Source organism: Urocitellus parryii, chromosome 15, assembly GCF_045843805.1.
Source record: "Urocitellus parryii isolate mUroPar1 chromosome 15, mUroPar1.hap1, whole genome shotgun sequence".
Taxonomy (NCBI): domain Eukaryota; kingdom Metazoa; phylum Chordata; class Mammalia; order Rodentia; family Sciuridae; genus Urocitellus; species Urocitellus parryii.
The window spans coordinates 25,838,341-25,910,429 of NC_135545.1; the positions used below are offsets into that span (position 1 = coordinate 25,838,341).

General features: G+C 41.9%; 1 protein-coding gene across 3 annotated transcripts; it reads right to left on the bottom strand.

The window, feature by feature from the left end:
• Positions 1-9,668: 9,668 nt before the first annotated feature.
• N4bp1 (NEDD4 binding protein 1) lies at positions 9,669-53,750 on the bottom strand. 3 transcript variants are annotated; one of them, XM_026410225.2, is made up of 8 exons: positions 53,491-53,729; positions 31,345-32,491; positions 30,810-30,930; positions 22,265-22,395; positions 19,061-19,157; positions 17,689-17,796; positions 15,598-15,705; positions 9,669-13,747 (listed from the first exon to the last, which is right to left on the bottom strand). In XM_026410225.2, the coding sequence occupies exons 1-8, from the start codon at positions 53,686-53,688 to the stop codon at positions 13,390-13,392; spliced, it is 2,268 nt and encodes a 755-aa protein (XP_026266010.1). In that variant the 5' UTR covers positions 53,689-53,729; the 3' UTR covers positions 9,669-13,389. The 3 variants fall into 3 exon arrangements, with proteins under 3 accessions (XP_026266010.1, XP_026266011.2, XP_026266009.2); XM_026410226.2 differs by having other exon boundaries at positions 30,810-32,491; positions 53,491-53,750; XM_026410224.2 differs by lacking the exon at positions 17,689-17,796 and having other exon boundaries at positions 30,810-32,491.
• Positions 53,751-72,089: the final 18,339 nt, after the last annotated feature.

Here is a 72,089-nt window from a genome sequence, read left to right on the forward strand (position 1 = left end):
ATCTGAGGGCCGTGGCATCCCCAGCCTGTGTCTCCCTACAGACTCTCCAAATGTGGGCACAAAAGGGCGCAGAGGCACAGATGAGAGTCCTTTCAAGCTGTGTCTGTGCTTGCACTTATCTTGTCTAGTTTTCCTTCTGTGGCCCTCACTTGGTGACATCTTTTGTCATCTTTCTCCCTTTTTTCTTTTCTTTTGTGTGGTTCTGGGACCAGGGTCCCACACATGCTAGACAAGTGCTCCATCAGTGAGCTGCACCCCAGCCCAGGAGGTGGTGATCGGTCGTACACAGGGTAGAAACTGCTCAGACCAGGGGTGGACACTGTACATTGGTCAGCCACCTAAAAAGGTCCTGGGGCAAATGACCTAAGTTCCATGTTTTTGTTTCTGTCTTTTGTAAGTTTTATAATTTTACACTTAGACCTAGGATCCATTTTGGGTTAATTTTTGTATCTATGTGGGTAGAGATTCATTTTTAAATTTTGGTTTATGGATTTTATTAGTTTTCCATGCTGCATTTTTAGGGGCTTGAAGCAACACATATCTATCATTTCGCAGTTCTCGTGGGTCAAGAGTCTAGGGACACCACTGAGCAGCATCCTCTTAGGCTCTCCCAGGCTGCAATCAGGGTGTCACCAGATAGAGTCCTCATGAGGAGGCATAACTGCAAAGAATCTAATTCTAAGCTCTTTCAAGTTGTGGGCAGAATTCATTTCCCTGGGGGCTGTAGGATGGAGGGCCCTGCTCTTTGCTGGTCCTGCTCAGCTCCTGCAGGTATGGTAGGTGGACTTGCCCAGCACATCTGCTTATTCACTGTCCAGCGAGGAGTCTGGGGCAGTTGGCAATGGAGACGGAGCCATAACCTATGGATCAAAAGCACGTCACAGGTCCTGCTCCCACACGAGGAGTGAATGCCAGGGGCAATGGTATGGAGCCATCTAAGGCTGCCCTTTATGTGGACATACCATCTGTTGAACAAATCCTTTCTCCATTGAACATTCTGTACGCTTTTGTACAAAGTCCATTTAACCATATTTGCATGCATCTATTCTTAGACACTGCCTTCTATTCCAACGATCTCTGTGTTCACTCTTTTGCCAATAATATGATGGCCTGATTACAGCAGGCTGTGTGTGTGTGTGTGTGTGTGTGTGTGTGTGTGTGTGTGTGTGTTGCTGGGGACTGAACCTAGGGGTGCTCTACCACTGAGCTATATCCCCAGCCCTTTTGATTTTTTATTTGGAGACAGGGTCTTGCTAAGTTACTGAGGCTGGCCGCAAACCTGAGGATCCTCCTGCCTCACCCTTCCAAGTCCCTGGAATTATAGGCTTGTGCCACTCCACCCAGAGATTACTCTAATTTTATACCAAGCCTAGAGAACAGGTAGAGTGAGTCCTCCAACTTGATTGCTCTTTTCCAAAATTATTTTTGGATATTCTAGGTTCTTTGCTGTTCCATATATATTTTAGAATCAATTTGAAAGCTTTTACCAAAAATCCTGCTGGAATATTGATAGGAGTTGTTCTGAATCTATAGAAGTAGTTTAAAAAAAAAAAAACTGAGCCAAGATTGAAAAATGGATTTGAGCCAGGAGTGGGTGGCCCACGCCTGTAATCCCAGTGGCCTGGGAGGTTGAGGCAGGAGGATCGTGAGTTCAAAGCCAGCCTCAGCAAAAGTGAGGCACTAAGCAACTCAGTGAGACCCTGTCTCTAAATAAAATACAAAATAGGGCTGGGGATGTGGCTCAGGGGGTTGAGTGTCCCCGAGTTCAATGCCCAGTACCCTCCTTCCAAAAAAGAAAAATGGATTTGAGGCTGGGGATGTGGGTCAGGGGTAGAGGGGAGCTCATGTGTACATACACAAATAGCAATAATTTTTTTAAAACCCGACTTGAATTTATATTTTTTTTAAGAGAGAGGGAGGGAGGGAGGGAGGGAGAGAGAGAGAGAGAGAGAGAGAGAGAGAGAGAGAGAGAGAGAGAGAATTTTTAATATTTATTTTTTAGTTCTCGGCGGACACAACATCTTTGTTGGTATGTGGTGCTGAGGATCGAACCCGGGCCGCATGCATGCCAGGTGAGCGCGCTACCACTTGAGCCACATCCCCAGCCCCTTGAATTTACATTTTTAAAACTCCAGATTTCTAGGTTTTCTTGAAGCTTGGGAAGATGCAGTGCCACAGACCAGCCAGCTGCGCTCCTCCTCTGCCAGGACAGCCTGCCCTGTACTCAGTGGCCCGAGCACCGTCCCCACCCTGGGACTCTGCAGGGCACCTCGGGGGCACTGGAGGGGTGGTTCTGCCAGGTCCCCTGCTCTGATGTTGGGGCAGGGTGCTCTCACTCCCACTTTTCACCGTTAACATTTCCTCATTATTCAGAACTCACGGCACCTCCAAGGGCTTCCCAGACCTAAGCGGGGTGGGGACTCTGGGCTTTGCATCTTGTGGCTCCCTGTGCTTTTCCTTCTCAGTCCCTGCCCAGGAGTGACGGGCTCCAGGGCGCGACCAGCTGTTGGACCCCTCTCTCTCTCCCCGGGGGGCTCCGGGAGGTGGGGGTCTTGCCTTCCAACACTGCTATCTGCCCAACGCGGACCACAGCAAAACTGATGGAAGTTGTGACAGGCAGGTGACAGAAGCCGCAGCTCCACTTGGCAGGACGCTGCTCTGTGGCTCACAGCTGTGTGCTCCCTGTGCCTGTGTGTGGAAGCTGCCAAAAAAAAAAAAAAAAGATGACTGAACAGAGGGACGTCCTGATCCGAAGTTCCCCCGCCCCTGGAGACCTCCTAGAAGCGGGGTCTTGGAGCTGACCCTGGGGAACTCTTTGCTAAATCAAAACCCCACTCTGCTTGGCGTCTGGGGGCTCACAGTTGTTCAGTCTCATAGCAGCTTGGGGACTTTCTGGGACACTGACATTCAGAAAGGGGAAGGGTTGAGCCTAAGGCAATCCCCAGCAGAGTTGGGACAGGGCTGGGGTGCCCTTGACCTGAGAAGAGCTGGGCTCGTGGGCAGCCGGGGGAGGAGGGACTTCCAGTGACCTACAATCACCCTCCAGGGAGCAGCAGGCATTGCTGGGGCCTGAAAGCAGGAGTTTCCACTCTGGACAGATGGTTGCAATTACCCAGCGCAGGGAGAGGCAGGCGAGGAACAAGCACACTCGTTCAGAGAGGGCGCAGCAGAGGGGCCCCCGGAATGCAGGACAGCTGGACGCAATTCGTTCAAGGTTCCAACCTAAAAAAAAATAAAATAAAATAGCCTTGTTTTGCTGCTCTGCTCTGGTCCACTAACTGGGCATATGGTTCTAAAATGTCACACAATTTTTTATAAACAAGAAAAATGTGCCCTTTTTTTTTTTTTCTTTGAAAGTGATGCCTGTTTGGCTTTCTCTCCTGGAGGTTCCCCCTGGGGCCCCCTTGGCGGGAAAGTCCCAGCCCTGGGGGAGATGGGCCCCCCACCCCCACCCCGGGGCTTGGCGGTTCTGAACATGGCAAAGACTGAGGGCGATGATCTCTCTCTCTCTCGGCCTGGTGTCCTGCGTAGGAGCCCTGGACCCCTGACTTCCTGCTCTGTTTCCTTTTTGCTTTTTAAACAAGGGTCCTGGTTTGCAGCTCAGCAGGAAGGCAGAGGAAGCCTTTTTCTAGCCTGTTAGAAGTCGGGGTGGTCGTTACCTTGATGGGGGTGGGGATAGAGGGCAGGGGGCACTCTGGGAAGTTAAAATGTTCTTTTCTTCTGGTGCTGGTGAGGCTGTGGGCTCCCTGTGTGAAGACCCAGCAAGCTGCATGTTTGTGATCTGTGTACTCGTCTACATGTCAATTACATTTCAAAAAAAATTGAAAAGAAAAAAGGAACTAGCTCCCACCTTGATTGTATAGGGTTTGCCAGGTGTAAGTTGACAATGACTTTATCTGGTCAAACAGAGTGACCAAGAGTAAAAATGGGGAAAACCAAGACTCAGAGCAGTTAAGAACTCTCTGGAGTAGAGGATTTATATTGTCATAAAATGAATAACGAATGAATCTTTGCTCCTAAAAAATCTAACAGTTTTTGTTTTTTCCTAACGAGGAACCAGATGCATTTTCTTGGTACCAGAGAAGGTCATGAACGTTGCAGTTACAGGTGGCAGGACTGACTGACCCAAGGAGGATGGGACCAATGGAGACCCAAGCAACAGCCCGCTGCTGAGGAGACAACCCGTCTCGGGGGCTTTGGGAAGATTTATCTCCGATCATTGAGTCCCAGGTAATGGTTGCCACTCTTGGGCCGTCACATGCTGCTGACAGGTTGGGCTCCCCGCCCCGAACTGATGCTCTGGAGCTCAGCTGTGCAGCCGAGGCCCCATCCCTACACCACCAACCCCTCCATATGCCACGGGTTGAGCTGGTTTGGCTGGAAACCCAGGCTGCCCTTCTGTTCCAGAGGAGTCAGAGGGCTGGATCAGGAGTGGTCTCCAAGATGCAGAGAGGCTCCAGAAGGGTGTTTCCAAAAAGCAGAGTGCAAACCCTGCTGGCCTCCCACTTAGGCCCCCGCCCAGGGACAGAAGGCAGACACATCCTTCAGAACACAGGCAGGCCCTCTTCCTTGACCTCTCCAGCCTCAGAAAACTCCCGAGTCCCTGGAAAGCTCCCACTCCGTGGCCTTCTTTCCCACACGCTGGCTCCCCTGCCAGGACTCTCATCCACTGCCTGCTCACCCAGGTACTGGGGATCCAGCTGGACTCTGGCCCATTCACCCCATTTACTCTTCAGTCCCTGGTCTCCGTGCCTAGCCTCCCACAGGGTGTGCCCCACCAGACACCTGATAATAGTGAATGAATGAATGGCCCCCCGCTGTGGTTTCCGGAACCATTCAGGGGAGGGAAAGAGTGCGTTCTCTGAATGTGGAGACCTGGATACAGGCCTTGACTTTGCTGACCACAAATGGCTCTTGGGAGATCACCATGTCTGCCTTCCCCACTGGGCTGTTGTGGAGGTGGACTCAAATAGGAAGTTGGTGAGCAGCTCTAGAAGGACTGGGGGGTCCCTGGGGGGTGGGGAACCTGACACCAGACAGATGGGGCCTGGATCTCCAGTCTTGAAGGTGGTTGTGGAGCTGGAGTAGGGTCAAGGAACATGTCTTAAAGTCACTTCACATTGGGGCCGATTCTCAGCCCTGGTCCTGGCCCCAGGCTGTAGATTTTCCTTGTGGTCACCTGGAACAGGGACAGGGTGCCAAGCCTCCAGGATGGTTCAGGCCTAGGATGTTTCTTCTAAGCCTGAAGTAGCAAAATGATCCAAGCTTGCTAGAATGTTGGAGTGGACACTACTACTTCTGCAGACACCCACTTCTGTGGTGGTCAAGGATCTCCCGGTGCCCTCAGAGCCAGGGGCCAGGACGAATGTGTGACGACACTCTCCCCATCCCACCTCTGCAGGTATGTGATGGTCCGGGCCTCAGGGACACACTTAGAGGCATCTGACAATGGGAAAACTCTCCCAGGGAAGAGACCCCCCATCTGGGGAGGCAGTGGAAAGAACAGGTGGGAATAAGATCTGGATTCCAGTGTCGCCTCACCTAACTGCTGGTGGTTGCAGGCAGCTCAAGCCATCAGGGCCTCTGTACAAACCATGAAATAATGATCTACTTGGAAACCTTCTCCTGCCCTTCTCCAGAGTGGGGGAGACACCTCCCCCACAGCGCCCCAGGACTCCAGACCTGTAGTGGCTGCTGTCTGCGGGGGTAGGGTATGGTGGGGCACTTTGAAGGCTCTGGTTTGATGGAAAAAAGTCTGTGTGCTCAGCAGATGCCAGCCACTTCCCTCCTTCAGAGATTGTCCCCAGATATCATTAGAGTTGGCTTCTTTCAGAAAGTGAGGACACACAGCTGGACCAGGCACTGTGGAAAGACAGCGGGGAGCTGGAAGGGTCCTTGGGCTCCCCTCTGTGATCTGCTTCTGCAAGGTCTTGGATTTGAAAAGGACCAAAGAACGGATGAGGCCTTTAGGGACGGCTGTGGAGCCTTCTGCATTCTAAGGAATGACAGGCTTTCCAGGTGCAAAGGCACTTCCTAATGATGGGACATCAGCAAAGGGACGGACTCTCCTGGGGCACATGCCCATGGCTTGGGGTTCAGTTTGGGTTGCCACAGTTCTTTAGCGCAGCAGTGGTTCTCCACCTTGAGGACACACTGATATAAATGGGGACTGACAGAAAATAGGGACAGATGTGAGGTTTAGATGGCACTGGGCTGTGGCAGGGGCTGGGCTTGAATACTGGAAAAGCTCTCCTGGCAGTGACTCAAGTAGGAAGGACTGAAAACCACCAGCTCTAGGAACAGTGCCATCAATTTCATCAACAGATGAGGAAACTGTGGCCTTGGAAGGCTGAATAACTTTCTCAAGGTCACACAGCCCTAGATATCAGAGCAAGGCCCACGTGCTCAACCCAGGCATTGGTGAGCACGGATAAGCCTTCAGAACAAGGGCCATTCTGGCTCTCTCCTCCATCCCCCAGCACTGTCCCCTGCACACGTCTGCTCCAGGACTGCTCAAAAACAGAGTGGGGAGAGGAGGAATCCTAGAGGGGCCAGGAAAGCAGAAGCCTCCAGAGGGAAGCGGGTGTTTGGGACCCCAGCCCTACCTCCGTCGCTTACTGGTGGGGCCTCAGTTTCCCTAGCCAAGCAACACGAATGGGCAGCATGCCCCGCCCTGTTCAGAGGTGTGGGGCGCTTGTGAGGCTAGGGCACCTGCCGCCTCAGGAGACGGTGGGTGGGGATTCAGCGAGTAAAGCCACGTCCCTGGGGCCAGCTGCCGGAGGTCTTCTTCCTGCTGCCTTTTTTGGTGACTGAAACTCTAGACTGATCCGGGAGCCAGACAAGCGGGCAGACAAGCACATTCTTTCCTCAGGCTGCCTCCTCTGCTGGGGGCAGGGAGTGGGGAAGGGCAGGGCCTGCCCAGGCCTGACCCCAGCCTGGGTTTCAGGCTGTGTGGCCCAGCAGGGCTCCCTGGGGACCAGGGGGGTAGTGGTTAAGGAAAGCCCCAAAGGCTGTGTGTAGTCTGTGGTTTGGAGTCCTGTGACTCTGGGCGCTAAAGCCACCAAGCCGGAGGTGGTGGGAGGGGACTGATTCAAGCCCACTTGGCTTAAGTCTCCAGCACTTGCTGTGGAATTCTGCCCTGATTCTGGGCAAATCCCTGCCTGTCCAACTTCAGATTCCCCAGCAAACGCCCCCCATCCTGGCACCACAGGTGTCAAAAGAGGACTGGAACGTGGAGCTGTGGCTTAAAAAAAAAAAAAAAAAAAAGGCTGCTTTTGAGTTTTCAAAAACCATCAAGAGCCCGGTTACTGATCGTGTGTCCATAAATGAAGTGGAAGGTGGGCATGATGCCTGCTCGGCTTCCTCCTACCAGCTTCTGTAGCCCTGGTCAATTTTTTCTTTGTAAGAATGTGCTCTTGGCGTTCTCCCACGGGAACAGGGTTGGTCGGGCCCCATTGCTCAGGAAGGTGGGAGGCGGCTTCCTTCCTCAGCCTCCTTCAGCCAGCAGGCGGGCAACCTTGACCCAGGCCTGTCATGGCCCTCCATTCTTTTCATGGGGTGAAGGAGGGCCATCTTATACACCATCTGGCCGTAGAGTCACCTCTGGAGGAAAGGAGATTGGCCTTTTGGGGAGGTGGAAGGAATTTCGAGAACTCAAGTTCCTAGCCCTTCTATACCTCGGGTTTTCTCTGTACAAAGTGGAGATAACAGCCCACCCCAGAGCACTGCTGAGAGCATTGAGAAAAACCCATGTTGGGGTACATGGTGGGCACTCAGCACTCAGCATGGGGAGCAGCATGCCCGAACGTGGCAACTCTGCCCTCTGTTCTCTAGCAATGACACCTGCGGGGTGATCCTCATGCCAGCCCACTTTAAGGAATAAAGGCCTCTCTAGGCCTCAGCTGGGCTTCCTGGGGCCCTGTTGAAGCTCTGAAAAAGGTGCCGATACTAACCTGTGTGTCCTCACCCAGGTCCTCCTCTGGTGGTGGGCGAGATCAGAGGACCACATCACACCCTGAAGATCTGTATCTGGGCTTTTGTCAGCACAGATGGGAGGGAGCCAGTGGATGTGAGCAGAGACAGTAGCAGGAAACAGGCTGCTCCACGGGGTGGGGGTGGGGGGCTCTCTTCTGAGGGGATGTGTACTCAGGAATTATAGGGCTCTGACATTTTTTGACTGGGGTGACCTTTCTAAAAGAAGCCGGACCTCTCCCATTGAATGTGGACACGTGTTTTACTCAAGGTAGACTCTTGATTTCGGGGATGTAAGTCTGGTGTGAACTAGCAGAAAAGGAAATGTGTTAGAACACCGGGCATGGTGACATCTGAGGAAGGGCTTCCTTGATGAGAACCTGGAGCTCTCCATGCCAGGAATGTTTCTGCTTCCTTCCTCCCAAGGATCAGCAACTCCCAAGGCAGACGTGGGCAAGGCATCCCATGGCTTTCACCAGCCGAGGGAAGCCCTAAGGCACGACACTGGCTGGAGTGAAACTGGGAGTACCTGGTGCTGAGCATGCTGTCAGGCCATGCCACCTGCCCAGGGAGAATGGAGTGAGCCAGGCAGCTGCCCCCCCTACGGCCCCATGCCTGCCGCAGCAGGGCAGTGGGTTCCTGGCCCTGGTGAACACCACTTCTGAAGGTCCTCCCAGTACTGCTGCCGGATGTCGCAGTAAGAAGGCACCGTCCTCCAGTTCACTCGAGCAGACATTTATTGAGCACCTATCAAGTGCAAGGCACTGTGCTAGGTGCCACAGAAATACAAAGAGGGAGCACAGACGGTCCCTGCCCACGAGGAGCTCACAGTCTAGAGGGAGGTGACACGTACACAGTCAACTGCAGCAACACCAGCCAGAGCCACACGTGCTGGAAGCGAGACACAAAGTGCTGTGGGGCCACAGAACACCATGGGGCTGCTTCTAGTCAGAGCACGGGCAAGGGTGGGCTTCTGAGGAGGAAGCCATCTGGAAGAAAGGCATTTCTAGCAGAGAAGAGGTCCAACACAGGAGGAGCCCACAGGAACTGAGGAAATCTGTGTGGCTGGGTACAGTACACAAAATGGACAATCAAGTATGGCCAGAAGGCAGACAGTCATGAATTCTAGGCCCACGGGCTCTGAACTTGGTGCTCTGGTTACAACAAGGGAAATCACTGAAGAGTAAGAGGGTGGCCAGAGGGGGGCTTCTGGAAGATAAACCCGGAACACTGTACATTCTGGAGGGGGGGGGAACTAAAGAGGTAGGCTGAGCAGTCAGGAACCAATGCCCTTGGAGAGGGCTTGAGAGCGACTAATAGGCAGTGGTAAGCAGAGGGCAACCTCACAGGGCCCTCGAAGAGAGTGCATGGGGAAAGAGAGAGAACAACAGATGCAGGACAAGGGTCTAGGGAGTTTGAGGATTCCACAGGGCTGGTGACAGGATTAGAATAGCTACAGAAGGAGAGTGGAGTTACAGAATAGTGACCCCTAAGGGTGAATGCAGTTTCTCAAAATGTGATCCATGGACCACCTAAACGGGAATCATCAGGGTGTGGTCCTAAGGCAGCGGATTCCCAGGTTTTCCTCCACAGTCACTGAGTCTACACCTCGGGGTGGAGCCCAATAATCTGCACTTTTAACTTTCTTCAGTGCTGAGGATTGAACCCAGGGCCTCGTGCCTGCTAGGAAAGCCTGATACCACTGAACTACATCTCCAGGCACAATCTGCTTTTTCAAGGAGAGCCTCATAGGTGGCCCAAAGGTTGAGAATCACCTGTAAGACAAAGAGAATGTATTAAGGATTGGTCTTTAGGTAAAAGAAAAGGAATGAAGACTGTCTAAAAAGGGAAAATGTGGAAAATAAGGCCAATGGCATCAGATGTTGGGTGGTTGAGTGTACATATCAAGATGAAGAACTGAGAAGAGGCCTCTGGACTTTCAATCTCGTAGCCCTGGAGGTTCTTCCTGGACTACTTTCGAGTGATGGGGCAGAAACGAAGTTTGCAACCCAGGATTAGAGAATGGGAAGTTGAGAGAAGCATCAGCAAGGAATGAACACGACTCCTCAGACACACCAGGCTATTTAGTTTAATCTAAAGGATCAGAAAAACATGGAGAATAATGGGGAGGTAGATAATAAAAAAAAAGTTGGGGAAAAAAAAAAGAAATGGAGGTAAGCAGAGTAACTGAACAAATTAGGATTGTTCAGAGACACTGGAGGAAAGCACAGGTGAGGATGAGGAAGCACTGATGAGAGATGGAGGTGAGAAAAGATTCCCAATGGAAGACCACACCCCAGAAGTGAGGGCGCAGGCTGGGATCCGAGGTGGGCTAGTGCCTGGAATGACTGCCCGCTTGGGGGGAGCCATGGGGCGTGTGGCAGGGATCAGAAGAGCATTATGGAGAGCCTGGGTTTCCATGTGTACACCATTGAGTCCTCCTTCACATTCCACAAATGCCACAACAAGTCTACAAAAGTGACTCTATTCCAAAGGCTGCACCCCGGCAAGAGTCCCTGGCAACAGAGCTGAGCCTGTTCAACAATGCTGGCCCTTCACCAAGGATGGCCGATGCACACTTGATACTCCCGACTGGCAGACTTTAGGGTCTCAACACATGCCATTTGACAGATTGTCTTTTTTATTCCCAGAGATGGTATCTGGGGCCTAGGAGAAAATACAGGGCCAGGAATCAGTCAGCTCCACCAGCTACTTGGGCTTTGACCTGGACAATCGTTCTGAGCGTCAGACACTTTGTGGGCTGAATAAGAGACATACTCTGCCCCACCAGCCACCTTGCATAAATGCCATGACACACAGAAAGCAGAGCCACTCCATGTAAAAGCAAGAAGGAATTACAATTACAATTACAAATAAGTGCTCCTGCTGGCACTCCTAAAGTGGAAGAAATCTACACAGGAGGTAGAGCATCTGCAAGTCTCTAAGCAACAGAACCCAGTTGAGAGGAAGTGGCTAACAGGTCATGAGCTTTCTTTAATGGTTTGATACTGGTTTTCTTAATGGGGTTTTAAATATTTAACTTAAGCATGATTAATTTCAGAAAAACCAACATGAATTATATTTCATGTTATAATTTACAATATAATGCATTTCTGTACTCTTCCCATTTCCTCTTCTCCCCTCCCATATTCAAGAAAAGGGAAGAGGGTATGTAGATCTCTCAGAAACAATACTAAGTCCCTGTGGCAAACATCTATAATCCCAGCTATCAGGGAGGTTGAAGCAAGAGAATCAAAAGTATGAGGACTGCCTGGGCAATTTAGCAAGACCGCTCTCAAAAAGGGCTGGGGATGTAGGTAAGTGGTACAGCACTTGCCTAGTGTGTTCGAGACCCTGGGGGGCGGGGGGAGTCTGGGACAGTGGTACATGCCTATAATCCCAGCGAGGCAGAAGGATCACAAGTTTGAAGCCATCCTTGACAACTTAGCAAGACCCTGTCTCAAAAACAAATAAGGACTAGGAATGTACACAGGTACAGAGTGCCTCTGGGTTATCTTCAGTATCCTCACCCACCCAAAAAGAAAAACCCAATACCAAGAATACAAAGGCTTACAGAACTCAAAGGCCAAGTTCAAATTGCTTCTAGAGCCTAGAAAATTCATGACCCTCTCAGCCTAGCCAACTCTACCTGACATTAGTGGAAGCTTAGCCCTGGCAGTCGAGATGAGTCTCCTGTGTCACTTTTCTAACATGGAAGAGAAATAAAGGGGTTGGTGACATGTTGGACTAAATCCTGAGCCTGGAGGTAAGAGTCAACAGCTGGCCTCAGCCCTCCCACCTCTGCTGTGCTTCTGGAAACAACCAGCTGTGAAGCTGAGGCATAGGTGACTGTGACTAAAGTCAACTCCCTGGCTCACTTCAAGTCTCCTGCCTCTACTTCCACAGCTGGCTGAATTGGCAACCTGTCCAAAGTGACAGTTGACAACTACTTTTGCATTATGAGGCACTGTCAAGGCATCTGGGCAAAAACATGATTGAAATACAAGTCTGGCCACCTGGAGGGTTCTGGGTTCCTTTCTTGAAGAATGCCACCCAGGTCCCACACCATGAACACCAGCAGCAAGCCCTCAGCCACTATTTCTGGGTGGAAGAGAGACACGAGCTATAGGCTGGACATGAAACTGACTGAGAGCAGCCTAGGGAGAATGCAGATATAAGACAAAGCCCTTTGAAGGTCCAGTAATAGTAAAGATGTTAAGAATTATACCAGAAAGGAATTTCACTGACAATTTTGAGCGACACTGAAAACAGACAATACTAAGATAAATTAGCTCTGGGAAAGACTCACGGGAAGAGCTGCTAGCAGGATACCAAAGAGAAGAACACATAAAAATAAACTGAGGGGCTCTTGGCCCCACAGAGGCTACTAATGCTATTTATTGGCTGGGGTCATTCTCGAGAATAGAAACTTTTTTTGGCAAAGCTGTACAAACTCCACATGTTCTTCCATGGTTAGGGCCAAAAGCTGGCCACAAATATTGGGTCCTTCAATAAACATCTCAGACCCTGGTGAGGTCTTCTGAGGCTAAGACAAGACTTTGAGAGCCAAGTAGGTGTATGGAGGCCCAGGTGAGGTGAGTGTGTCACGGCGCTGGGTGAGCAGTCTGCCCCTGCCTGGCTGCTCTGTGGCAGTGGCTGTGGGCATGTCCTGACAGTGAGCACTCTGGGCCTCAGCTGCTTCCTCTGTAGGGTGGAAAGGGAAGAAAGGCGAGACCACACTAGCTCTCAAGCTTCTTCTAGCCCCAATATTCTGTGAGTCTAACTTTGCCCTGGTCATAAACAATGGCTAGGCACAAAGTGCCATCTAGTGGCACCACTTGTCCACTCTCACAAATGGCTCCAACAAAAGACCCCGTAGGAGGAAACCAACCCCAACTCCCGGGGGAGGGCAGAGGCAGCAGGAGAGGGGAGCACACTCCATGTTAGTGGACAGGATATATTCACCTCAAGAAAATATACTTTAAGAGGTCTTGCTTTCCTTAAGAAAGCAACTCTTTTTATTTAGAAATGCTAATCATATCCATTTGTCAATATCTTTAGTTTTAAGGAAAATAGTTTAAAAAACATAAAAATGTAAATACACTCAAGAGTAACTGCTATTAAACAGTTCTGAACAGGCAGAAAATGTAGACTTTCCTTTTACAGAAAATGTTAAATCTGTAATAGCAGCATAATTTATATATAGAAAAAAGCTGGTTTTGAAAACCCAGATTTTTTTTTATACACAAAACATCTTTTTTTTTTTTTTTCCTTTCCTTTTTTTCTCTTTCTCTATATACTACAACAATGTTTACACTAGGAAACAGGTTTTTTCACATTATGGTACTTCCCATCACGTATAGCCATTAGCTCAAGTTTGATCCCCTGGCCATGAGCTCAAACTTCTCAGCACAGTCTTCAATCTAACACCATGGCAGAGAGCGCATTTAGATCTTTCATGTATGGATGGGCTACCAAGATCTGGTCAATTTTCAGTCTTTGCTCAGAATCAGGAAAGATCTTCAGCAGGGCTTCCCTTAGCTCACTGGTTTCTGCAGAAGACCTCTGTGCTGGCATGGGCAGGTTCTGTGGGACACTGGGCAGGTTTGGCAGGAGCGCAAAGTGGGACTGCTGAGGAAGCCAGTGGCTTGGAGAGGCTCCCTGAATCCGGCCTGGAGGCTGGTGGCTGGTGCTGGCTGCCTGGGTGCCAGGAATCCTGAAGCTGGGGTCAAACATGCCCACGTTCGGCAGGGCGTTGAGCAGGGGTTGCATATCTCTGTGAATGAAGTGAGTCTTGGTGAGAGCAGTTACGACATAAACAAGAAACCCCTCTACAGCATGTGCTGCTGATCCAAACCCTGATCCTTAAGATGTCACTCTCTGGTTAATAGGGAAGATACCAGACTGCCATGGAGGCAGCGATATCAGCAACTACAGGGGAGCCCCGGGGACTCCACTGATACCCATCTCTAGACTGGTAAGGACAGGGGAAGAGCTAGATTCGTCCCAGGCCTGCTGTCTGAGGGCTGACCTTATCCACCTGTTTTGGCAGTAAACCAGTGTATTCGTGGGAGAATTTTTTAAAAAATAGGGACCATAGTGTCCTTCTATTCTGGAGAGTATGATTCTGAATTAGAAAAAGGAGTCCCTTTGGGTAGAAAGGTAGCCACCTCAGGCTCATGGTTCCCCCTCCCCACCAAATAACAGGTGAGGCACTATAATGGTGCCCACAACCTGATGCAGATGGATATGGGGGAATGTGGGGGTACAGAGAGGGCATCTGTATTGTTTCAAAATCTTTCACCTGACACTGGCTTGCAGTCTAGAAATGGGACTGGCTCAACAGTTTTCCTAATTTCAAAAACTCAAATAACTTAAAAAGTAGTCCCTCGGGAAGGAAGAGACTATCAATTACTTACCACCTTTACAAAGAATCATTGGGTAAGAGATAAAAGGGCACAATGAGGAAGCAGAGAGAACTGTCTCTCTGTTCAGTCTGAACCACAGGCCCTGGACTCACACACAGGTCTTGGGGCAGGGAGTAGTGAGATGGGCTGACATGCAGCAGGTGTTGGAAATGGCTGCCATCCTCCTGTGGTGGGAAGAGAGCATGACCCTTGGGAACTAAGCCCTCATTTGCATAATAAAACCCAACACTCAAAAAGAGAAATGATCCGGGGACTTAAACTGTGTTGGTCTCCCTAGAAGATAATACCTCTGTGTGAACTCCCTTAACCACTACCAAGTCCAAACCTGGAGCCCCAAAAGCTCATGTTATAAATGGCAAAGATCAGCTGTGAAGTTTTACTAGGAAAGCAGCCAGGTATGGTGATTCATGCCCATAATCCCAGCAACTCAGGAGGCTGAGACAGGAGGATTTCAACTTTGAGGACAGTCTCAGCAACTTAGTGAAGACACTGTCTCAACATAAAAAATGAAAAGGGCTGAGAATGTAGCTCAGTGACAAAGTGTCCCTGGGTTCGACCCAATACCAAAACAAACAACAACAACAAAAACCAGGGAGAGCAGTGTTTTCCTCTCTAGAGACTTCCAGAACACTCTTATGCAAACATCTGCTGGGAGATACACAGAAGAATAACTAATTTTGGTTTAAAAAGAAAACAGGGCTGTCACCATATTATATGATCTGCCATTTAGGCCCATAAAAGACTGATTAACATCTGTTACCTGAGAATTCTGAAAACAGAAATAACCATTAGCACTACCAATCACTATTTTCCTTAAAAACAAAACCTAAACTAAACAAAACAAATGAAACTACTAAATAATTTCAGAAAAATTTAATACTGGAGATGGTAAAAAGCAACTGTCAGTTCCCCCAGGTAGTGATTCTTGAACAGTAAATACATTAACATAAGCATAATAAACTGACAGGAGGAGTTCAAGTTCAAGGTCAGCAACTTAGGAAATCTCATCTTAAAATTAAAAAAAGAGGGACTGGGGAATATAGGACAAGGGTAAAGTGGCCTTGGGTTCTATCTCCAGTATCACAAAATAAAGATTATAATACCACTTTTACACTTTTAGTCTTTCAAAGATAGCACTTGAATATCGCACAAAAAATTTAAATGAAATAAACTTTTAAATATAAGATAGTCTAAATACCTAAGAAAGACCTCTTTCCGAAGAAATTCTTCTAATCGAGGTCCACTTCTTCCAAGAGGATCATCAGGAACCATAAATATGTCCCCCACAAATGTATACTGAAGCAATCTACAACACAGAAAAATCACACACTGAAAAAAACACTAATTCTTTATGGCTACAGCATCTCAGATTATCTCAAAAGTTTTCACCCAACTGCAAAGGGATGATCAGCCTATAAATTCTAAGACTGCTTTACTGCCTTCAAAGGAAAAAAACCTATACTCAAATTATACTATTTTAATTTCTATTTTGAACACAAATTCAGCAGTGCTAGAAATTTTGCAATTTAGATATTTCTCTGGGTTTGGGAAGCAGCTTCTTTTTCTAATATAACTTAGAGAAACAAGATGTAAAGACTTTGGACCCAGAAGGTGATCGACAAAGATTTAACTTTTTAATGAAAATGGAAATACATGCATCCATAGGCAAACCTACTGCAAACAACCTTTTTTAAAACAATGCAATATATAAAGAAAATCTAGTCATTAAGCATTACTTACCAACTATGGGAAAGGACTGGAGATGTAGCTCAGTAGAAGAGTGCTTTTACCTATAATGTATTAGGCTCTGGGTTTAATTCCTAGACCACCAAAAAATAAACAAAATTAAGAGCCTATGTTTGTTGTCCAGATTTAGGTACTTAGGTATGTTTGTATATGTGTATATGTATATCCAGATCTCAGTTTCTGGTTTGCTTTTGCAAATTCTGAACAGAAGCTGTATTGAGTCTCATTTAAAGTTGCCAACATGTAACAGGTGTGTCTAATACTGACAAGGAGCCCCAGGGCAAAGATCCTACAGAAACGTGTCCTAGAAGATTAATGTATGCTCATAAATTGCATAAAAGGCTAAGACTCATTCTTGGTTCAGTTATCACCAAAAGTTTTTTAACAGCATATGGGTCAAAATGCTATGTACTCATTTATAGCAAAGCTTTTTCTAAAATCCTCTAATGATTTAGCAAAATATATCAGACTAGAGGCAATTGTGAAACTTCAATAGAGACAAATGTCTAGTTACACTACTTACCAGTTATATTTGGCTCAAGGTACATTCATCTCATGTCTTAAGATTTGTGGGCTATCTGATTTTATCCTTGGTATGAAAGCAGACTCTTGCCTTTTGTTTTAAGTAACTGGACAGAGGATGCATGTTAATAAAAGTCTTGGAAGCTTCAGTCTGCTGGGTTTGTTTTTGGTTTTTTATTTTGGTACAGGAATTGAACCTATGGGTGCTTTACCATTGAGCCACATCCCCAGCCTTTTTAATGTTTTATTTAGAGACTGGATCTTGCAGAGTTGCTTAGGGCCTTGCTAAGTTGCTGAGGTTGGCTTTGAACTCATGATCCTCCTGCCTCAGCCTCTTAAGCTGCTGGGATTAGAGGCATGTGCTACCAAGCCCTGCAGTGTTTGCTGATCTTAAGGCAGTTTTCAGTAGTTGGACAATCACAGTATCAATACAAATGAAAAATTATAGCAGTGAATGCTAAATTCTTAACTTTGTTATTATTATTTATGGATCTAAACATGTTTTAGTATAGATGACTATAAAAAACTCTTGAAAAGCATCAGATATGAAAAGTAGAAATATTCTCCCCTACCCGTAAGAAGTAAAACCCCAATCAGTATATTGCTTTTGGTCCCATCCTCTTGCTGGAATCACATTATTTCAGAGGTGAAATCTCAGTTGTCATGAAATCTAACCTTTCACTTCACAGCTAAGTAACTGAGGAAGGCCTCATGGCCTGACAAATTCTGCCATGGCAAGAGGGAAGTGCCCTTGTACTCCATCATGCCACAAAACTACACCTCATTTCATGTCTGAGAACACTGATCTCTCAGAGGACACCATGTGGACAAACACAGTGGGCCCTGACACACCACTCACTGGTTCTGAGGCTTTGAAAAGGGGGCCAACGACCTTTAATATGGGGGGTACAGAAGAGTCTTTTGCAGGACCAATGTACACAGTGGACAGACAAAATGCAAACAAAAACAACAAACAATAACAAAAAACTTTTCTAACTAAAGACAAAGACGAAAATATTACCTTTTTGTAATAATTTCTCGCCAAGAGACTGACTCAGTCACAAATTCTCTGAAGTTATCATTTGTTACAATTATGCCACCAGTTTTGTCCGCTAAGTGTAGCAGAAACCTACGGTAATATAAGAGTTTAAAATGAGCAAACAGGCATCCCTGGCTTAGAGAAGCCATGTTATAAGAAAATTAAAAATTTCTTCTTCTTAGGAAATGACCAAAGAATTCAACCAAGGCTAGAAAAGTTATGCCCCAGTCAACTGAAGATCAGTTAGAAATGAAGAACTCTAAAATTATTAGTGTTGTTATAAAAGAACTATTCTTCATAAAATCTAGTTTTAAAAAACAATTTATATATTTTTCTAGAAAAATTATATTATCAATAAACAATGGTAATAAGAATGAACAAGAGCCAGAGGAGAGGATGAATTAGAAGTGACAAGCCTGTGGAATCACTATTCAGCCTTTTAGCAAATAAGCTACAGTTTTTTGGTTCTAAGACTAGCTGCATGGTACAGTCAGTCTTGTATAAATATATATATTTAAATTCATAGGCTCATATTTTGTGCTTTGATTTAAGAAAAGAGAACTAGACCTGCCATTCTACTTAGCCTACACTACAGAGTCATTCAAATGGAAGTTATGAAAAGATACACAATGACGAAGAAGTAAGAAACAATAAAGAAGAATGCTGTTTCATTGCTGGAGATTACTCCTGTGGATCCTGTTAGCATATTTTTAAGGACAATGTAAATTTCATCTCTTAAGTCAGGATCACCACATATGTCTAAAGCAATGTAGACAAAGACAATGAAACAAACGGAATCACTGGAATTAAAGGTGCCAACTAACAATAATTGTTATTAGCAGTATGTATTCAAAGGGCACTAAAAAAAAAAGCCTCATTAGTTTCAGAGATCTTAAAAGACCTTGGAAATAAACATGATTTAGTTCTTTATTAATGAATATTTTATAAATTATTTCTAACTGGCATGAATTTAAGTGGTGATATTTGTGTAGAGGTGTTAATAAAAGTAGGAACTAAGGCTTGAGTGAGTGTGCCACAAATCAGCACATGTATCCACGTCCTCCAAAACCCAGAGAACCATAGAAATCAAGCAAGAGCCTAGTCTGGGTGGGCTGGAAGACCTCAAGGCTTTTCCTGAATCCAGAAGCCCAACCTGCCTTTCAACCTGTACACTCCAGAGCCCTGCCCCTCACACAGGGCTGAGCATCTAAACTTAATGGTCATGAATATTAAAATCCTCAAACCTGAGTCAAGCAACTCAAGTCCTTTGAGAGTGTGCATCTGTCCAAAGGAACAGGTGGCTGGTTCCTCACCACCCCACTCCCACCTTAGAAAGGAAAATGGCCTTTCATACCTGTCATCATGAGAAGCAATTCTTTCTCCAAACACCATCCGGGCAGGAGTTAAAGATAATATTCCAAGCTCCTGGAGCTGGGTTAAGAAGTGCTGCTCTGTTCATGGAATAAGTTAAACACACACTCAGCAAAAAGCTATTTTCCCAGATGTGTAAATAAATGAAAGTACATCCAAATGTTTCACTTGGAGAGTTGTAGAAAACCTTTCTATTGACTCAGTATTACTAACTTACTGGGAAGAATTAATGAAAATAAAAAAGCATCAAGACAGATCCATACCAAGGCAAATGCAGCATATGAACTAGATGTATTTTTAACAATAAAATGGTTCAACTCTGTTCAGTTCCTTAGCCCATTTGTTAATTGGATTGTTTGGGGTTTTTTTGGTGTTAAGTTTTTTGAGTTCTTTATATTTCCCGGGAGATTAGTGCTCTATCTGATGTGTGTGTGGTAAAAATTTGCTCCCATTCTGTAAGCTCTCTTTACCTCACTGATGGTTTCTTTTGCTAAGAAGCTTTTTAGTTTGAATCCATCCTATTTATTTATTCTTGATTTTATTTCTCATGCTATAGGCATCTTGTTAAGAAAGTCAGGGCCTAATCTGACATGATGAAGATTTGGGCCTACTTTTTCTTCTATTAGGTGCAGGGTCTCTGGTCTAATTCCTAGGTCTTTGACCCACTTTAAGTTGAGTTTTGTGCATGGTGAGAGAGAGAGGGGCTTAATTTCATTTTGCTGCATATGGATTTCCAGTTTTCTCAGAACCATTTGTTGAAGAGGCTATCTTTTCTCCAATATATGTTTTTGGTGCCATTGTCTAGTATGATATAACTGTATTTATATGGGTTTGTCTCTGTGTCCTCTATTCTGTACCACTGGTCTATTTTGGTGCCAATACCATGCAATTTTTGTTACTTTAGCTCTGTAGCATAGTTTAAGTTCTGGTATAGTGATGCCACCTGTTTTATTCTATTTTCTGAGGACTGCTTTGGCTATTTTGGGTCTTTATTTTTCCAGATGAATTTAATGATTGCTTTTTCTATTTCTATGAGGAATGCCATTGGGATTTTGATTGGAATTGCATTAAATGTATATAGTGCTTTTGGTAGTATGGTTATTTTGACAATATTAATTCTGCCTATTCAAGAATAAGGGAGATCTTTCTGTCTTCTAAGGTCTTCTTTAATTCCTCTCTTTACAATTCTGTAGTTTTCATTGTAGAAGTCTTTCACCTCTCATTGATTCCCAAGTATTTCATTTTTTTGAGGCTATTATAAATGGGGTAGTTTTCCTAGCTTCTCTTTCAGAGGATTTGTCACTGATGAACCAAAAACAAACAATCCAATCAATAAATGGGCTAAGGAACTGAACAGACACTACTCAGATTATATACAATTGATCAACAAATATATGAAAAAATGTTCAATATCTCCAGCAATTAGAGAAATGCAAATCAAAACTACTCTAAGATTTCATCTCATTCCAGTCAGAATGGCAGCTATCACTAATACAAACAACAATAAGTGTTGGCAAGGATGTGGGGAAAAAGGCACACTCATACACTGCTGGTGGGACTGCAAACTGGTGCAACCAATATGAATAGCAGTATGGAGATTCCTTGGAAAACTTGGAATGGAACCACCATATGACCGAGGTATCGCACTCCTCGGTTTATACCCAAAGTACTCAAAAACAGCATACTACAGTGATGCAGCCACATCAATGTTTATAGCACCACAATCCACAATAGCTAAATTGTAGAACCAACCTAGATGTCCTTCAATAGATAAATAAATAAACTGTGGTCTATATACATAATGAAATATTACTCAATCATGCTAAGTGAAGTAAGCCAATCCCAAAAATCCAAAGGCTGAATGTTTTCTCTGATATGAGGATGCTGATCCATAATGGGGATGGGGGCAGGAAACATGGGAGGAATGGAGGGTCTTTAGACAGGGCAAAAGAGAGGGAGGGAAAGGGAGGGGGCAGAGGGGTAGGAAAGATGGTGGGATGAAATGGACATCATTACCCTAGGTACATGTGTGAAGACACGAATGGTGTGACTCTACTTTGTGTACCATTAAAGAAATGAAAAATTGTGCTCCATATGTATACTATGAATTGAAATGCATTCTGCTGTTGTTTTGTATAACAAATCAGAATAAGTAGATTTTTTTAAAAACAGGTTCAACTCATTTGTTTTTTAGGAGTAAGCCATTCATCTATAGTTGTCTGTTACGGATATTTATGGGTGTGGGTGATGACAAAAGAGAACTAGGGGCCAAAGACACATTTCAGACAACCAGAATTCTCATACCAGCGGTCCCCTAATAATACTCATCACTGACTTAACTAAATTCACACAATGTATTTGATAGTCTTGGAAGTGTACATATATAAGAATTATTAAGACTCTTTCAGAGATCCAAGTTTCAAAAATAGCTTCAAAATGAGTGGATCTGTTTTGTTCTTCATGTACCTTCTGTTAGGAAAAATGCTCTCCAAAATGAAGGAAGTTGGAATACCTGGGAAATGTGCAGTTTGACCACTTCCCACTTCACTAGTGACCCAAAGTCTCACTTCCTGCTTAATGTTGGACAAATTCTATATTTACCCCAATCCCAATCTACCTTTTCTTTCTAAGTGCTCTAACATGTTAAGCTGTCTGGCAAAGCTTTTTCACTTGTCTTCCTATCATGACCTAAGACACAAACAACTGTTAAGTTTCTCTGGAATAATTTCATAAATCATAACAGGTTCCAACCTTTTGTGTGTGGTCTGCACAAAGTACTATATGGCTAATGATTTATATTAAAGTATTACTGTTGAAAAGACATTATATTTGAAAGTGCCAAACTTATCAAGTGGCCATTTTTTAAAAAATGCTATTTAAATAGTCAGAAATCTGGCCTAATAGAGGGCATATTTTCATTTTCAGAATGTCAAAAGAAAATTTTTGTGATGTACAATAAATTCTAACGTATCTTTCAAACAACCATATGAACTTTTGCATCTTTCCTTCAATCACTTCTTATACTGTTGTACTCTTCAACTGATATCTTATTAGATGGAAGAGACTTAGAATTTTGTTGTTAAAAGATCCTGCCACAATACATGGCTCTAAGTACTATGTGTTGCAATTCTAAGCCAACTCTTTAAAAATTTCTAATTAGAAATTTGGAAAAATTGGTTTGACTCACCTGTGACATTAGGATCACGCCTTGTTCTCCACTGAGGAACAAACACAGTAATGTTTCGGTTGCCAAGCTTCCAAAAATATTCAACAGCAATTGCAATTCCACGACAAGAGAAAAACTTTTTTAGACCATGGCTGTAAGAAAAATTTATTTAATTTGTTAGGTCCTCAGAGATTGTTAGTACATCATTTAACCTGCTCTTCACACCAAAGGCAAAACTTTCTGGTAAAGTAATACTTTAAATTTTCAAAAAGCCATTCCCAAAGAGAGAACTACTGGTAGCGTTCCTTCTCACATGTGATCGAGTGCAGGAAGTGTAGTAGTTTCAGACCTGTTTTCCTTTTCCTTTTCTTTTTTTCCAGTTTCCTAATCCCGATTATACAAAACATAATTTGTGAATTTGATATTCACAGAATTGTGCCATTAATACATTAATGGAAATGTATATGTCAAACACTTAGCTGTTTATTGACATGAGACTGGTTAAAAAAAACACAGGTATATCCATGTTTTTCTTATGCATATGTTTGAAGCTAGTGAACTGTTTGTCACAATATATTTTTGTGGTATGTAAAATGCAGCTAGCTTATATAATTTAAAATTTGGTATGAGTTTATTCATGCCTTATCTCTCACTTTTTAAGTGAAAAATTTGGGAGTTTGAAAATGTCAAATTCATAAATAAAAGAACAAAATTCCCTGTAATGATCTTTTACCATGGGGGAAGGAGTCAGTGGCAGAGCCTACTACTTCACAAAACCAAAAGAGACTCCACTGAAGGAGTTCTGTCTCTCAATATGATAGTCTTATGGTTTTCCTTGTATTTTGGTTGATTTAATGGATGTGCTGTTTTGGTATAAGGTCATGAGCTTCATGGTAAATTTGTTAGTTAATGTAGTTTTTTTCCCCCTTTAACCCAGTATCTGGGGATCACGAGTTCAAAGTCAGGCTCAGCAACCTAGCAAGGCCCAAAGCAACCAAGTGAGACCCTGTCTCTAAATAAAATGCAAAACAGGGCAGGGGATGTGGCTCAGTGGTCGAGTGCCCCCGAGTTGAATCCTTGGTAATCGCCCCCCAACTCCCCCCGCCCCCCCAAAAAAGAGTTCATTCTACTAGGGGGAAAACACTAGTATTTTAAAATTCTGACTAGTCACTGGCCTCCAAGAATCTTAAAATTTGTTGCTAAAGCAGAAACTAGTTTAGTAGCTATGATGTTTATACCCCATGCCTGCCTGTGACAGAAGAATAGTTTAAGATTTGATATTGTGACATGATGATCACTATCACAATGACCAAGGAGCTGCCATCACCAGCTGGACTCCAGCCTCTTTGGGAGAACTGTAAAATCTACCCAATTTAAAACTTACAACAACTTTTTTTGGGGGGTGGGGGACATATTGGGAATTCAACCAGATGCTTTACCACTGAGCTACATCCCCAGTCATATTTTTTATTTTAAGACACGGCAGAACTTATGGGAAATAATTTAAGGGCAAGAATCAAATGAAACTAATAGAACCTTGAAGGAAGCAGAAAAAAGGGAAAACGAGTAAACATACAAGAACAGGCCAACAGACTTTTTCTGTGAAGGTCAATATGATCTGTCTCACCACTCAACTCTGCCAGAAAAGTGTGAAAGCAACCACAGGCAAATAGTTGTCAATGAGCCCAGTGTGGCTGTGTTCCACATTCGGTCAGGTGGTCTCTTGTTATTCCATTCCTCCTGATGCCTGACCTCTGAGCTCCCTCCTCCCACCCCCCTTTTTAGTACTTTTTTTAGGCAAGTACTCTGCCACTGAGCCACAATCCCAGTCACCCCCACCCTGTTTTTTTGGTAACAGGAATTGAACTGAGGGGCGCTTGATCACTGAGTCACATCCCCAGCCCTCTTTTGTATTTTATTTAGAGACAGGACCTTGATTTTGCTGAGGCTGGCCTTTGAACTCGAAATCCTCTTGCCTCAGCCTCTTGAGCCGCTGGGATTACAGACGTATGCCACTGGGCCTGGCTGAGCTTTCCTGTTTGTTGCTTGCTTTGTGTGCAATGCTCTTGAACCTTCCTTGCCTACTCTATCCCAGTCCTTCTATGAAGCTGTCTCTAGACACAAGTCCTTAATCAGACCCTTCCTCTCCTCTCACTTCCTCCCCTGCTCTGCAACAGAATCACAGAGATGGAGTAAAATTTAGATTCTCTATTAGAGATAAGAAGATAACCCTGACAGACAGCATGATCTGCCTGGGTTACCCTGCCAGAGGGTGGATATGCTAGATCTCACCCGCTGGCTTCCTCACACCTGGCCAATCCTTTTCCCTTCCCATTACTGCACATGGTGGTGTCACTTCAACTGCACCTCTAACACCTGAGAGGAGGCATGGGCTGAACACTCAACCAACAGCTAAGGTGGGGAGAGATTCAGAAGAGTTGCTCACAAACTTCTCTTTTTAGAGGCTGGAGTTTACTCTCTTTTTCAGGGAATCATATATACAGATGATAGAGGCTCTTATCCAAACACAATTGCAAGTAAACAAACTCATTCTTAATAAAATAATTCAGGAGTGGGTGGCTTATCTAAAGGCATTCAAATATGGCAAGGATACAGCAACATGACATGTGGTGGTGGTGGTGGGGAATGGGAGAACGTGTATTGTTTTTAAAGGGCACCCTTTTTTATTAGCAAGGACAGGCCTGTAGTTAATGCTATCTAGCTCTAAAATAAAAATCTAAAATACAACAATTAAAGGGTACATGTTTATCCCTAAAAAGGCTAACCCTTGACGGAAATGTACTAAAAAGCTAGGAGTGGTGGTGCGCACCTGGAATCCCAGTGACTCGACTCTGGAGGTTGAGGCAGAAAGACTGCCAAATTTGAGGCCAACCTCAGCAGTGTAGTAAGATCCTGTCTCAAGATTAAAAATAAAGAGTTGGGGATATAGCTCAAGTGGTAAAGTGCTCCTAAATTCAATCCCCAGTATACCCCCAGCCCCTACAAAAGGGAACCTCACAGAGGTGGATGCAGTGGCACATGCCTGTAATCTCAGCTGTTCAGGAAGCTGAGGCAGAAGAATTACAAGTTTGAGGCCAGCCTGGGCAATTTAGTGAGACCTTGTTCTCAAAAGTTTAAAAAAAGGGTTGGGGATGTAGCTCAGTAGATGGCTTGCCTAGCATACATGAGGCTCTGGGTTCAACCCCCAGTCTGGGGGCGCCCCGTTGGGGAGCTTGTAAAGTACCTCTTTTTCAATAGACAGAAATGTATATACTACCAGCTTTTCATATAATGATTCTGCTTGACAACTGTAGAAACTGAATGGATTGAAATAGCATTCCACTGAGCCAAGTTGGGGATACAGATAAAGGAATGCTGTTGCCCTGGACCCCTCACAAACACAAGCTAGTGGGGGAGGGGAGAAAGTTCTTGGAAACATTAGATCAGCTCTGATTTCCAGTGATGTTTTTTGTAAAAAGATCAAATCATTTCTGCTACTCTGAAAAACCTCCAGAGCTGGAGGAATACTGCTTCTAAATTATGGCAAAGAAATAACAGATATGCCCCAAAAATAAAACTACAGGGAAAAAAGAAAAAATGTCAAGTGGAGATAAATTGTTGTACTGAAAATATTACCAAAAGCCCCATTAGGAATCTTTCCTACTTCCAATCCCAACATCTTAAGCAGATGTGTTTAATCCTCACTGCCTTTCAACCTCTCTGCATTGACATGGAAAGGCTCATTGTTGGAAGGTAAGCCCAGACCAAGGGTTTGCCTTGACCTAGAGACAAGCATATATTTAACATACATAGTATACTTTGGGGAAGACCAAAACTATGGGGTTCCCAGCTCCAAGTGCAGAATGAACAGCACTTTTGTTTGGAAGGCAGATAGATAGGCTCTCAAGGGAGATTTGAATTCCCGTCCCATGTCACCGGAAACACTCTGTCTTTTGGTTGTTTTCCATATTAGAGCAGGGAGTCAACTTAAAGGAAGTGTGTCCAAAGCATGAGAGATGGGAGACTGAAAAAGTCACAACAGTCATAGAAGCAGACAGGGGAGTATCAGAAAACAGTGCAAAGTTCTTTCTCAGTTACCCAGGAAAGAGTTCTTTCCTTCTATAGCTCCCACTTAACAAAGATAACCCTGAAACCCAATATTGAAAGATGAGCATTAAAAAAGGCTTTAAAAAAAAAAAAGCATAGTTCAACAACTGAGGGGCAAGCTTCATCTACATGGAAAATTATCAACTCAGACAGGTCAGGTGCTCTTATGCTGAAGTTTCGGGTTGACAGAGTCCAAATGTTCCTTGCCACTACTGTGATATCTAGCCATATACCGCAAACAGTTTCCACTGACTCATCATTTGACTCATTCATGGTGACAGGGGGAAAAATTGGTAAAGATATACATAATCAGCAGCATAAAGTAGGGTATTTTGGAATTTCTCACTGGTTTTTATGGGCCGGAGCCATCATGCTGGCTAACTAATTAAACAAAGGCTTTGCAGAAACCCAGGGAAGAGTGGGCCTGAGCTCCTTTCAGGTGGAGTTTATACCAACAGAGCCTATTGCCCAAGGACTTAAATTTCTTTTTCTTAAAAACTACTTCCTCAACTAGTTAGGTCAAATAAGTACGGTTTATTTAGCAGTGGTTACACAAACTCACAACTTAAGTCTCCAATGATGCCAAGCCTGAAAATTCTAACCTCAACTTCTGTGAGAGGAGACAGGGCTGCTCTGAGCAGAAACATATCAGGTATACAGCCCTGGACAAGCTTTTTGAACTATTTCACATTATATAAGTTACAGATCATTTTTGCCTCATAAAACTGATAATTGCATTAAAAAATGTAATACCAGACATAACAGGTACTTTATCTTTAATTTCATTATATTTACTTAATTAACTAATGGCCTCAGTTAAAATTTGATCTAAATTGATCATTAGAATTGTCATGTTTTTCCAACTTAATTTACTGAGATAAATCTGATTAAAAATTCAATTACAGAAAACAATCATTTGAAAGTGAGCAATTCAATGGCATCTAGTACATTAAAATTCTGTGTCACCACCACTTATACCAAGTTCTAAAATATTTCCTCAAAAATAAAACCCAATGCCTATTAAGAGCTTCCCACAAAAAGGGTTAATTTTAATTACTGACATTTTCAGATCAATCTATATCCAATAAATGTAACTATGGGCATCACATCCTTTTTTAAAAGCATTGCTTTTAAATTAAGACATTTACGAATTCAAAGAAAATTCAAACTCTTCCAAAATAATCAGTTTTCAGAGAGAATTAATGAAAGCTTGCAGGTTTCCCTTACTACACTGATTGGTGGTTTTCAAAGGAGATTTGGCACTGTGCTCAAGGATGATAGGAAATATGTGCTAGAATTTTGGGGTTTCACAATGACCAGAGAGGGGGCACTATGAACAAAATGCGAGGGATCAGATACACAATATCAGATGGTACCACCCTAAATTCCAATAGTGATCCCTTAGAGAAACAGGCTACTTACTCCTCCAGAACGTTTTTAGAAGCAACTGCTTAGTCTATGTTAATTTGCATTCTTTTTTTTGAACATCAATTTGGGAAATCTTTTCACATATAGAAAAAAAGTTTCTGAAAAAAGGGTTAGTATTAGTCACGGCCATGACTTAAAAATTTTATCATCACATGGCTCAAGAAATCCTAACCAAAAAAGAAAGAAAGAAATCCTTACAATGAGGAACTGGTGCTGAGCCTGAAACTCCATTTTAGATTTTTATTTAGATAATGCTAGGCAGCTGTGGGTCATTTACTGGGTTTCCCCCAAAATAGTTGCCCCCCAAAAAAGAAAACTGACAATAAATAGTATTATTTAGAGAGGAAGACAAGTATATTACATATTTTTATGGCCAATCTTCAAACTTTAACATATGAACTGCTGGCATTTTCCTTTATTCTTTGGACAGCAAAGACCACACCAACAATTCATTCAAACAAATAAAAAGCAGCTGCAGCAGGCATGGTGGTACATGCCTGTAATCCCAGATACTTGGGAGGCTGAGGCAGGAGGACTGCAAATTCAAGTCTTGGCAACTTAACAAAACCTTGTCTCAAAATCAAAAATAAAAAGGGCTGGGGATGTAGCTCAAGGGTAAAGTGCCCCTGGATTCAATCCCCAGTACCAAAATAAATATGAGTGAATAAATAAAAATAAAATAAAAAGCAGCTTGATGTTGTGGTGTTCACTTGTAATCCCAGTTTTACAGGAGTTTAGGGTATGAGGATTTAAAGTTAGAAGCCAGCCTGGGCAACTTAGTAAAAACCTGTCTCAAAATAAAAAAGGTTTGGAGATTTAGCTCGTGGTAGAGCTCTTGTCTAGCTTGGGTTTGGTTCCTAGGACTGAAAAAGTAAAAAAATAAAAAGCAGAATAGTCCTTATATTAAAAAAAATAACAACAACAACATACTAAAGACCTTCCATGGGACTCCAGGCTTGCCAGGGGGCTGGAGGATTGGCTGGATGCAATGAGCAAGCCTGAAGAAGCTGGCGGCAGGGTTCTGGGAGGTGGGAATCAAGTTGAGCCTCACCTACACCTGCTCTCCCCACTGCGTTTATAGCCACAGATCCACACTTCTCCATGGCTGTGGGCCTCAACCTGAGCCACAAGGCAACCAAGAACATGAGCAGGCAGAGACAAGTTGCCACAGTGGACACTTTGCCAAACACACCTAGTTCGTGTGAGACGTGACCAAAGAGGCGTGTGGTGTGGCTATGCCTTACAAGAGCAGTGTGCTATGGAGCTTCTCAAGATGCCCAAGGGCAAATGGGCCCTCAAGCTCATCAAGAAGAGAGCAGGGATACAGATCTGCACTAACAGGAAATGAGAGGAGGTGACCTCACCACCCTAAGAAAAACAGCTGCCAAGAAGAACTACACTCCTCTCCCCTCTTTGTGTAATAAAACCTTTATAGAAAACATTCAGAACAACAGCAACAACAACAAATATGAAAATATTTCTGGATGAAATGAGGGCTGAAGAGTAGCTCAGGAGAAGAGCACCCGCCTTGCAAGCACTGCAATAAACAAGCAAACAATATGGGTGTAAGGCAGTAGGAGAGAGTACAGATAAAACAAAAATTACAAACATATAATGAACGTCAATAATTTTAATTTTTCAATGTCAATAGGTATTTCTAAAATTTCAGGACATTAATTGAACTTTTAGAACTCCTGGGATAAGGGGTCACACATTCAACAATGCATAAAAAGTATAAGATCTGGCAACCTTTCCCTCATTCCATGTGCAGACGTCCTATGTCTTGAATGGTGGCTTCCTAAAATGCTAGACATTGAAGGTCCCTATAAATTTGCCCCCAGTTGCCCCTGATTTTTGAATTCATACATGTAGTGAACCACAACCTAGATCTACAAAATAAACCCCAACCTAGCTGAAGAGTACATTCATGTGATAGACAAGTCTCAGTTAATCGCAGCAGCTGAATTTTAGCCAACCACAGGCTGCCAGCTGATCTGATCATGTCCACATAAGGCAACTGTCTCATCACACCAATCCCAAATAAGGCAAACGTACAGCTACAATCAAAATTGTTTCTGTATATCACTTCCCTTTTTCTGCTTGTAAATCCTGCTGATAGCTGAAGCTCTCTGAACTTCTGGTTCAATTCATGAATCAAATCTTTGCTAAAATTAATTCTCCAAATTCACTTTAACTAAAGCTTATGATAATGGGGTGAGAGTATGACACTGGAGAGAAAGTACCTAGCAAGTTGAAATGGCATGATAAAGATGTCCTTAAGGGCAGGTGAAAGACAACAGATTTGAAGCAAATAAAGCTCAGAAGTACTGAGTGACCTGACCAAAATTAAACAGCTCCAAGGCGGGGTGGAGACTCTGATCGTCATATTCTTCTTAGGCACTATGCTAGAATGTCCCTTGGAGAAGCAGCCTAATCTTACAGTAATAAAACCAGAATCCTAACAGGAGATCCAAGACAGGCTAAATAGACATGATCATTCCACATTTTTTTTGTTTTAAATAAAAACAAATATTACAAACTTTTAGGAAGAACACAGCACATAATGAAGCTCAAACTAATTTCCTTAAGAAGGAAACTACCAAAAGTGCAATAGAAATATATCACACCTATTACCACTGTATACTTTTGGTTAGTGACAAAGCATATTCTAGCATAAATAGAAAAAGATTTTTTTTTTTTTTTGGCTTCACACTTGTATTCAGAACCTAATGGCACTCACAGGACTGATAATATAACAAAAAACTCTCTAGACTGCATTATCATTAGGCAATACTGTGTAAATTTTCTAACATTTCCTGCCCATAGGAATGTAAGTTTAGGAGGGCGAAGTATAAAGTTCATGACTCTAAAAGATGAAATGATGAAACTTTTCCAACTGGTTATTGGAGATTCACTTCAGATTCACTAGACACATGCACAGGGTTTCTATATACATGTATGTAATTCCAAGACACTACTTAGTAGAGTACTATGCAAAACTATAAAATAATTTGCAGATAAGAGGACTTACGTAATTGCAACATTGCTTCCATCTATAACAATATGCTTCAAGTCCATTCTCCCTGGTTCGTTCTTTAATTCCAGCTTGTAGGGTACTTTCAGAGTATCTCGAAACCTTTGAACCCCTGTAACTGAGGAATCAATATGATCAGAAGGTCCTGTCAATCTTGCATCAGTAACTGAAGGTAATAGCTGTGGCAGCGGCATTGGTGGAGAAAGGGGTGGACAATTTGGCTTAGACTGAGGAGAGCTACAATGTCCTGGACGTTTTTCACAGGCAGATTTCATATTATTTGAAAGCAAGGGTTCTGCCTGCTGTTGAAAACCATTTTCAGGAAAAACTGGAATTCTGGGCTGGTGACTTGAAGCTCCCCTTGAAACAAAACTGACATCTTTGGGACTTGAAGGAGCAGAGGGTAAACGGCCATCAGTTTCAAGGTCTATGTTACCAACATAGTTCTGGTTTGAACCCCAGATTTCACGTTTCTGTTCTATTGGCACTGTTCTGAAGGTATTAATTTTGCAATTTGAGGTACAAGGCTTACCTTCTACTTTGAATGGTAACTGAGAAAATTTTTCTACCGTATTTTGCTGAGTGTGACTCTGTGTTTTCTTTGGAGTGGAATCTGTTGTGAGCTCATTAATGCTGCTACAAACACCTTTACTTTTGGTTTTGTTGGTGTCTGTAGTACTAGGTGAAAATTCTCTGTTTTCTTGAAACCTTTTATTTTCTTTTTCAATTTCCTCCAAGAGCAATAATGGTTCGGTAGAAGGCCCAAACTCCCTAATGACCTTTTCAACAATTTCTTGAGAATAGCCCATGGTTTTAAAAAAGTTTACGAGGATATTGTATTCCATTTCCTCAGTAGTGTCTTTTACATCTGGACTTAAATTTTCAGAATCAGTAGAAGAATCAGATAGGTCAATGATTACACTTCCAGAGGATGTCTTATCATCGTGTAAAAGTTCTCCTTCTTGAACATTTTCTAAAGAAAATTGCTTCTTGGTATGCCTTTCCTCAGAATCAGAAAATCTCCTTTTGTGACAAATTCTCTCTTTGGAAAGTGCCTCTTCATCTGGGCTTAGGCCATTTACAGGAACAAAAAGCACATCTGGTGAACTAGAAAAGACAGTGTCCATTTGTTTTGTAAGCTCAGAAACAGGAGTCCCAGCTTTATTTCTTTCATCTTCCTGCAAAACAATTTCATCTCTAGAAATATTCAGTCCTGTGGCAGCATTCTGTGTAAACTCTGTATGTTGAGCATCTCTAATTTCAATAACATCATCATCTCCCGTTTTAAACAGATTTTCCTCACCTTGTGTGAGAGTCAAAAGTTCTTTTTTTAAGGAAGTGGGCAAAATCAACAAATCCATTGTAAAATTATCTGCATGGGCTTCAACAAATTGTTTAAATTCCCTTTTCACCTCTGATTCTTTCTGACTACTGGGTAGGTTCTCATTATTCTCAAAGAGCTTTACAAATTGCTGAATGTGACTCCTGGCCATAACTACAGCCTCAGCACTTCCTCTGATGCCAAGAAGACCAATATCAAGAACACAGAGGTCAGCACAAGTATCCTGAATCAAGCTCTTCAGAAACAGGCTCTGTGCCCCAACAAAAATGCAGTGCATGTCCTTGGGATAATATTCTCTTTCTTCTAGTTCAGGTTCACAGATTCCTTTGATATATTCCTATAAAGAGAAGAAAAGAAATTAGATCAATTTACAAGAGCTTCTCAACAGCACATATTAAGTTACATGTATACTAACAAATGTTAATGTGACTTCACAAAACATCATAAATATGTTTATAATTTTGGGGAAAATATCACACAGTTTCCATAAAATGAGATTAACATATATAAACCATTTAATTATCTTTGGAGGAAATGAGAATTTTGCATCTGTATCTAAGAGACAGATACTTAAACGTTTTAATTGTGTGCCTTGTAGTATGATCTTAGGAATTTGTGTAAATAGATAATCCAGAGGCTAGATTTACTTAGATTAGAGAACAAACGTATTTGCCTGTTACCAGTCATGTATTACTACAAGGACATAATCAAGAGATTACATAATAAAGTCAAATGATTTATTAGAGAACAAATTTTGACTTTTGCTTTGGTAGCACTACTCCTGGTTTCCAGATGAAATAAACACTATTACCCTTTGTTTCCAGATTTCTTGAAGGTATTCAGAGAACATGATTAATTTAACAAAAATCATTTCTTCCAGCTGCTTGGAATAATCTATACCCTATATAATTTTATGTCTGTTTTCTAAGAAAGGCCAAACTTTAAATCTAAAAACACAATCACCAGAAAATGCTAAAACATAATGTTATTCTCAGATACTGGTACTGAAGGAGGCCTAAACAAGGTAGGCATGTGAACTGGGTTTCTCAGCCATCAGTTGCTATGAAGGTAGAAGAGCAAATCAAGTGAGCAAACACACACGGAGAGTGAAACACATTTGTGTATACAGCCAACTTTTGTTCTGCAGTTCATGTTTTGGTCTTAAATTCCAGCAATAAACCCACTATTGATCTTGTTCAAGTTACCTAACTTATGCCCAGTTTCTTCAAATGTAAAAGAGGCAAGAATAGCAATCATAGGGGGTTTGCAGACTTCAAATAAATAATGAATATAAAGTCCTAATACTATACCTCACACATAGTAAATGCTTATTAAATACTTACATTATCAATGAAAATTTTCTGGAACTGATATTTGTGAGAATAAGCATGGCACCATAACTAATCCATACTTCAGGTACAATCAGAATGGCTTTCCTAAGCTAAGTACCTATAATTACAGTGATTGGGGAGGCTGAGGCAAAAGGATGGCCAAGTTTGAGGCCAGTCTCAGCAATGTAGTGAGATCCTGTCTCAAAATAAAAAGTAAAAAGGGCTGAGAATGTAGCACTCCCGACTTCAATTCCCAGTCTGTCTCTCTCTCTCTCACACACAGAGAGCATTACCCCAAATAGTAAAAAGTCTCACATGTGTATCACCTGTCAGAAAGAGGCTTTGTTTACCATAAACTTGATGCTGCTGTAACACATTATCTTATATTTAGAACTTATATTCAAATATGAGTGCACATTCTTTGTGCATCTATTATTTAAAACCATGAAATTCCTATGAGTAGATGAAAAACTACAGAGGAGAAGCTTGAACTAAGTGTTATGATGTTCAGTTGGGTTCTTTGCTCCCTCACATCTCTTGAATGTGCCTGGACAGAGAAGCCATTTTTAAAAGCAAAATTTGCTATTTTTGTTAACATAGCAATTTTGTTAAATCAAGGTATAACAACTTATCATGCTTTCCTACTGAATGCTCAAACACAGTGTTAAATACTGGTGTAAGTATCCTTGAAAGATTTCCAAATAGGCAACATTTGGCTAGTACATGTTTGTACTTATGCTGTATTCAGGTTGAAGGGTAATTAAAAAAATTTTTTTTTAAACAAATAATAGGTAGTACACACTTCCTTGGGTACTCTTCTAGTTTCATCTAGTTTCCTCTAACCACTTCATCTTATATAAGGATGATATCAAAAGCAAGCATCTACATTGATACCATGCCATTTTATCACATGAATAGCTTTAAAAACTACCATCTCAATGGATTCAGAATTATTCCATTACCCAAAAGATTTCCTTCATGTTACTCCTTTACAGTCACCTTTATGTTTTATTCCCTGACACCTTCTAATCTATTTTCACCTCTATAATTTTGTGATCTTATGAATGTTACATAAATGGAATTATGTAATATGGGGCTTCTGACAGTTTTTATGTGGACTCAGGTTTTCAATTTTATGGGACAAGTACTTAGGAGTACAACTAACAGAAAACACGGTAAGTGCATATTTAGTTTTTCGTATTTAGGACAAACTATTTTTCCTGAATGGCCACACCATTTTACTTTCCAAGAACATATAAAAGACATCCAGTTTCTCCACAATCTTGCTAGCTTCTGGTTTGCCACTATTTTTCATTTCAGTCACTCTAACAGGAATGTAATATTATCTCATCTTAGTTTACATTTTCTTACTGAGTAGTGATGCTGGATATTTTTCCATGTGCTATTTACCATGTATATATCTTTTTCTAAAAAAATGTTTTATTTAGTTTGTCCATTCTCCAAATGGATTTTTTTATACTGTTGAATTAAGAGTCTTAGTCTTTTGTCAGATATGTGGTTCATTTTCTCCAAGTAGAGTCTTTCTGTTCATCCGTTCAATACGGTGTTTTGTGACAGTCATAGCTATTAATTTAACCTTCAAGAAGCCCTAGGTCTTGAGGATCTCTCCTATGTTATCTCAAAAAAGTTTTACCTTGAAATTTATGATCTACTTTGAGCAGATTTTTCTGCATGGTGTGAGTTTAGGTTAAGATTCATGTTTTTGCTTTATGGATTATCAAATTGTTCTAGGACACCTTCTTCAAATGAAATTTCAAGGACTATCTATGTGAAAAATCAATTAATCACACACAGCCTGGCATGGTGGCACACACCTGTAATCCTCGTTACTTGGGAGACTGAGGCAAGAGTTAAGTTCAAGGCCAATCTCTGCACCTCAGCAAGACCCTGTCTCCAAATACAAAACACTGGGGATGTAGCTCAATGGTAGAGCACTCCTGGGTTTGAACCCAAATATCTACCCCAAAATCAAAAAATTAGCCATACTTTAGGAAGCTATTTAGGGGCTCTCTATTTTGTTCCATCAATTCATGTATCTATCCCTTATCAATACCAGTTTTGATTACTGTGACTACACAATATGTTGAACTTGGGTAGAAACTATTCTTACTTATTCTTTTTAAAATTGTTATTTTAGTTCCTTTGCTTTTCCATACAAAGCCTAGAACAATCTTTTACTACATATAAAAAATATCTTGCTGGAATTTTGTCAGCAATTGTATTAAGCCTGGATAACTGCCATCTGCTGGGTCTCCTGATCCATGAATCTATCATGTCTCTCCATTTATTTGCTTTGCTTTCTTCTTTGAGCAGCACTTTTAGTTTTGATTAGAAAAAAAGTCTTGCATAATTATGCTAAATTCACACTTAAGTTAGTATTCTTTTCTTTCCTCTATTTATTACTATGTTGCTCAGACTGGTCTTGTGATTATCCTCCTTCAGCCTCCTTAGTACCTGGGATTTCAGGCTTGTGCCAGTACACCCAGCAAGTTTTTCATTTTTTAATTATAAAAGGTACAGTATTTCAAATTTTGATTTCTATATGTTCACTGCCATGTGACTGTAATTCCAGACACTCAGGAGGCTGAAGGGGGAGAGCTGGTAAGTTCAAGGCCAGCCTGAACAACTTAGTGAGAACCTAGCTCAAAATAAAATTTGGTAAGGATGTAGCTCAGTAGTAGAGTTTGTATTAGCAATATGAGAGATCCTGGGCTGTCTCCAAGTACCAGGGAAAAAAATTATCTATAACAGACTTTTCCATGTTGTTGTCCTGCCACCTTCTTGAACTCACCTATTTCTAGTCCAGGATTGTGTGTGTGAGCTTCCCTGTACAATTTCTATGTAGACAATTATGCCATCTGCCACTATTTCTTCTTTTCTATTTACATGACTTTTATTTTTCTTTCTTTCTGTAATGGAAAGTCTAGCATTATGTTGAAGACTAGTGGCGAGAGATGACATACTTGTCTTCCTCATGATCTAAAGGAGAAAATGTTCTATCTTTAAATATGGTGTTAGATGTAGACCTTGCACAGATGGTCTTTATCAGTTGAGAAAGTCACTCAGCATTCCTAGTTTCTAGGAACATGAATATGAATAGGTGTTGGAATCTATTCAATGGTTCCCTGCATTAATTGATATAATTATGAACTTTTCTCCCTTATTCAGCCTATAAATAAGGTGGGTTTACACTGACTTTTTGAATACAGATCAAGCCCTATACACCTCTTTTTTATTTATTGAATTCTATTTGTAAATACTTTGTTAAGAACTTCTGCATCTAAGCTGGATGTGGTGGTTCACATTTGAAATCCCAGCAACTTGAGAGGATGAGGCAGGAGGACTGTAAGTTCGAGGTCAGACTCAGCAACTCAATGAAACCCTCAGTAAATTAGCAAGACCCTGCCTGAAAATAAAAAGGTCTGGGGATGTAGCTCAGTATAAGGCACCACTGGTTTCAACTCCTAGTACCACCCCCCTCCAAAAAAGAACTTTTGCATCTATACTCATGAAAGTCTTCTGTTTGAAGTTTTCCTTTTTGGCCTCAGTACCACAAAACACCCAAACAAATGAAGTCCACACAGCAGTCCTTTTTGGTACTGTCTTTGGTTTTAACATCAGGGTAACATTAGCCACAAATGGGTTAGGAAGTGTTCTCTCTCACATTTCCTGGAAAAAAAATATGTAAAACTGAGGTTAATTCTTTTTGAAACATTTAATAGAAGTCTCAGTGAAACAAGTATGCCTAGAGTTCTTTTATGTCCATTTTAAAATTCATTCAATTTCCAGGGGCTGGGGCATAACTCAGTGGTACAGCACTTGTTTAATTCCTGGGAGGCCCTAGGTTTAATACCTAGCACCAATAAACCAACCAACCAACAAACCCATCCAATTTTCTTAATAACTTCAAGTTATTCAAATGATCAGTTTTACATGGGGCAAAGTCATGGCAGTTTGCCATTTTTGAGAATTGGTCCATTTCAACTGAGTTGCTAAATTTATGTATGCAGAGCTGTAGTATTTCCTTATCTTTTAAATGTCTGAAGATTCTGCAGTGAAAATGTTTCATCCCTGATAAACTCGTGTTTTATGTTGCAAGAGGTTTTTCAATTTTATTGATCTTTTCAAAGGGGTTGTTTAATTGGTTTTTCTCTCTTGTTTGCTTTCAGTTTCATCAACATCTGCTCTTAAATTTATATTTCCCTACTTCTGCTTTAGGCCTATATCACTCTTATTTTTCAAATTCACTGAGTCTTCTTTTCTTGCATTGACATGTTATATATTTCCCTTTCAGCACTGCTTTAGCAGTACCCCAGTGTTTTGATGAGTTGCCTTTTTATTGTCATTTAGTTCAGTGCACTTTTACAAATTTCCCTTCAGGGGTTGGGGGTATTACTCAGTCGTGGAGTGCTTGCTTAACATGTATGATGCTTTGGTTGTTAACCCCTAGCACCACGAAAAAAAGAACTCGCATATCTAGAAGATCCATGTTTAAAAAAAGATAAATAAAACAAAAGTGAGAACTTCATTGACCCATAAATTGTTTGAAGTGTGTTGTTTAGTTTCCAAGTATTTAAAGATTTTCCTGTTATCTTTGTTGTTTTGGTTATTTTGTGGTCAGAACATTCTTTATGACTCAGTCTTTTAAATTTATTGAGATTTACTTTATGGCTAGGACAAAGTTTATCTTGATGGTTCTGTGGATGTTTGAAAAAAATATGTATTCCACTGTTGTTGAGTAATAATTCTATAAATATCAAATACAATCTTTTTTTTTTTTTTTAAAGAGAGAGTGAGAGAGAGTGAGAGAGTGAGAGAGAGAGAGAGAGAGAGAGAGAGAGAGAATTTTTAATATTTATTTTTTAGTTCTCGGCGGACACAACATCTTTGTTGGTATGTGGTGCTGAGGATCGAACCCGGGCCGCACGCATGCCAGGCGAGCGCGCTACCGCTTGAGCCACATCCCCAGCCCCTCAAATACAATCTTGTTGGTTGATGGTAGTAGCAAGTTCTTCTGTACCCTTGCTGACCGACCTTTCCTTTAATGGGTGGGTCTTAATTGTTGAGAAAAGGGTGATGAAGTCTCCAAACACAACTGTGGATTTGTCAATTTCTCCTTTCAGTTCTCTCAGTTTTTGTTTCACATATTTTGCATTTTGTTACACATTTAACATGTCACATGTCTTCTTAGTGAACTGTCTTATCATTATTGTAATAGCTTCCTTATCTCTGGGAATTTTCTTTGCTCAGAAGTCTACTTTGTCTGATGGTCACACTGCCACTCTATCTTTTTTTTTTTTTCCTTCCAGTACTGGGTATCAAGCTCAGGACTTCAAACATGCTAAGCAAATTAGTCTCTACCACTGAACTGCATCCCTAGCCTTACCTTTTTAATTAATGTTTACATGGTGTATTTCTCCCCTTTTTACTGTATTTTTTAATACTGTAATATTCTTTGTAATATTCATTTCAGTTATGGCTTCTTTTATTTTTATCTATATTATTTTTTAAAATGAGTTTCTTCAAAACATTCGTTTGGTTATGTGTTTTTAATCCACCCTGACAACTTTTAATTGGTGTACTGAGACTATTTACTTTTAATACAATTATTGGGAAGTCTGGAATTAAGTCTTTTTTTGGGTGGTGGTGGTGGGGGGTGTCGGACCTGGACACTCAATCACTGAGCCACATCCCCAGCCCTATTTTTTAAAATTGATCTTATTTTATTTTTTTGCATATGATTCTGATTTTATTCCTCCAGCTAATGAAGATAGTATGCCTTGAGTATAACACAACACTATTAAAGCAATAAAAAGCAGTAAAGCAGTCATAATTTGATTTTATTATTTTTTAAAATACACAATAGAATGCATTATGATCCTTATTACACATAGAGCACAATTTTTCGTACCTCCGTATATAAAGTATGTTCACGCCAATTTATGCCACCATACATGTACTTTTTTTCAATACAATTCTTAATACACATATATATCACAATTTTTCATATCTCTGTATATAAGGTATGCTGACACCAAATTCAAGTCTTCATATATGTACTTTGTATAATGATGACCATCACATTCCACCATCCTTGCTATTTTTGTATTTTATTTGCAGACAGGATTTCACTGAGCTGCTTAGTACTTTGCCATTAATGAGGCCGCCTTGAATTCGAGATCCTCCTGTCTCAGCCTCCTGAGCTGCTGGGATCATAAGTGTTTGCCACCATGCCCGGCAAGCCTATCATTTTATTTGCTGTTTGTCCACACATCTTATTTCTGTTTTCCCTATTTCCTCTTGCATTATATGAACATGTTCTAGTATTATAATTCCTTGGATTTTACTAAACTTATTTATATAGTCTTTCTAGTGGTCACACTAGTGATTATAATATATGTATTTAAATTTCAAAAGTACACATAGAATTAATATTCTGTCATTTTAAGGAGTGTATAAAAATGTTTTAGACCTGGGGGAAAATTGCCTATTCCAAGGGCTAATTCTTATGGATGGTGAAAAGCTTGTGTAGAGCATACCTTTCAGGTGCAGAATGCCCAGTTTAGTATCCCATACCCATCTACCTCCTTAACTAATGCTTACATACCAAGCAAGTGTTTCCCTTGCCTTAAATCAAGCCAGAGTCAGAAGTCAGACAACTAGAATAGTCCTTATAAAGGCCCGATACTTATTCACACAAGCCAATTCCTGTTTATCCCCTGTCCTGGTTTCCTCATGGAAAGCCCAATAAGGGCTGTGGCCCAGCCTTTCCCATTGCCTCTTAGCTTTTGCCCCTTGACCCAAGATCTGATGTTTCCCTTGTCACCCTGCTGGTGTGGCAGCTCCCTTTTCTTGACCTGTGTATCCTCACTCAGTCACCTCCACAAATTCAAACACTTGGGCACAAATTTTAGGACAGTTTCCTTTAATCCTTGCTACCTTTCCTCTTTCTTCCCTTTATGTTATACATGTTTCATTTATGTGTTTATATTTGAAACCTCGTCAGACCATGGTTGTATTTTTTGTTTTAATGAATCAAATTCATGTTAAAGAAGTCAAGAAGCAAAGTGACTTAGTACATTTACCCAGATATTTGCCATTTGTCTCTATAGAATTTCCTTTAGCAACTCTTTTGGGGCAGTGCTGGTAATAATTTTCCTTCAACTGAATTCCTTTATATCCCTTTTACTTTTGAAAGATAACTTCACTGAACAAAGAATCCTGGGTTAAAAGTTCTTTTCTTTCATCACTTAAAAAATATTGTGTCACTTCCTTCTGGCTTCTGTGGTTTCTGATAAGAACTCTATAGTCATTTAAGTTATGGGTCCCTAACAAACAATGCATTTTCTCTAGATGTTTTCATTATTTTCAATTTGTCTTTGATTTTCAGGAGTGTGCTTATGATACATTTGGATGCAAGATTCTGTCTTCTTGTATTAGTATCTTTTACCAAATCTGGGAAATCTTTAGCAATTATTTCTTTAAATACCCTTTATTCAGATTAGATGTTTTCTGTTTTATCTTCAAGCTCACTGACTTTTTCCTGTTATCTCCATTATAAAATTAAGTTCAGGACTGGGGATGTTGCTCAGTTGTAGCATACTTTCCTAGCATATGTGAGGCTCTGAGTTCAACACTCAGTACTTTAATTAATTAATCAACTACCAAAATAAATAAAATTGAGCTCATCCAGTAAGTTTTTATTAAGGTTATTCCATTTTTCAGTTCTAAACTTACCACTTGGTTTTTCTTTTATATGTTATTTCTTTGCTGAAACATTTTTTTCTATTAATTTCAAGAGTCTTTGTGATTGCCTATTAGAGAATTTTTATTGTAGATATTTTATTCTTTGTCAAAAGATTCCAGCTAGGCCTTGTGGCACATGCTTGTAATCCCAGTGGCTGGGGAGACTGAAGGAAGAGGATCATGAGTTCAAAGCCAGCCTCAGCAATTTAGCGAGGCCCTAAGCAACTGAGCCAGACCATGTCTCAAAATTAAAAAAATAGGGCTGGGACTGTGGTAGAGTGCTTGCCTAGCAAGCATGAGACACTGGGTTCAATCCCCAGAACACATTAAAAAATAAACAAAATCAAAATAGAAAGGGCTGGGGATGTTGCTCAGTAGTTCAGTGCCCGTTCAATTCCCTGTAAACCCCTCTCCATCCCCAAAAGATTCCAACACCTGGTTAAAATTGCAATTTTCACTTTTCTATGTTCATATGTGAAGTGCACCACCAGTGAAACTCCATATCATGTACAACTACAAGACTGAGATTCTAATTAAAATAAGTTATACTCCATGTATGTATAATACATCAGAATATATTCTACTGTCATGTATACCTAAAAAAGAATTTTTAAAAAGAAAAAATTCCTATTTTCAAAAATGCACACCTGTAAATCCAGCAATTTGGGAGGTTAAAGCAAGATTATAAGCCTTGGCAACTCTGTGAGACCCTGGCTCAAAAGTTTATGACTGGGGATGTAGCTCTGTGGTAGAGTATCCCTGCGTTAAATCCTGAAAAAAAAAAAAAAAAAAAAAAAAAAGTTGAGATTTTCCTGGTTCTTTATTTACCAACTATTTCTTTACTATTCATTTTTTACATTATGGTATGTGTTTCAATCTTAGGAATGCTAACACTTTGTTTTAACAGATAATTGATCTAGTAAGATTCAGGCTGCAAGCTGCAACCTATTCTTTGTGAGTTTTGGTTACAATGTCAGCTTAGTTTCTAAACCCTTTTGTGATGCTATCTGTATCTGCCCCACATGTGTGTCTCTAGTCTGTGATTTAGATGGTGGCCATAGTGTTTGCTCAGTCCTCAAGAGCCTTTCTAGAGCTGATAAAGAGCATATACATGCACATATAGCTTAAGGAAGGGCCTAGGGTCATAACTTTAGGGCCAACTTTCCTGAGCTCCTTCCACTCTGCAATCTCCTTGGTACTTTGGTTTCCTGGGGTTATTCTTTCGGTAATTGAGCCAGAAAGTTTGGGTTTTGATTATCCCACTCTAGCTTGCACTTCTAAAACTGTCCCTGGATTCATCTAGAAGACCCAGAAAGATAAAAATCAATAGCCTCACCCCACAACTGCAACCAGAGAAAAGGTTCTCCTCCCTAAGAATTTTGGCTCTTACAAACTCCCATCACCACAATACCACCAGAGGACTGATGGGGGCTGGTGTTCATGAGTATGGAGAAAAGGGGGAAAAGAAACACATAAGGATTTTCTCACTGTAGGTGTTCCCTTTTCTGTCCCTTTAACCCAAACCAGAGGGCTCCTCCCAGGACACAGTACCCATCCCCATTTCCACTTCCAGGGTGGAGGACAATAACAGGAAAAAATAGTAAACTCATGGTTGGTTTGTTGGTACTTTTCATTCTGGTTTTTCTTCCCAATCTGTTACTTTTCAGACTCCTCCTCTAAGCTGTTTTCATGCATTCTCTCTAGGTTTTACAGCTGAATCAATTAGGAACTAACATGGTAGTTACCCTGTATTACCTGTACTAGGATCTTTAGGCTGCCTGCCAATAAAAAGGAGCTATCTGTTCAGCATATGCTAAGTTACTGCCTGAATTCATGTGACTTCTCAAATACTGTTGAGACCAATAAATGCAGACATTGGGATAAGGAAAAGTTTAGTGTGCCACCAGCAACAATTAATTAGTCAAGCTGGAGGGGTACAATTTCTTCTCTAGGTAAAAGACCTTCAAAACAAATGCTCTAAAAGAAAAAAAAAGAAAGAAAGGAAGGAAGGAAGGAAGGAAGGAAGGAAGGAAGGAAGGAAGGAAGGAAGGGAGGGAGGGAGGGAGGGAGAGAGAGAGAAGAGAAAAGAAAAACCTGATTCTCTGACCAAGGTAAAGTTCACTTATGAACAGTTTCTGCAGAGACCGAGTGTCCAATTGACATTTCAAATTTACTATGAAACATAAAAACACCCAAATGGAAGAAAGGCTCAGATATAAAAGACAGAAATGAATACCATAAAATAGAATACAAAATAAGAAAAACTGGAAGGAACTATAAGTACATGGGAAAACTCTTGACAAAAATTTAACAGTACTTTCTAACAAATACAAAATTATACTGGATGCATAAAACAGGAATCAGGATGCTAAAAGAAAAGAAGAGTAAAGGAAAGAATATGATGGATAGAATCGTCATCAGAAGAAATGGAAGAAATATTTCCAAAAGTACCATAAAAAGAAACAAACACAGAAGGAAAAAAATGAAAGAAAAGAGGCCTAAGGCTCCCTCTAGGATATTCTAAATTCTAAATCCCAAGTTTGAGGCCAGCCTCCAAAACTTGGCGAGGCCCTAAGCAACTTAGTGAGATACCCTGTCTCAAAATAAAAAATATGTAGTGTAGTGGTAAAGTGGGATATGTAGCATAGTGGTAAAGTGCCCTGGGTTCAATCTCTAATACAAGGAAGGAAGGAAGTTCTGTTATCTCTACGAAAGAGACTATGACTTTAAAATATTAACAAGAGTTCTACAGAATACACACAAATTGGCCCAGAAAAACCTCAGAAAATACAAAACAGGCCTACTTTTCATCTCCATCTATCATTCATGTTAACAATACCATCTTAAAGGTAAGAGTAACCACATCACCCATTTTTCCAGTAATATAATTCCTTTTGCTTTCTATTTTACCTTTTTCTTTCACCTCATCTCTACAGTGTCCATCAACTTCCTCCCAGAAAGGTTCCTTAACTGGAGTGTACTTTAGGAGACAGGACCAGAGGCCACACTCAAGAGTGTACAATCTTCAAAACTTTTCAGCTTTCCTGGTAAAGTTACCCCTCACTCTTACCCAAAGAATGTTTTCACTTCCAATTTCATTTTTATTTTTCACTCTTCTCACTCTGAGTAGAAGATGTGAATATTTCACCAGAGACTGGAAGTTAGTATGTGTGAATCCCTTCATCTTCCTCTCCATTTGGCACACCACAGCTGCTGGGGAAGCTTAGGCAGGACAGTCTGGGCAACTTAGTGACCCCTATCTCAAAATAAATAAATGAGATTTCTTTTTCCTTCCTTCCATTTCAAAGTCACGCCCTTAAATTCTGACTTTCCCCAAGCACCATCACTTTTATTTACCTACCAACCCTGTGCTGACACATAGGCTTGGGTCTCCCTGATTCCACTGTACTTTCTCCATGCCCCACTTTAAATATATGGGTCCACTCCCATCTCTATCCTTTCATCCTCACACCTTTTGAAACAAGTACCCTAAATTGTATTTTACAGTCAAATCCTGGAAATCTGGATTCTGGCTTATTCAAACTGAAAATTCTTGACTGCTAACAATAACAATGCCAAACCCAAAGACCCCTTTTCTGTACTCATTCTTCTTGGGCGTGACATGTCAAATGACTTGTCCATGACAAGTTCTTTCCGCTCAACCAGTTAGTTATGTGTTTTTAAATTAGTTTTGAACTGTAGCTAAGGTTATAGAATCCAAGCTGAAGGCTCTCTTCATATTTGTGACTATAAATGAGAAGAGCCTTTATTTTCCATGATGTGAATGTGAAGTATATTTCTTTCTCTGGGCGCTAGTTAATAAATTATCAAGTTTCATAAAGAACCTGTTTTCGAATTGGCTGATACAAAATAACAAGCCTTTATATGAATCTCCACCATGAATCTCATTGTAATTATAAGTGGGTACAATTTTATTTCTAAAATTCCTAATAATCAAATAAGCTAAACATCTAATACTTTAAATATGTTTGTCTTTTAAGAGCAAAAAACCAAAACCAAAACTCTCAGAAGCTCATACTGTTTCAAAATCTTTTTTAAAGAAACAAATTCAGCCAGGCACATACTTGTAACTCCAGATACTCAGGAGGCTGAAGTAAGAGGATCTTAAGTTTGAGACCAGCCTGGGCAACTTAGTAAGACCCTGTCTCCAAAAATGAATGAATGAATAAATGATAAATAAAGGTGGGCTAGGGATATATGTAGCTCAGTGGTAGAACACTTGCTTTAGCATGCTTGAGGCCCTGGGTTAAACCCACATACACAAAAAGAATAACCACTGGACATTATGATTACAAGTGGGCACAATGAACAAAGATTACAAAAACCCCTAAAAGAAAGGTTGCATGATTCTTCAATGTCATACTAGACTGCTGTCTAGCAGGTCCAACCACAGATTACTTCATACTCCAGGACAAAACTGTCCAATAAAACTTTTTGCAATGATGGAAATGTTTTATACCTGCAATAGCCACATGTGGCAACTAAGCATTGAAATTCAACCAAGGAACTGAATATTCAATTTCAATAAATTTTAATTCATTTCAATTTAAGCAGCCCCATGTGCTAGGGGCTACCATTTTGGATAGTACAAATCCAACTTGGAAAATTTTTGTACAGCCTTTGAAAAAATCTTTTTACATTTTTAAAGGGCTGTGAAAGTAAAAACAAAGAACATGATACAAATTTTTAAATACTTATTATCTGGTTCTTTACAGAAAAAAGTTTGCTGATGTATGATCTAGAAGGATGTATTTTTGTTTGACATACTACTCATAAAGTAAGCTCCAGAAACTGTGAAATTACGTTAATTTGTAGATTTTTGTCCAATATCGACACAGATAATTTCTGAATCCAAAGATTATGGTTTCATTATCCTATAGAACCATAACCAATTTGGTATACAATCTAGCAATCTTTTTTTAAAATTTTTAAAATAGTTGTAGATGGACAGAATGCCTTTATGTTATTTGTTTATTGTTATGTGATGCTGAGGATCAGTTCCTCACATTGCTAGGCAAGCGCTCTGCCGCTGTGCTACAGCCCCAGCCCCCAATCTAGCAACCTTATTCCAATATTCTTTCTTTATTTATTTTGTGGTGCTGGGGATTGAACCCAGGGCCTTGTGCATGCTAGCTAACATTCTTTTTTCAATACTCATATTATTTCCTCCAATGCTCCCTGAGCCAGTTTTCTTATCCAGCTGGTTCCCTCAAAACAAGCTCAATAAATGTTTTATATAGGCTAACTTTATATTTTTAGGACCTATATGTTTTTGCCATGCTGGAGAGTAAACCCAGGATGGTAGGAAAGCACCCTACAACTCTAGCCGTTCTTTTTATTTTGAGACAGTTTCTCACTAAGTTGCCCAGGCTGGCCTCAAACTTGTGATCCTCCTGCCTCAGACTTACATAAAATGCTGCTTTCACATTAAATAACTGATTTTTAAAAAATTTAATTACTCTAAGGATTTCCCTCCTATTATTTTGTTTTGAAATTTAAGACTGCTAAACTTCCACAATCATGTCAATTTAGTAAAAAGTCAGCACTATACAAGATGTGGTCCTTAATTTAAACAAAACCCTACAATACTGGCTGGGAAGTGAATAGGGAAGAGGAAATTACAGTCATGAGTAATGGCTTTTGACCCCAGCAGTAACACAGTGTGAGTATCCCATATTTCAACATTCCGGTATAACCCCAAAATACTAACCATAAAAAGAGACCGAACCAACCACCGTTTCTTAAGAAGATTATTTTCATAACTATATTGAGTAAAAAAAAAAAAAAAAAGATCATTCTAGGAAATGCAAAGGACACCGCCCTTCTTTCTGGTAAAATCAAAACAAAAGCTCCAGGGACATTAACTAGTATTACATCTCTGAAGTATTTCCTCCATGAACAAATCTACCGTTCATTCATGAACCAGCTATGAAGGTCTCCCAACAAAAAAGGAAATGAAACAACACAAAGTCAATTTTAACCCTCTGAAATCAGTAGTGTTTTAGGCCACTTCGAAGTGCATCACATTTTTCATCTGGGCACCCTGTACAATTTAGTGGTCTTACGTTTAAGGCCAGCCTGGGCCTTAAAGAGGCCCTATTTCAAAATAAAATTGAAAAAAAAAAAAAAAGGGTGCGGGGATGCAGGCTGGGGATGTAGCTAGGTAGCAGAGTGCTTGCCTAGCATGTGTAAGGCTCTGGGTTCAATTCCCAGTACCACAAAAAGTGTATTTTTTTTTTCATTCTTATCTTTATTCCCTTACTCTACAAATATATAAGTAAAAACTCAATTGGGAAAAGGTCAATTACCACTCCTTCTTAAGACTCTTTCCCTTTTTCTTTTCTTCACAAAAATGGATTGGATGTTGTCTACCTTAGCACAGTTTCAATGTTTAAAGACTGATTAGTCTTCCCCATTCCTCTCCTAGAGTTCTCTAGGCTTGTGCTCAGGGTATGCTTGTGATGTCTACTCATTTCCATGAAGTAATACTTCTAAGAAAACATCAACTGAAGGACAGCTATGTTAGCAAATTCAGCTGCCTAAAGGTTCAGGGACACTATATACAATAAGCAGCCATGGCACTTACTTTCAGTTACTATACTTGTTAATCTCTAGGGTACTGTCTCACTAACTTTCGCATTCAATTTTCTACTATGAACTCCTAATCTCAGCACTGCATTATCTTCAGATACTTACTTCATACTTCCACCTCCTTTCTCTCCTCACTGCTCTAGGATGAAAGGAACACTTTCACTTTACCCATGACCCGAAGCAACCCTGGTGATCAGAATTCCTTCACATCCAAGATTCTAATCTTTGAAAATTCCTCTGATTATAACCTCCAGAGTTCTTTAACATATACTGAACAAGTCCCAGGTACATGACTCTAAGGCTAGAAGGGAACAGGTTTTCTCTCTTCTGCTCTTCCCACCATGCAACATACCTTTCTGCTTTTACCTGTCTCCTTGTTCTAGCCCCCAAAAGGTGACCATCCAAAAACAATTCCTGGGCCCCATTTGGCCTTGCTCAATTGCACTTTAGACCCCTTTGCCTCTAATCTGTGTACTGGCATCACTAACCCCAAACTGGGGAAAACACTGCCATTAGAAAGTTCCTAATGTTTCTAAAGTTTCATGGCTGAGTGCGCATGTCCCTAATCCCAGCAAGTAGGACAGCTGAGACAAGAGGAACTCAAGCTGGAGGCCAGCCTCAGCAACTTAGCAAGACCTTAAGTAACTTAGCGAGATTCTGTCTCAAAAATAAAAAGACTGGGGATGTAGCTCAGTGGCAAAAATCTTCAGTATCAAAAAAAAAAAAAAAAAAAAAAGGAAGAAAAGAAAGCTAGTTTCTGGGTAAAGTGACACTAAAATTCACACTAATTTTGCCTGACCCTTATTTTAGTCCCACAGTTCTTCTGGGTCTTTCTTTTCCAATGTACTTCGAGCAGTTCCCCTGTACCTACAACGTATATTCAATCTCTCACCCTCATTCTCTGAGGATGATCTAGCATTTTACTTTACTGAGACAGTACTGTAGGCCATTAGGGCTTTCAAGTGCCCTCTTCTCCAAGCCCAAAAAACCAAAAACAAAAGTAAAAGGTGCTAGCTTACTAATCCTGTCTGCTATTAAAGTAGGAATCCTAAAAAGGCAGTTCAAAAGCTGAATCTGGTTCACTAACATGTTTTGTTTAGCATGCATAATTGTTTTTTATTTTGCTTTTAACAATATAAAATTTAAAAAAGTATTGATGCAAAATTTTATAATTCACAGCATGGGTGATTTTAAAAACATAAATTAGTTGCCACTTAAAAAAAAAAAAAACAACACATTAGATTGTACACAATGAAATCTAGACTCCCAAAGGCTTGTGGATAATGAACCTACACAGTGTAACTGTCTGCATGAGCATTTGCCCTCTCCTGCAGGGCAGACAGCCTTAGCTCACCAGTTCTTCTGTACTATCCAGTCACTTCCTAGGCTGATTCTCTGTCTGGTACCAGAGAATTTGTGACTCTCTCATGGAAAAGAAAGTATCTCACTCCCCAGCAGAGATCTCCTCAACAACATCCCTTTCCACCACTGCCTATGAAGAGAATTCCAACCCTGCTTTACATCTTTAATCTCTTTCCTTTTGCATGAGGTGGTTACTACCTCCCTTCCTCTCTGAAATTCAATCTCCTTTGCTTCCATTTAGTCTTCTACCACTGACATCAGCTCCCTCTGTGAGCCCCCTGTGGACAATACTCTCTTCTGGTTTTCCTCTCACTTTCATACACTGTCTCTCCAGTCCCTGAAGTAAAGAGAGAATGCTATGAAAGTTGCTAAACCTTCTGTACTTATTACAAACTATCAATGGAACACAAGCCCAGAGTGGTGAACACTGAAGCATTTTGTAAGAATATTGCTGTCTGCATCACTCATGTTCAGGGGTCTCCACTGTCCACCTGCATGTTAAAAAATCCATGTTCTTCAGCAGGCTCCAAACACATGTGCCCCACTCCTTTCTACCTCTAACAATTTCCTCCGTGCTCTCTCAACACTTAAGGAAACTAATGCAATTACATTCTCATATTCCTGTGATTTTTTTTTTTTTTTTTGCATTGAGACTTGAACCCAGGGCCACTTAACCACTGACCCACATTCCATTTTTTATATTTTATTTTGAGACAGGGTCTTGCCAAGTTGCTTAGGGTCTCACTAAGTTGCTGAGGCTGGCTTTGAACTTGCTATCTTCCTGCCTCAGCCTGCTGAATTGCTGGGATTACAGGAATGTGTCACCATGCCTGGCTATTCCTGTGATTTTGTGTGTGCTCTTTACTCTGCCAGAAACTCAACATCCTCTAGAAAACTCTCATCCATCCTTTAGAACTTAGTTGAGGACAGCAAACCTTCCTTTCTTGTATTACTATAACACCTTGCACTCTTCAACTGCTACATGTATCACACTGTCCTGTTTGTTTCCATATTTGTCTCCCCTATAAGACTGCAGGCTCCTTGAGGTGAAGCAGCAATAGCGAATGCTCATGAGCTTTTCTTAAATGTGAACTACCTGATAGCCCCACCAACCAACAGGACACACACCACATCAACCATTCTTCCTGCAACCAGGACTTAAAATCTATCCCTAAATCTCTACATCCACTCAGTTTCAAAATCTGTGAAAAACTTTACCCACCCCAACCACGCAAACTCTAACTTGGAATGATATTCCTACCACTGTTGGATCTTCCTAACTCTAAAGCAGGCAAATTTTTTTCCTTCTCAAAATCCTGACTCCCTACTAGATAAAACCTAAGGGTCCTGGCATGGCTTTTGGGTCCCTTGGCATTCATCTCTCCCAGTGGGTCCTTGACACTTTCTACTATATCAGTCTGGCTTCCAAGCTTTTGCTCATAACCACCTCAGTCTGGAATGCAAGTACCTAATAATCTTCCAGGCTCAAAGTCCAAAACTGGCCAATCTCAGTGCCTTTTTTTTTTTTTTTTAACTCTGCAGGCACTACCACTTTCTATGAATAGCTCCCAACTTGCCTCTCTCCAGTGAATGAAGGCCTAACTAATCCTCAACATTCTCCTCAAAAATTTGCAAAGGATAGTGAATTAACATTTTAAAAGTAAACCACCAGGTGGGACCCCGATTTAAATCAGTTCATCTCTTCTTATTCTGATCAGAGACTATACCAGATAATTCTTAGCAGGGGGGATGTGGCTTAGTGGTATGTGGATGAGGCCACATACTTAGTGGTATGTGGATGAGTTGGGTCCCCAGCTCTGCAATGAATAAATAATTAAAACTCTTCTTTACTCCAAAAATCTCTCCCCAACCAGTTTCTCAACAGCTAAACTTAAAACACTGTGATGTTGAATCAAATTGGCTCTCTGTTCTTAATTTTTAAAGTGAAGTTAATGTTTTTTCCTCCAAAAATGTAAAACACACTTCCAAATAATCAAGAACAAAAAAAGCCTTGAACATGGCATCAGCTCCTTACTCTGCATCTCAAGGAAGAAAGAGAAAAAGGATTTCTTACATGTGAGAGAGTTGGACTATGAGGTGACACATGCTATCAAAAGTTATGTAAGACAGAACTTTTCAAATTACTTTATGCTAAACCTGTATGGTAGTAATTGCCAAGAGAACTGCAGTTGGAAGGGCCTGGCAGAATGGGCAGGGCTTTTCCATATAGCAAAGGGAATACTTTCTATTCTTGGGCTGTTTTCAGTAAAAGCAGAACCAGGAGTGGACAAAAACACCCAGCAAGGGCATTTAGACTACAGTGGAGGTTTAAGCAAAGAGCTGCTATAACAGAAAATTAGGAAAATAAGATGGGGCTGGATTAATAGGGAGTATCTTCTTAGTTCAAGTTCAGACTGAATGAGCTAGGTGATAGGAGGCTCCAGCAGCTCCCCAGAAAGTGAGGGAGCCACAGAGTAAAGGCACTGAAGCAAGGGAGGGGACACATACCAAAAATGAAGGTCTTAATCACAGCAAAGGCAATGGAAAGGAGAGAATGAATACAAGTAAGATAATTCAGAAACAACAGGAAAGTCAGTCATGTTGAACTTTTCAGCCCTGAGTAGTAGAAATTAGGCAGCTGGGGAGAAAGGAGATACGGGAAGAAATTAGACTAGTTGTATGAAATAGAAAGTCAATTTAATAAGAAATTAGTAGCACAGAAATGCAAACTTGATTCAACACTTACTTTTTAAGATAAGCTGTGGAGAAGACTCAACAGCTAAATGTCCTACTGCAGCTTTACAAGTTAAAAAGTAAGCATCTAAGATTTTTGTTGTTAAATCTACGAATGACAGGAGTTACGACTATTCAGATCTTCAAGAGCACTGTGAAATTTGTGAAATAGGCAATAAAAGGACCCACTCCCATCCCCAGAGAAGTCATTTGAGAGGCAATTATCAAGAACATGGGTTCTGGAAACAAACTCCCTACTTCTGAATATTGCTGCCCTACTATAAATGGGAAAATTTGGAGAAACTCAGGTACCTGGGAGGGTGAAAGGGTTCAGGAAATATCCTTCTTATTTAAGCCACTTTAGTATATTGATTACTTCAAATTGAGAGCACCTGAGGAACAGCAAATGAAGGGAGGGGCTTTCTCAGAAGTTTCCTGATCTGACTGAAGGCAAACCTTCCAAAAATGTCCAAATACCGCCGTAGAGGAAACCATCACCTAAAACCACAAGCTCCTACTACTCTTGTAGCTCAGGATGCTACAAAACTTCAATCACCTGGCTCTTGTTCCCGATCATACTCTGTGGAACTCCTTTGCATATATGCACAATTAAAAAGGTTTTTCTCCTGCTAATGTGTTTACTGTCAAGTTTATTTCAATTACTCAGAGATCTTTTTGTAGGCTGAATTACAGAACCTCCAGTCGGTAAAAAGCTTTTTTCTCCCCTACACAGGTCGTATTTCTTTTTTTTTTTTTTTTTTGGCTTGGGAAGGGAAGAAAGGAGAGGTATGGGAAGAAGTAGTCTAAAATGCTGATTTAGATACAAGGTGAGTCACCACTTCAAGTTTCAGTTTCCCCAGCTGATAATTTAACAAGAAAAAAGGGAGGACATAAAAGCTACCTCATTGGATTTTTTTTAAGGGCTGCATTATTCCGTAAGTATTCGGAGTAAAGTCTGATATGCAACAATATTATACAAATGTTAGTTGTGCAAATTATTAACCCAAGGAATAATATTATTTTAAACATTCTGATTAAATACCCTACTTCTCGACAGTCTCTGAATATTTACTATCACGGTTTTTTCCTGATCCTCAAGAGGGACTGAGACCCTTCAAGGTTCAAGAACCCCCTATGGAGGAGGTCTGGATGAATCTGGAGCTGCGGGCCTTACGCACATCCAGGAGGCGGCTACAGATAACAGGCAACGTTTCCCAGTTAAACACAGTGCCCTGTGCTTTATACCTATCACCCACTTCCATCCGCGCGACAATGCTCCAAGGTAGGTGCTTCCACAGCACCACTTTACCAATAGAGAAACTGAGGCTCCCGGGATTAAACCGCTAGCCCAAGGTCACATGGTTGATGTGCCTCGAGAAGGCAAATTTTCGCCGGCTCCCCAACACTGCGCTCTCAACCCCAGCGCTGGGGTCAGGGTGGGTGGAGGGAGGGAGGGAGGAGAGACTGGCCCAGCCAAGGCCGCGGGCCGGGCCGGGGAAGGAAGGCGCGCGGGGGCGGCGGCCGAACTCACCTTGGCGCTGTGCACCGCCTCCTGCACCCCGCGGAGCTGTAACCAGATGCGCGCGGGCAGCGGTTCTTCAGCCCCGAGCGCGCCGAGCACCGCCAAGTTCACTCCGAACAGGCCCTCGATTCGGCCGCGACTCCGCTCCAGCAGCGCCGCCTTCTCGGCGGGCGCCGTGAACTCGTCCAGCACCGCCCGGGCCGCCATGGCGGGCGCGGCCTCCCGCGGCGGCTCCGGGGGCCGGCGGCGGCGACGCCCCCTCAGCGTGCTGCCGCTACACCCGAGCCCGTAGGGCGGCGCCGGCCGTCCCCGGCCGACTCGCCCCCACCCCCACCCTCCCGCCTGCAGGCCCGGCTACACCATCCCGCCTCAGTCGCCACAGCTTGGCAACTGCGGACAGCTATCCCCTACGCCCCTTCACCGCCACCACCGCGGGCCAGGCTCCGCCGCCGCGCATGCGCCCCGCCTGCAGCCGTCATTGAAGTTCGCCGCCCCCTTGGGAAGAGCGGGTAGGTAGAGAGAGCGCGACGGAAGTCTACGTCATGCGCGTTCACCATGTTGGTTGAGGGCAAAACCACAGTTCCGAAGGTCTGAGCGGCCTTCTTTGATGAGGGCTCAACGCTTTCGGGCAATCTAATAATGCAGATTTCTGGTTTTATATTAATACGCAGATGGGACTTTTTCTTTTTTTTTTTTTTTTCTTTTCTTTTCTCTCCTACTTCCCTCCCTTACACCCACCCTCTTCCTTTAAAAAAAATGATGATAGGGGAAAGAAAATGGGAATGCCCATGGAGAACTGAAAAGTAAATAATAATAGTAGTAATAAGACAATTTCAAGAGTGTGATTTCTGGGAGGGAAAAGGTAGGGAATGTGTCATGGGAGAGGCACAGAAGTAGGGAGTTTTGAGGTTTGCTCATGATTTTACGGTGGAACTGGGACAAATAACCCCAGATCTAAGATTTTTTTTCATCAGTAAAATCAGAGATTACACGGGGGGGGGGGGGGGGGGGGGCGGTACTAGGGATTGAACCTGGGGCTTCACACATGGGAATCAAGAGTTTTGCTACTCAACTACATCCCAGCTGTAAAGGTTACATTCCGTTATCTCTAGGGCCTTTTCCAGATCTTATATTTTCTGAGTCATGGAGAACAAATTGTGGGAAAAGTATTAGTTTCCTCCTTCTGAACTAAACATGTGGACGCGGCAGATAGTTGGAAACCATGGGAACACCACTGGGCTTCTCTGTGTCTTAATAAGCCCTCTGTAAAATGTGGGTAACAACAACTCTTACTTCCTACTGAGAAAATTAGTATAATGCCTGAGCATTAGGTATTATTATTGCTAAATTAGCAAGCCTCAATTTTCATGGAAAATCTTGTGTAAACATGTGGAACTTGTGTGAGCTTAGGAGCCTGCTCCCTCTGTGTCCATTGACCCTGGAGGAGTGGAGGATCTAAAGATGTTTCAGTTGGAAATGCCAAGGGTGATGTCTTGGTTAAAGGGATTATCCCAGGTAAAACCTGACAGGGATCCAGGCTGCTGGGGTTTTCCATATGTTCCAGAAACTCAGTCAGGTGTTCTCCTAGTGCCCCACTGAAGAGATGACTAAGCACAGGGAAGAGAACCATTAGGCTCACAGACCAACAGCTTCCTCTTGCCCTGGGCTTTTGTGATGTCTACACAACCGGCAGCCTTGCTCCATCAGGTAGATGACCTGGTATTGGCTGAGGCAGATCAGGTGGAAAGTACAGCCTTGATGATACATTGCACCCAGACCTGCAACATACCAGTAAGGCATGTTATCAGGATAACCTGTTATTTCCTGTCTTCTTAGTCACACTCAGTGCAATTGCTATATTGTTCAGTAACTGGTCAGGGCTTTCCCCTGGGCTGGTTCCTGTTTGCTTCCAGTGACTTCCAGGCCAGTGATTGTTTTAATCACTGGGTGAGGAGGGAGCCTGCCTTGAAAAACACACAAGAGTCCTTTCCTCTCCACCCTCTAAAAAACACCCCACCCTAAAACAACAGAAGTAGCACACACACCCATAAAGACAGCCATTAACTATACTCAGAAGACACTGGGTTGGTATGTTACCAAAGATACACAGTTTTGGGGTTCTTTTCCTATTTAGAAGTCTTGCCAGTTCATATTTTATCAGTATTAAGGAACTCTCAAGCTTTTCTGCGTGTAGGGAACAGATAGAGAAATGAAAGTGCAATCCCTCCACCCTTTAAAAAACTCCCCTGTGCTGGGCACAGTGTTCAAGGTAATCCCAGCAACTCAGGAGGCTGAGGCAGGAGGATCACAAGTTCCTGGTCAACTTAAGCAAGATTCTGTCTCAAATAATACAAAGCGCTGGGGATATCGCTCAGTGTAGAGCGCCCCTGGTTTCAATCCCCAGTACTGAAAGAAACTCCCTTGTGCTGGTTGTGGTGGTCCATGCCTGTTATCCCAGTGACTCAGGAGGCTAAGGAAGAAAGATCATAAGTTTAAGGCCAGCCTGGGCTGTTTAGTGAGACCCTGTCTCAAAAAAGAGCTGGAGCTATGGCTCAGTGGTAGAGTGCCCTGAGTTCAATCCCCAGTATCACAAAACAAAAAAGCCAACAAGAACACTTCCTTGCCTCCTACATTCTCTAACCACACCTTCCCTTAGTTGGCCAGTGTTGTCCGTCTGGCTGTGAAGCCAGATTTAAAGTTAGGTAGTCAGTATAGTTAGGTAAGTCGGGTCTAATAGCATATCGAGTGAAATCTAAAATGGAGGCCATGCTGATAATGATTCCGGAAACACAGGACAACTCATGGAATGTTAATGAAGTCCTGGAAAGGCCCTAGGCCAAAATCCAACCCAAAGAAATGTTAATGGAACCCAGGAAACAGCCCCCAACACATTTGGAGATAGCCCATCCCAAGAAGTGATAATGAAGTCCTTTCTGCCCAGATTACCTGTGTCCCAACCCTTTCCCCCTACATTCCATCACCAAAACTATAAAAAGGGGAGACAACCGCACTTCCACGGATTCCACCTCTTGGGTCCCCTTCTTCCTCCGGGAGAAGTCTTTTCTGCTGTCCTTTAATAAACTTCTAATTTCTACTCTGACCTTGCTGGGCGTGCTTCTTTGGTGTTATTCTTCAACATTGGGGAAGCAAGGACTCGTCACCGGCCGACTTCGGCCAACTTTGGTAACAGCTGGATTTACCAGCCTAGAACAACCCAGGCTGGTAAGAAATCTTTCTGGAGTCTGTTCCAGACACTCCCTGTATTTTTGTCTAATCTCCATATTAACCCCATGAGATGGGGTTGAGGGAATCACTTATTACCCATTCTCATATTTTCAAGGTAGGCAGGTAGATCCCCAACTCTACTCCCCAGTAAGGCCGAGTGTGGAGGACAAAAGGTGGAGAGATTATCTAGTTTTCATCCACCTCTCACTCTTCCCCACAGCAAGAGGGGGATTTCCCTGAGTAGTGGCTTTCTGAGAAGGTTCAGTTCTGGGTTAGAGCACCATGCCCAACTGAACAGGGTGTGCTACTATCTGCTGTCTGCAGTTGCCTACTGTGTTACCGACTGGGTGAAGTATTTTCGCCTCAGCCACATCTTCCAGCACAGCTTTTATTAGTAATAAAGATGACATTGATCTCTACCTTTCTGTCTGTTTTTTTTATTTTTGCAGAGCTGGGGATAGCACTCACAGCCTTGTGCATGCTTGGCAAGGGCTTTATCACTGATCTGTGTCTCCAGCCCCTGTATATCCGCTTTTATTTCTCAGTTCTGGCCTCAGAAGGGGCAGAATGATTGTTTATTGGCTTCCTAAAACTTCGATCCATGGATATTTTAAAGATGAGGGCTGGGTGTGGTGGTGCATGCATGTAATCCCAGGTACTCAGGGGGCTGAGTCAGAAGGATTGATAGTCATGGCCAGCCTTGGTAACTTAGCAAGACTCTTCATCAAAATAAAATAAAAAGGACTTGGGGCATGTAGCTTGGTGTTAAAGTGCCCCTGGGTTCAGTCCCCAGTACAAAACAAAACAGAAGCATAGAGAGATTCTGGAATGTTCCACAAAGCTGATAAGATATTAGGAATGGGCAGTTGAACCAGGGCAGTGTGACTCTGCTGAGTGTTCTTGCATTGCTAGGTCATAATAATAACAAACCTTTATGTGTAAACAGCTTCCTTTTTTGCCCTTGTAAAAGGTAAGCAAGAAGAGACAATGTGTTCTTAAACCCCATCCCCTAATGCTTGGATCTTATTTGCCTTGGGGATGTTGCTCAAAATAGACCAGCATGTTGGAATGTTGCTGGGCCCCCCAACCAATCTGATTCAATCAGATTCAAGATGCCCCCTGGCCAGCAGTGTCTAGGTCAATGTCCTCCTGGGTTCTGTGCTGGTGCAATCACATACAGGGCTTTAAAGTAAGAAACAGGAGTGCAACTGTAACAGAGTCCACTTGATGCTTTGACCATATCTCTTGTCGCTTTGAAACTTACATGTACATGTTTTTTCTTTTTCCCAAACTTTCCCAAACTTCTCCTCTCTGATCTTCTTTTCCCTAAACTCTCTTCCCTGATATTTTCCTTTCTGATCTCCCCTCCCTAATCTCATTTTCCCTGAATCATCTCTGTAAAAGCCTTCTGTGGTCAGGTGCAGTGGCCCATGCCTTGGCTTTGGGAGGCCAAGGCAGGAGGATCAAGAGTTCAAAGCCAGCCTCAGCAAAAGCAAGGTGCTAAGCAACTTAGTGAGACCCTGTCTCTAAATAAAATACAAAATAGGGCTGGGGATGTGGCTCACTGGTTGAGTCCCCCTGAGTTCAATCCCCAATACCAATAAAACAAAACAAAACAAACCCAAAACAAAACAAAAAATCCTCTTCCTACTGATGGGAAGATGTTCCTATTGATAAGCAGAATCGCAGCCTTTGGAGTAGGACTCCCCTGTGTTTCTCCTTTGCAAGCAAAGCAACAAACCCTCTTTTTCCTTTTTCTCAAAACTATATCCTTGTCATTGGATTGGCATCAGGGACAAGGACTGAGGTTTTGGCCACAAATTTGGTGACCCAGATGGGACCCGAGAACAGCCCCCCATTCTGCCTGGAACCCTACTTTCCAAGGAACCCCACTTCCATGCTGAGGATTCATGGTGCTGATGAGTTGTTGGGAGCTGACCTCTGGAGAAATTGGGAGACGGTGTGAGTTTACAGACCAAACCAGAGGAGCTGTAAAGGGAGGGACCGAGGGACCATCCCAGCAGCTGCTGCAGCTCATTTTGCTTCGGGGAACTCCAGCCCTCCCTCCCTGAAGTGCACAAGTTGCTCCATCAGTTGCTCTGCTTTGAGAAAAAGGAAACTGAACTCAGGAAAGTAGCTTCAACTTTGGCCATTTGGTAAGCTCCCCCAGTGTGCACGCCGAGACGCTCCATTCTACACACCTGGTTCCTCTTTGTAGGAACATCTGGTCCCTCTTCATGGGGACATCTGTGGCACCGCTAGCGTGGAAGTCATGGTTAAGCTGGAGTTGGGAACTTGGGATTTTCCCCTATCTAGTCTATCTGTTTTCAAGGTTTCCGTCTGTTGGCCGGTTTGGGAATTCCCTCTGGTTGTCCGCTTTGTTTGAATCTGCTGCTGCCCCTTTGCAGACATGGCCGACACTGCATTGATTCTATGGGTAGTCTCTTGGGAAAGATCTTGACTGGTCAATTTGTAAAGGTTCCCATCTGTCAGCCGTGGTTTGGGGGTTCCTCTCTGGTTGTCTCTTTCTGTTTCTTTTTTGCACAATCTTGCAATTGGAGTTGGCCTGTCAGAGTAAAGTGAGTGGTAAAAGGGCCACATATAGGTCTATGTGTGTTTTACTGTCATGATCTGGCTTTTAGGTAACTTTCTAAAATATTGTACAGCCTTACAGTTGGAGTTGGACTGTCAAAGGTAAAGTAAGTGGAAGAAATTTGTACTTTCAGTTTTGTTTTAAAGATTCCCGTCTGTCAGCCCTGGTTTCAGAGATCCTCTCTTATCTGTTTGTTTTTTGTCTGTTACTGGCCTTTTAAGACATGGGTCATGCTGCACTGATCTTACTGGTAGTCTCTCGAGGACAGAAATCTTGGCTGCATAAGCCACCTGTAGGAATAAGCCTGTCTAAGAGAAAGATAAGTTTACTCTAACATAACCTGGCCTTTCAATTTTTGCGTGTGTGTGTGTGTGGGGGGGGATTATTATATAATCTTCAAGCTGAAGTTGTCAGGGGTAAAGTATATGAAAGTGATTCTGTATGTACAGGCATTTATGCAGTTGCATGATAGGGGGTCTGAACCATCAGGAACTAAGTTGAAGGGGACAAAAGGGTGCCTCTGGGGTGCAAGGGGAGCAGACACCAGAAGAAAGGGTTAAAAAGATTTAAATCTTGGGGCTGGGGTGGTAGCTCAGTGGTGGAATGCCTACCTAGCATGTGTGAGGCACTGGGTTTGATTCTCAACATTGCATATAAATAAATAAAAATAAAGTTCTATCAACAACGAAAAAACTTTAAAACATTTTAAATTTTTGAATTAAAAAAAATCTTTTTTTTTAATCTTTTAAACCCAGTGCTGGCACTCCCAGTACTATTTCTCAGCCTGGCCCCAGACAGCCACAGATCATCTCACTGTGAGTAAAGGACACAACCCTAAAACGGTGGTGGGGGGGGATCCCAGAAAAGCTGCCCGGGCAGTAGAAAATGGCCAAAGAGAACCTGGCCACTGCCCTGTCTTCCAGCCCCTTTGCCCCTGGGTGGGGGTGTGGAGGCTGCTGGCCACAGGAATGTGGTGGTGGGTTCCAGCACTCTTAGTTTATGACCTGAGGAGACTGGCAGAATAAATAACTGCACCCAGAAAAGAAAAAGACAGAAACTAAGGTCAACCGTGTTTTGTACGCAGCTTCTGCAAAGGGATCTCAAGGAAACCTAAAGAAAGGGATAGAAAAGTCCTCCTCCATTGCATACCAATATGCCCAGTTCAAGAAAAAGGCCCAAGAGGAGCCTCTGAGTACAACGGACAGTAGGAAACTCTAACTTATAAAGTTGATGGCGTTGTGATAGTGATAATGGAGGTAGGTCAGGCTAGAAAACGTCCTGTGCTCCAACCCCTTGAATGCAACCTGGGAGAAAAAAGATTAACCCACAATTTTTTTTTATTTGTTTGTTTTTGTAAATGATGGATTGTCCAAACCTTTCCTGGGATGAAATTGGTTGTGTAAATTAAATGCACATAAGATCTGTTTTGGAATATGAATTTAAGAAAGGGTCCAAAACTACAAAAGATAAAAGAAAGTCATAGGTATAGAAATATATGTCAGTATGGAAAATTAGAAGATAAAAGAAATGTCTCCTGATGAGAAAGTATTTTGTCTGGTAAAGTAATATTCCAAGATGAAAGAAGACAAAACTTAGAATGTAAAGGAGTTGTGAATGTTTTAAGTAAGTCACAGAAGGTTTGCAGAAGGTAAATCTCTAAAAGTTTGTGTTTGTGATTAAATTGGCTGTAATTAGCAGTCAGTTAATTGAACTTTAATGTACTGATATGAAACAAAATCTGAAACATTGATCTGCTTTACCTATGAGATAATTTTCTTGTGGTTTGTTAGGTTTTATTATTTGGGGAAACTAAGTCTTAAAGGAATTAGGGTTGTGCCTGTTTCAAAGTCTTAAATGATTACTATGTAACTGGTTAAACAACTGTTTATTTAGGTTCTAACAATATGATTGACATCCTAAATATATGTGACTAGGTATATACATGCATCTGAGAACTGTATCTGTCTAAGCCTTGTCTAAGTGTTATGTAAAAGTTTGTAAAATGAAAGTTTATGTAAGTTTACTGGCAAGATAACCATTAAGTGCTCTCTTTTATACATTGTATCTGATGTAGAAGGGCTCCACTGTCATTTGAAGACCTGCCTTATATCTGTTTGCTTTGACTAAGCTAATTTCTGCTCATTAATTCTGTTTCCTAAATGTATAAGAGATTTGATTTTTGTTAACCCATTCAGACCTGTGATTATTGTTACTGTATACTATGTATATACTGTATACTTTAAAAGTTAGACTAGTTAAATATAAAGCTTTGGAGAGCACTTTGCCAAGTTGGTGTTCTCCAAACTAAAATTAGGTATAGCAAAAGTCTTGGGTTTGTGTGGAAATAAAAAATTTGGTTGGTATTTATTTGTGTGTTTTATGTTTTATAGCTGAATACAGTAACCTGTTGTCAGTAAGTTAAGTATACAATTTTGTGTTACTCTTCACACTGGAATTGGAATTTAAGTGTATTTTTGGAAGGTATTAAGGAGAACCTGATCTGTTTAAAGGTGACATTGTAAAACACGAAAGCATTCTGCCTCACTTTTTCCACAAAAAGAAAGTTAAAAATCTCTCTTAGTCTTTCTTTGACTCATGTTTCAGATGTAATGTTGTATTATTTGTGAAGAGATAAGGCTCTGCCTCCCACCTTACTCCATGTTAGAATGGCTCCAAAATAGTCTAAACTTCAGCTCATTTAAAGTTGTATTCAAAAGATTGATTTGTTTTAAAGATTACTATTATCTCAAACAGGGAATGTATATGACTAAATAAAGGTTCAAGATTATAAAAGTTGGACTGGGCTTGTAAGTCAGTGGCAGAGTGCTTGCCCAACATGTGTGAGGTACTGGGTTCGATTCTCAGCACCATGTATCAATAAATAAAATAAAGATCTATTGACAACTAAAAAAAAAAAGATTATAAAAGTCATTTTTCTTTGTTCATAGCTATCACACAAACTGAATATGTTTTTGCTCCGTTATTTTATTTTGTACTTTTCTTGTAAACCTGTTGCCTATTAGTGTTTTGCAGAGATACTGCTTCTAAACAACAACAACCACCTGAGTTAATTTGAGAGAATAAGCATCGCATACAGGATAGATAGTATATAAAGCTGACTTCCTACTAATGCTAATACCAATTAAATGAGAGGGGTATCTGTAAAATTATAGATATTGAAGTTATAACCTGTTACTCCCTCTTAAAGACTGGTGAAACTGCCTTGCTGGGTCCCAAAGTCAAGGAAGTAAAAGGGTCAAGGAAAAAGCATCAAACATTTTGGCCCTTGCCCTCTAAGGTCAGCTGGGACCCAAGAATGACAGTACCCTGCTTTGGGCCCTGCAACCCTGTTGAGTCACCCGATTAGCAGATCAGGGAGATGAAGAGGACCCCAGAGAACAGGAAGCTAATCAGTGCACATTTTACAAAGAGGAGGGTCATTGGAGATGAAAATATTCCTGATGCTTCCAAGAGAAGCCACATGAGGTCAGCCAAACCCCAACCCATCCTGGAAGGTGGCACCACTGGCAGAGGAAAGCTAAAGGAGCCAGGAGGCTTCACACATGTCCCCAAGTGTGATCTCTGAGAAATCTTAGCTGATTCTGAAGAGTAGATAGGAAAAAGGTCAGTTTTGACCAACTTGGGTTTTTTTTTTTTTTTTAAGAGAGAGAGAGAGAGAGAGAGAGAGAGGGAATTTTTTTTTTTAATATTTATTTTTTAGTGCTCGGCGGACACAACATCTTTGTTTGTATGTGGTGCTGAGCATCGAACCCGGGCCGTACGCATGTCAGGTGAGGGCGCTACCGCTTGAGCCACATCCCCAGCCCCCCAACTTGGTTTTAAACATCTGGCAGGAGAGTATGATATAAAAACAGAGTCCTACATGGGCATTTAGAAGGAAAAACAATGGTTTTTATTTTTAATGTAACTTAAAATGAACACTGGTGTCAGCCCTACCAAAAGTAAGTTAAGCTGGAGGTTATAAAGGAAGGGTTCTTGTGTGAGAGTGAATAACAGTAATGATCACAAGAGTCCCAAATTTGTCCTTGAGTTAATTTGAGTCTGATCTCATAGACCTACAAATCTCCCTCCCCTCCTACATTGATGACCGTAATCTGTTTTTTTCAATGATAAGATTATGAGTGTCTGTCCTCTTGGTTTTCAGAGACTGGCTGAAATATTGATCATTTTTTGTGATAATCATTTACAAAAAAAAGTAACGTTCTGCTGTCTTTGTGTTGTCGTAGCATGACCCCTGCCGTATGTATTAGCTTATTTGGGTTCTTGCTGACCACCTCTGTTAGATGATAAATAAAAAGATCCTGAATATAAAAACAAAATAACCCAACTTCTCAGTAAGCTTAGTAGACATCTCCTCCACCAACCCTGACTGCTTTAAGATAGCTTTTTTTTTTTTTTTTCAATACAAAGGATTGAACAGGCGGAGCGTCTGAGGAAGAGACCACACAAGAGACTAGCTTCATGTAATTGGCAAAGGGGATTTATTAATTCAGCATGCTGAGGTTCCAGGCTCACTCAGGAAGATAGAGCAGCCCAGAGCCCAGAGCAGAGGTCAAGCAGAGCTTAAGTACACTTTTTGGGGAGGGCGGGGGGCTTTGCATACATCAGAACAAATCATCATGAGGCGCGGGAAAATTGAACAACAACTCTGAGACATGATTAGTACATTCATTGGCGGGAACAGTCTGGGCAGGGGTGATGGGTCACTCCTAAGCGGGGTACACATTTAAACTGATTGGTTTTGGGGCCTGGATACCTACGTGCCAAGCTACTCAAAGCCCTTAGCTATTAAACAACCAGGGAATCAATGGAAATATTTACTGGGCAGTTCCAGTATTGTCCTAACAGCTACAGGGATTACAGGTTCTGGGGGCAGCAGAGGAATTTTAACAATACCTAGTCTTTTACTTTTTAACCCAGGCCTTGCAATTTAGAAACTTTACAATGCCCGGTCTTTTACACTTTAACTCAGGCTTTGCAGCTTAGAATCAGCTTAGAAATTTTACCTTTACAAACCCAAGGGTGCTTAACCACAGAGCCACATCCCCAGCTCTGAGTCACTTAGGCCCTCAATAAGTTACTGAGGTTGGCTTTGAACTCATGATCCTCCTGCCTCGGCCTTCCAAGCTAAGATGGCCCTTCAGCCTTTATAAAGCTGTGCTTCACTACATCACAACAGAAAAAGACCAAGAATGGGGACAGAGTTCTTCTCATACAAAACCAGGTATGGTGTGTACCTCGTTAAAAACTGATGGGCAAAGAAATAAAGTAAAGGTCCATCAACAACTAAAAACAATAACAAGGATAAAACCTGATGGGCAGTGCACCACCACCATCACAGAGCACAGAGAGATCTATGGGTGCACTCCAGTGCAGTCTGCATCTCCATTAACCATAAAATAGTCTTGCTATCAGTGGGGGTGGAGGGTAATCAGCATGTTATTTTTTTTGGGGGGGGGTGGGTGGGTATTGGGGATTGAACCTAGGGGTACTCTACTACTGAAGTTAGCACCTTTTATTTATTTAGTTTTTTGAGATAGGGTCTCCCTAAGTTACTAGCCTCAAACTTGCCATCCTCCTACCTCAGCCTTCCAAGTTGCCGCTGCGCTGGTTCAGTGTTTTTTCCTCCAGTGATGACACCATTTCTTTCCTCTGGAATTTTGATAAGGAAATGAGAACTCCCTCACTTTTACTCCCACAATTTGAGATGCAGTAACCTGTCAGAGATCTAAAACTTTTGTCCAAGGAGATAGGAGGGGGTGGCTGTCTTAACAAGTATTTTATGGGGGGATGCTTTATTTATTTGTTTATTGGGTACTGGGGATTGAACTCAGGATGCTTTACCACTGAGCTACCTCCCCAGTCTGTTTTTTTTTTTTTAATATTTTATTTTGAAATGGCCCTCACTATATTACTAAGGCTGGCCTTCAACTTGAGATCTTCCTGCCTCATCCATCCAAGTCACTGAAGCTTATTCATTAGTTACCAGAATGTTAGGTGAGATACACAAGGTAAGGGGAATGGCTAATAAAAGTCCTAAGAGAGCCCAAAATAATTTTGGCTCTTTTTTAATAATTTTGTCTATTTTTACAAAGATTTTAGGATAGTCTCCTTTAACTGAGTTAAAGGCTAGGAGTAAAAATAAAAACTCCATCCTGAACTTTTTATCTGTTCAGAAGATCCATCATTTCTTCCATTGAGATGCATTTTGGAACCCTAATGAGTCACTTGTAAATCACATTTTAATTTAAATAAACCACTGTAGTCCTAGAAGCCTTGGTGATACAGGAATTCCCTTATCCTTAGTTGTCAGGATACCCAAAGTCAACTAAGATATTCATGGAAAATTCTAGAAACAGTTCATAAGTTTTATAATGTGACTGGGGAGGCTGGGGCAAGAAAATCACAAATTCAAGAGGTAGCCTCAGCAATTTAGTGAGGCCATAAGCAACTTAGCAAGTCAGTGTTGCAAAATTAAAGGTATAAAAGGCTGGGGATGTGTGCCCCTGGGTTCAATCCCCAGTACACACACACACACTCTCACATACTCACACACTCACACACACACACACAGTGCTCCAGCAAAAAAATGCATTCAGGGAAAAAAAATTCTGAAATGTCCAAAAAGATCAAAAGGCGGTGAAGGTAAGAGATAAAGGAAGTTAACCAGTTGAGGACTACTAAGTGGACCCTACAAAAGTTGGTCCCCCATTTCTGAATGCGTTACTTTTTTCTTGAAGTACTAGGAATTGAACCCAGGGGCATTCTATCAGTGAGTGGCACACAACACCCCCCCCCCACACACACACGCCCTGTCCTTTTAATTTGTTTATTTTGAGACAGGTTCTTGCTAAGTTGCTGAACCTTGAACTTGTGATCCTCTTGCCTCGGTCTCCCAAGCAGCTGGGGTTACAGACGCGTACCACCGTTTCCAGGTAGCTCCTGCTCTTGTGTAGTTTCTGGACTACTCACCCCAACCATTTCAGAAGTAACAGCACTTCTGATGCGTGGTCCACCCGCCCCCAAACTTTCCCTGCTTCACATTATCCACCTCCCTTATCTACAGCCAAGGTAATTTCAACATGTCAATGTAAAACAACAACTCTACTTTAAAGGCAATAAGAAAATAGTAAAATAATAAATAAATAAGAAAACACTTTATTCAGAGACAAATATGAGTGACCATGGCCAGGGAACATGAATTCAAGTTACCCTAAGATGACATTTTCAACCATGGGGAAGAGATTACATGAACTTTTATAGGCACAGAACAAAAGAAAGTCATAAATCAATACATTTGCCAATTGCATTGTTGGGTGCATCAGGTAGGCTGTCCAGAGCAGGGTGGGAAAATCTTTTCTATAAGGTTCTAGATGCTCTTTTAAATCGTTCTTAGCTTTAAGGCTGGTGGAGACCAGAAGTCCAAGAAGCTCAGTGTTATAGTCTGAGAATCTTATTTATTAGTTATCAGAATGTTAGGTGAGATACATAAGGTAGGTGAAAGGGCCTAAGATAGTCCAAGAAGATAATTTTGCTTCCCGACCTGCAACATTCCATCTCTCCAGAATCACAAAGTTTAGTCGGCCAAGCTCAGGCAGTCTGCAGGATCTTTAATACAGATGCAGCTTCTTCAGAGAACTTCAGTTCAAAAAGATAACTCATTTATGCTTTTCTTCTTCCATGTTTACATTCTAAAAATGTTCTTGGCTTAGACCTGGTGGCACACTGTAACTGCTCTCTGTTTGTTGCTGGTAGTTGAGGAACTTGTCCCAGGACCTGGTCCCTTTCTGCCTAAGGATCCAATAAGTACTATCATTTCACAGAAGCCTCTGTCTCAGGAGTTTTGGTGTAAGGGTTGGGGATGTAGCTTAGTGGTGAAGCACTTGCCTAGCATATGCAAGGCCCTGGGTTTGATCCCCGGCTCTGCCAAAAGAAAAAAAAATCCCTTGAGGCAGGTTTTCAGGGGGCTGTGACCCCCCTCTCCATTGTATCAATAGTGCCAGTTTTCTCTGTGCTTATGTGCCATGATTGATTCATGTCTGTCTCCACCAGGATACCCTCAGCTCCATGGGGATGCTGCCAGAATCCTGTCTCTGGGAGTTTCAACAAATCAGTTTTATAAATCCCCCCCCCCAAAAAAAAAACAAAAACAAAAACAAAAACAAAACAGAAGAGGCCATAGTGAAAAGCAGGAAAGGAACTTTAGTCAATATGACCTCAATAAGGTCAATTAGTCAATAAGGCAAGTAGGGTCAAGCAAATGAGCCCTGTCTTCTGGATGCCGACATGAGCTTTAGGTTTATTTATTTGTTTACTTTTGGGACTGGGGATGAAACCAGGGGTGCTTACCACTGAGCTACTGCCCAGCCCTTTTGATTTTTTGAGATAGGGTCTTGCTAAGTTGCTTAGAATCCTGTCAAGTTACCCAGGCTGGCCTTGAACTTGTGATCCTCCTTCCTCAGCCTCCTGAGTCACTGGGATTACAGGTGTGTGGGCTGCACCTGGCGAGCTTTAGTTCTAACTAGCGGAAGTATTGGGGCAGGAGCTGGCAGGCATGCGTAATTAAGCAATTTTGATGACACTGTGGTTTACTTGATCATTTCCTTCTGGTACTAGGAGGTGGCTCTGGAGAAGTTCTTATCACTTGAGGGGGCAATCTCCATTTGCTTCAAGGAATATTTACGTGATCTCCCCTGAAACAATTGCTGCTGCTTGGGGGAGGGGCATTCTCATAACCGGGGGAGGTACCTGCAAAGCTCTGCTGTTCCTGGACAGCAAGACACAGGGCGATGAACGACTGGAGGCTTGCAGGCACGGCTCCAGGGGTCAGAAACAGGGTGTTGTAAACGACCCGGCAAATCTTGCCTCAGTCTTGAAGGGGAACAAAGCAGGTTAGGTGCATTTAGGGCTAATAAACCTCGAATCACCAGTTTTTAGATGAACATTTAGGGAGTATTGGTCCAGGTGAGAGATGACGGTGGTTTGGACTAGAGAGGTTGGAGTGGAGATGGAGAGGAGGAATCCGGGACCTACTGTGTGGGTAGATTCTCTGCATTAAGTACAAACCACTTGTTTCTCCTTAGTTCCAGGAGGATCTTGATGTGCGGGCTGATCCAGTCTTTTATTTCCCTCCTTGTATATGTCTTTTGAACTTTTAATTATCCCTGTTATTGAAGCTCCATTAATTGAGATTGCTGCAATATTGAAAGAAGTCGTTTATAGAATACAGTCATCTTAGGTGGGAACACAATTTTTGGGACGAGCTCTACTAGGAAGATTCTCCACCGTATGCCATCTCACAGATGCCCTGAATTCATGGCAATTCCCCGTGGTGCCCCATAACACTCTCCAACAGGGCCTTTTTTTAAAAAAAAAAAAAGTTATTTTATTTGTTCTTTTTAGTTATACATGACAATAGAGTATATATTGACATACAAACATGGACTATAACTTCCCATTCTTGTGGTTGTGCATGATGTGGATTTACATTGGTTGCGTATTCATATGTGAACACAGGAAAGTTATGTCTGATTCATTCTACTGTCTTTTCCCTTTCCACAGCTCCTCCTCTCTCTCCATCTCTCCTGTCCCATCCGGTGAACCTACTACTCCCCACTATTGTGAGTCAGCATCTGCATATCAGAGAGAACATTTGGCCTTTGGTTTTGGGGACTGGCTTATTTCATTTAGCATGACAGTCTCCAGTTCTATCATTTTCTGGCAAATGTCATAATTTCATTTTTCTTCATGGCTGAGTAATATTCCAATGTGGTTATAGACCACATTTTCTTTATCTATTCATCTGTTGAAGGGCACCTAGGTTGGTTCCATAGCTTAGCAATTGTGAATTGAGCTGCTACGAACATTGATGTGGCTGAGTCACTATAGTATGCTGATTTTAAGTCCTCTGGTATATGCTGAGGAGTGGGATAACTGGGTTAAATGGTGGTTCCATTCCAAGTTTTCTGAGGACTCTCCATACTGCTTTCCACAGTGGTTGCACCAATTTGCAGTCTCAGTGAATGGGTGTCCCATTTTCCCACACGCATCCACAGAGCCTCTTAACTGTGGAACTGTTAACAATTGGGGCCAGCTAATTCTTTGTTGGGTGGGGCTGTCCTGGGAGCTGTAGGATATTTAGTAGTGACCTCTACTCACTAGATACCAGTAACCATCATCCCCTTAGTGTGACAATGACAAAAAGTCCTCAGACATTGCCTAATGTCAAAACTGTTTCCAGTTGAGAATCTCATGCCTACAGAACAAGGTCAGAGGAAGCCCTCTACGTGGAACTGAGCCTGTGAGAATTTAGTCTCCTTCCTCTGCAGAATGTCCCCCTGCCATGGGACATACACAAATGAACATTGACCCACATGTGGGCGCTGACTGATGAAATTGCCCTCTTAAATGCTCTCCTATCTGCATTGAGTTTGAAATACCACTGGATCAAGAGGCTTCTGGTTGGTCATGTGCCCACTGAACACATAACTAGGCAAGCCTCCATTTCCCATCACTGTTTCTCTCTCTCTCTCTCTCTCTCTCTCTCTCTCTCTCTCTCTCTCTCTCTCTCTCCCTCTCTCTCTCTGTGTCTGGGGGTATCCAGTCACTGAGCCATCCCCAGCCCTATTTTGTATTTTATTTAGAGACAGGGTCTCACTGAGTTGCTTAGTGCCTCACTTTTGCTGAGGCTGGCTTTGAACTTCCGATCCTCCTGCCTCAGTCTCCAGAGCTGCTGGGATTACAAGCCTGCATCACCGTGTCCAGCTTTCATTTCTTCTATGTGTTGGAACTAAACCCAGCAGCACATTAGAACTGAGTTACATCCCCAGTCCTTCTTATTTTTTATTTTGAGACAGGGTTCTCGCGAAGTTTCTGAAGGTCCCGCTAAGTTGCTGAGGCTGGCCTTAAACTTGGGATCCTCCTGCCTCAGCCTCCTGAGTCCCTGGGGTTACAGGTGTGTGACACCGTGCCCAACCCATCACTACTTTTCATCATCTTAGCTATGTGTATGGTCTGCCATACCACCAGCGCGAGCTTCATAAAAGAAGGTTCGATGCATAAGAAATTGCTAGTGAGTTTTAAATTAAAGAGACAGACTCTCATTTACCTTTAACCCCAGCTCCGAGACGGCTTCTCCTAGCTCCCGCCTCCAGCCACCTAATGCGGTGGCGAGGTTTACAGAAGAGACTAGCCAGAGAGAGAGAGAGAGCACGCCAGGGAGTGAGCTTTTATTGGGGAACAAAAAATTCAAGGGAAAATCCCATCCAATGAAGGTTAAGGGGGGGCAGCATCCCAAGGTCAGGGCCGAGATTGGGTCTTCAGGTCAGTGGCCAGGCAGGTCTCTGCACGGACAAGCCCTTGGACCTGGGAAAGGGTGTGGGATGGCTTTAACACCGCTGTGTCTAAGCGCCTCTCACCCAGCCAGGGAGGTAACTCAAATCTCGTGCAAGGATGGCCTCCCACACTATGGAACACATTCTTTAGAGTCCAGTTTAAATTTCATTTCTTCCATGGAACCTCCCCACCTACTCAGCTTCCTGTGGCTGGTCAGTTGAATGATTGATTGATTGATTCATTCAAATATTTCCCGAGCTTTACTATGTGCCAGGCATTGTTCTAAGTTCTGGGAATACATCAGTGAACAAAGCAAAGTGTGTACTCTCATCAAGTTACATAGCAGAGGGAAAGAGACAATGAATGAATGGATGAATGAATGAATGAATGAATGAATGAATGAATGAATAGTGTGGTGTTAGGGAGTGACCCTTGAGATTTAGAGGGCTTGCTACTCTATTCTCCTTCTGATCTGTACTAGGGAGTCTGTAAAGATGGCCCACAACCGTTACTTCCTTCTCTGTATGTGCTTGTTGCTCTTTATATCAAGAATTTGGGCTGGCGGGTAACCTGGCTCAGAGTTAGAGCACTTGCCTAGCACGCATGAAGCCCTGAGTTTGACCCCCAACACTGCCAATAAACAAACAAATGGGTTGGCTCCATAACACTGGACTAATAGAATTTAGTGAAAGTGATTTTTCAGGATTTCCAATATCAGTTCTTAGAAAGATTGTTGGCTTTTTTTTTGGTTTGATTTTTGGTTTTTGGTACTACAGACTGAATCCAGGGGCACCCTAACACTGTGTTACAACCCCATCCACTTTTATTTTTATTTTTTAAATTTTGAAACAGGGTCTTGATAAGTTGCTGAGGGTTTCACTAAATAGGTGAGGCTGGCGTTGAACTTTTGATCCTCTTGCCTCAGCTTCCCAAGAAGCTGGGATTACAGGTTTGTGCCACTGGGCCCAGCTAGTTGTCTTTCTTTTCTTTTCTTTCTTTCTTTATTTATTTTTTGCTTTATTTTCTTATGTGTCATTTCTTTTTTCGTGGTGCTGGGAAGCAAACCCAGGGCCTCATGGTGTGACACAAGGGCTCTACGATGAGCTACACCCTCAACCCAATTTTATGCTTGATTCTAGAATTGGCAACGCTTCATTCCAGTAAACAAATTAATAAGTGTTTGGTAGGACTGAGCAAAAGAGTTTGGTTTTGTGGACAGAGAAAGACTGAAGAAAGAGAAAAAAAGAACAAAGGCAGATTGGTTATTTCAAAGTTACTTTCCCTGTAAGGCAGGGGCAGGGGACAGAATGATAGGAAAACAGTTAATATCAGGTTATTTCAAGTATTTTTTTTTTGTGTGTGTAAGAGTTAAAGGAGAGAGAGAGCTTCATTATCATTTCAATTGAAATTGACCTGTTTGGGAAATTTGCCTATA

Bases quoted from the DNA above. Each gene is read 5' to 3' on its own strand.
- N4bp1 (XM_026410226.2), bottom strand. From the start codon at position 53,688: ATGGCGGCCCGGGCGGTGCTGGACGAGTTCACGGCGCCCGCCGAGAAG. The intron at 22,396-30,809 runs GTAAGTCCTCTT...TTTTTCTTACAG, and splicing joins GGAAGCAATGTTGCAATTAC to CCATGGTCTAAAAAAGTTTT. The intron at 17,797-19,060 runs GTATGAAAGGCC...ATATTACCGTAG, and splicing joins ATTGCTTCTCATGATGACAG to GTTTCTGCTACACTTAGCGG.